Raw genomic sequence first — 61,091 nt, forward strand, 5'->3', positions numbered from 1 at the left:
ACTTTTTAAATAATTTAATATTAATAATAATAATTTAAATCAATATTATTTTTGAAAGTGAAAGGGTTCTGGAACAAAGGGAAATTGTTTAGTCTAACCGTTGCTTTCTTGCTTTTTGTAATCAGCTTTTGCACCAGAGAAATTTCATGCAAGTGTGGGAAACATGTACATGGATGTGATATACTGAAGGAGGAAATAAGGGAGTGTACAGGAATGATTGATGTCTTCTTTATGATGTAATGGCTCTGTTGTCTGATTTTCATTGGCTTTTCATTTTCAAAGTTTAGAAAGCAATGCTACCAACTTTCTAATGCGTGGCACTTTTGGACATAACTCTACCAGCGTTCCAGATTGTTGGCCACCCAGCTGCTTAATTTGGTCAAATAAAGTGCTGCTTGATCAAGAAGTCTCCGCTTGGGTTATCTGATTAGATTGATATGGTATCTCAAGTTCAAGTAAGGGACTGGGACCTTACAAAAAGCCTCTTATTTTTTACTATTTTTATTTTGCTCTGTTTTTATCATTTATTGGTTTGATAGTATTATTGCTTTAAATTACGCATTTTTTCTGTTTTTAAGAAAAATAAGATATTAATTCTTCAAAATAAACTACATATACCCTGTTTTCCCGAAAGTAAGCCCTACCCCCAAAATAAGTGCTAGTTTTGGGGCGAGGCGCACGCCTAAAGATCAAGCTAAGGCAGGGGTGAGGGGGTGGAGCTTCCCAATGCATCCCGCACCCACCTATCTTGCAGCCAGGCCTCTCCTCCCCAGCCCACTTCTTCTAGAGCGTTCCCAGGCCTGCATTTTGCAGTCAAAGGCTTTTCCAGAAGGCAACTGCAGCCGAGACCCAAGCTATGGATTCAATCCACAGCTCGGTTCTGCAAGGCCTCTGCAGCTGAAAATTCAGCTGCAGATGCCTTCCGGAAAGGCTTGACTGTGAAATGCAGGCCTGAGCTCCATTCTCAGTTGCAGAATGAAGCTGCTCCTTTGGCCACAGAAGTGGGTCAGCTGGGTCAGTGCCAGAGGTGAGTGGAAAAACCACCCCCACCCCCCGAAAATAAGACCTGGTGCCTGTTTTGGAGGCAAACAAACAAACAAGTAAGACCTAGTCTTATTTTCAGGGAAACACGAGTAAATAAAAATCCACACAAATACAAAAACCACATGATTTTGCTTTGGACAAACATAAAATAATACTTTTTGGTGGTAGTGGTGATGGGGAGATACATACCATGGATCTGTCTTAAAATAATATAGGCAGACTTCCAAAGTCTATAATTTTGGCTTCTTTGTGATAAGATGCTTGTAACAATCACATTGAGGGATTAGATAACACACATTCTATTAATTCTGAAGCAATTACAGCCAGGTGCCAAGTCTTAAGAAGGAAATCAGTACAACTACTTGTGACAATCCTAATTAAAATCGTGTTCCCTTTTACGATGTCCAGTTAAACACTCATCCTAAGGTTACCAGATTTCAGCTGCAAATTTCCACGATTATCATCTGGCAGCAAGGAAGGACAGGACTACTGTATCAAAATCCAATTTTAACTTTACTTTTTGCAGTAAACATTTGTAGTCTTTTGTCTGGTGGTTAGAATGTGAGCTTTATTAAAATGTCATTTGATTAAGCTAAATTTTAGCTTGGTTTGGTTGGTGGTTCCATTTTCTGAGCAATATCTATGAGAGGAAGTGAAAGGCATGCTCTTTTCCCTTTTTAAAAAAAAAATAATGCATTGTTTTGCTGCTTCTTTCTGTTTTGCTCCTTAGCTTTTCACTCCTCAGTCCATAAAACCAGTAAAAGGTGCAGATTCACAATAGGAAAGAAAAAGCTATAAAAAATTTTCTACTCCTAAATGGTGAAGTATTTCAATAAACTGGATGGAAGCAGTACAGCTAAAGCAGTCCAGAGGACTATCACAAGTGAAACTTTTACAAGCCATACTGATTCTTCAATGGTGATGCGAAATATCCTCAACTTCGAGTATAATATTCCTCTAAAGCAGAGGTTCTCAGTCAGTCATTTCAGAGACAGTGCAAGAAAGTTGAAAAACAGTGATGCCAGCAAAATCCAGCCTGTTCCAGAGGATATGAATTATGAGACCATTTACAACAGTAACATTCATTCCCAGAGACTAATAAATATCAGCCTTTCAGTGCTTTTTTAACCTCAATTCAACACAACTTTAGATCATTTGCAGGGTCATGTCCTTCGTCATGAGAGAGAGAATGCACCCTGCATATAAATCTAGAATTTATCAAAAGGGAGGTTATTGTGTCCCTATTATATGTATTCAACCAAATCTAGGGTGACATTCCCATTTTAGGTTAAACTATCTGATTAAATAATCTTCTATTCAAATAAATCCAATATTTGGCCTTTGGGACAATCAGGAAATAAATGCAGCGGCCATTTGCTCTATGCAGTACTGCTGTAAAACAATTTGTCCTGAACTCAGCAGAGTTTTCTATGGAAGTGTCAAGGCCCTGGAATGGAGTCAACTCTAAACCAGATTAGCAGCACACAAATAAATAAATAAATCTCCTGCAATAGAACTTCAATAAATCTGCAAACTTTGTGCCCATCTAAATATATCTCTGGGAAATATCAACATGTTCAGTTAATTGTTGTAAACCTCCCAAGCATGGATCAGCAGGACCAGTACTTTGTGTTAAGTTATTGATGCATTACCAAGGATTTCAGACTCGTGCAAGTTAAGTAACATATGTTAAAAGGAAAAGGGTGTTGGAAGTAAAAGTATTTCTAGTTAGCTCGAATTAGACCGGAAGTAAAGACCTCCTCATTAAATTAAATTATTTATTTAACAAATTTATACAGCAGTCTATCTTACTGAATGAGATTCTAGGTGGTGTACAACCAACAATTAAAAATAATGTACCAACTATTGCAACACTAAAAAAAAGCAGGATTGCTAGAAAAAAGCATCCATCTAAACACAGTATAGTAATAATCAAAGCTCCCCATGGGATTCTTCAATGTTACTGGAAGAACCACATTCTCTGGGCCTTCCGAAGGCTAACAGAGATGGGGCTAACCTCAGCTTAGGGGGGAATGATGTTCCAGAGGGCAGGAGGCAAAGCAGAAAAAGCATATCATTTGGGTCCCATCGGCTGGAACTCCTTAGCCGATGGTACCCACAACATGGGGAGATGTGATCAGGAACAAGGTGGTCCATCAAATTTAGAGATATAGGTTTTGATTTCTAAAGATCTTAGGTAATATTGTAATCCTTCTCTATGTGAGCAATCTGATGGCACAGTGGTTAGAATGCAGTATTACAGGCTAATTCTGCCCACAGCCTTGAGTTCGATCCTGACCAGCTCAAGGTTGACTCAGCCTTCCATCCATCTGAGGTTGGTAAAATGAGGACCCAGATTGTTGGGGGTAATATGTTGACTCTGTAAACTGCTTAGAGAGGGCTGTAAAGCACTGAAGAGGTATACAAGCCTAAGTGCTATTGCTAAGCTGAGGTCAGAAGGAGAGGTTTCATCCTGGCCCTCCACCACAAGGCATATCCTCTGCTTGCATGGGATTGTCCCAGATCTGCTCTTCATTCCATGTCTTGCTCTCTATGGAGAGTAGAGATATGTCACTTAGTGACTGACTATTTGCTGTGTGACAGTGATGAAAAGGTAACTTTGTAACCAATTCTCACATTTATGATCTTCACAGGTCTGTAAAGCAAAGGACTCCTAAGTAAGAGCGTAAGTGGAGTCGTGGTTTCACTTAGTGGCTGCTTCACTTAAAGACCAAGTTGCCGGTCCTAATTATTATAGCTAACAAGGACTTATGGTATAAAGTACATTATAAGAACCTGTGTTTGGAGAAATATGGATAAGCTGCTATCATGTCAGAGCAGTGTTTTTTAGCCTTGGCAACTTGAAGATGTGTGGACTCCTGGGTGTTGAAGTCCACACATCTTCAAGTTGCCAAAGTTGAGAAACACTTTGTTAGAGCATTTATATGTGGGCCTAACTCTGGGCTGATTTTGAGGAAGTGAAATGTGCCTCCATCTCCGTAAGTCCCTTGCCGAATATAGAGTCAGAATAATTTTAAAGCTATAATCATAAACAATGCTGTTAATCAGTATCCTTAGCAGATTTAATTATGCACCTATCATGCTGCAGTCAAAATATCTGGCCTACTTTGTAATCAGAAACTTTGTCCCAAAGGATTAGAACTTTCACCAAGTGAAACAAGCACACATTCACACAAGTCAACCTGTCACATGATGAAATATTACTGTGATTGCCTCTGAGGCTTGGAAGCAGATGAACTGCAGGATCTGCTTCACCTGTAGAAAATGTGTCTCTCTTCTAAATAAGAAATGACATTTCATGGCTTTTTTAAATCTTCACTTTTGCACCACTAAAATGTATGTTAAATAAGCCCTGACACAAGGTAAGATCTGATCATTCCTAAATCCAGGATGCAGGAGACAAAGTAAGGAATTCAAGTTATAATAGTTATATAAGAAGGCAGGTCTTGCTTGAATTTTAGTGAAAACTTCCCAAGAATGTTCTATAGTGGAGCTGATGACCCAGAGGAATTGATATGTTCAAATGGAAACCAAGCAGCCATCTGTCGGAAATGCTTGCATTTGGATCCCAACACTAAATAGCAGCTGGACATTGGCCTAAATCACCCATAAGACTCTGAATCCAATTTGTAATAAACCGTGTACATTTGTTTAAGGAATAATAATATTCTGTCTCATATAACAAGATGCATTATTTTCCATTTTAAAGCATTCCAATATCCTCAGAAGATTAATTTAAAGCTTGCTAACTTCCCTGAGAATGTTGGTTGAATAAAGGATTATTTGGCAAAGAATTAAACATGATAAACCTTGGACTTGGATGGGGAATTAAATTTAATGCATTGAATATTTTCTTTGAGAAATATCTCTTAAAAACCAATTTTCTAATTTCTCCAAGTCCTCACAATTATGCTCAGACATGAAGAAAAAAAATAGAGCAGGGTATAATGTCAATCAAACCTATTTATGATTTATAATAATGCATTAGGCAATCCTGTTTTTAAAAAAAAAACAAGAAAAAGATGTACAATGTTCCAGAGTAGTTGAACATAAGTGCTGTTTATAAAGGAAATAATGCATACCATTAACAAAGAAATTATAATAATGAGTACAAAACACAGTCACACTTTTTTGAAAGAAACCTTATGATGAACCAATATTTGCACATGGTATCTGGTTGCTCTCCTGCTTTGTTTCATATTGCAGTAAATGGGATGCATAGAAAGAGCTATTCAGTTTCTCATTGATTCAAGTCTCATTGACTGAAGATATTGACTGAAGGTTGGATCTGCAGATTACCTCAAAGGATAGTGATCCATGTAATATGTTGCTCTCTTTCTTCTAAAGTAGCAACCCCATCATACAACGTTCCGTTACAATAATCTCCAAATAAGTTCAGTCTCATCTTCCACACCTCTGTTTGTGTTCACAGAAGACTCTTTTTGTAGGGTAACAGGCTGGATGGCCACCTGTTAGAGATGCACTCGTGGATCCTGAAGATGTGAGAATAACCTTGGGAGACAGGAGGAAGAGCCACAGCCTACACAGCGATCTGATAAGAGCAATCTCAGTCCAAAGGAGGGATGGGGGTGGAGAAAGCGTCTCAGAAGTGACCCTTCCTAGTTCTTTGAAAGTAAAGGCAGGGGAGGGAGAAGTACTTTCAGACTTGCGAGATTTACAATAGATTTACAATAAAGGTAGTACTATTACAAAACCAAGTACTTTTGATTTCCTTTCTGTATTACTTCAAAGGGTAACAGAAGGGGGTGGACTAGAATGACTTCTAAGGCTTGGTCAACCCTATGATTTTAGCTGTCACAAAATGATGTAACACTGGCTCTATGTCTGAGAACTATTATCTATATGACTACACAACAGAGAAGGCATTAAAAGCAGCAAGCCCCAACTTACATCCCTGCCATCCCTGCCCATCAAAGCACAGAGCCAACCATCCATTTGCATAGAACTGCCTGTTAAGATATGGCCTATCTTGTGTGCAGTGTTGCACACGCATCCAGCCATTTCACTTCCCTCTGGCGCCTGAGGTCTAGGTCTGCAGCTGAAATGGTGGTGCCAAATGATGGCAATCAGTTCATGTGCATAGAGGAAGGGATTCTTATTTGTCCTCAGACTTTCAGTTGCTCCCCTTTTGCTCCATTAATCTTTCTGCCCAAAATGATTTGATGATGTACAGGCAGTCCTCAACTTGTAACTGTTTGTTTAGTGACCTTTCAGAGTTACAATGGCATTGAGAAAAGTGACCGTTTTTCACAGTTTTGACCTTTCCAGCATCCCTACGGTCATGTAATCAAAATTCAGATGTTTGGCAACTGGTTTATATTTATGACCTTTGCTGTGTCCCAAGATCATGTGATCACCTTTTGCGACCTTCTGACAAGCAAACTCAATGGGGAAGCCAGATTCACTTAACAACCGGGTTACTAACTTATCATCTGCAGTGATTCACTGAACAACTAAGACAAGACAGCTTGTAAAATGGGACAAAATTCACTTAACAAATGTCTCACTTCAGCACAGAAATTTCGGGCTCAGCTGTGGTCGCAAGTTGAGGACTACCTGTAATAACAAAGCAGTTCTACTTGGCAATCTGTCTGTCTGCTCTAGCTCAAGATTTTAACTGATCTCTGTATACACCGACATCTTTCTGTGTGTATTAAGTTCAGCAAAAAGAATCCATCGCTTCTCCTAGGAAGTCCATCTTGCCATAAAATGTAACGCCTCCCCCTCCTTCCTTCTTCTAGCTCTTCTTCTTTTGTAAGTTTGTTTTCCTGAGGAGGGAAATAATTGAGGTTCTTCTTTCACCTTCCAAGAAATACTGTGGAATACAAAATGAGAAGATTTGTATTCAGCGCAGAGGATGACTCTCTGCACACCTTTCAGCCGGTGGAGTTGCCTCTGAACGTGACAGTGAAAAAATCGATGGGTGCTCCTCAGGCTTAGCCCTTTGGCTTGAGATGCAAAATCTGATTAAAACCCCACAGGTTTCCTCTTTTTCTGAGACAGCTGAATTAAGCTGTAGGTAGAGATGCTGGTCCCGAACAAACCCAGGAACAGGGCCGCCTGATGCATCAGCGTGTCCACAGGGTTGATGGCTAACTTCCCAGCTGCTTGAGTCTGCAAGAAGGTAAAGCAAATTCCCCATTGAAGCATTCAGATGAGAGAAGACAAAGCTAACGGCATGGTTCCAACTAAAGAGACAGTTCAAAGAACATTCAGGCATTGTTTATTCTAAAAAGTCTATAATAATGAGAACGAAGCATCGACACTCACGGATGGATGTCAAAATCTGAATTCTCCTCCCCTGAACACATTGTATCAAACACAATTCCCTCCCTTAATTTAAACATCATAAATCACATTCTCCAATTAGCTTAAAATGCAAGCTTCACTTCTGTTATCTAGCGGGCCATTCCTTATCTTATTTAAACAACCAGGTTAGCATTCTCCTTTCCCCAGCTTCATTTTATTCAGAGCAAAACAGTTTAAAGAAAAAGGCTGCCTCTTATATTGTCAGAGCAAAAACATCCAATGTTTGCAGCGTTGACAGCTAACAGATTACTACCTGGAATACCCAAAGAGCCTTTGCAGGAAGACAGTCCCGCCTCCTAGCCTTGGTGCTCCCTGAGCTTGGTGTTGTTCTTGCAGACATTTCACTATCACTGACGATGTTGGCTAATTTGGTTAATGAAATGTCAGACAAGAAAACATCAGAGAGCAGCAAGGACCCCTCATTTCAACCCTGAGCTATAAATATTCTCCTTTATTGGAGTCTCCTAACCATCTGCATGGGAATTCCTGCCACAGGGCCCTCCAATATCCACTTCTTCCCTCTGATTTTCAAATTATTTTTTCTAATTAAGATGTCGTATTCCATGGCTACTCAGCATGCTCAGTCCTACCTCAGTTCCCATCTGAGAGAATTTGCTTCACTGGTTTTCCCAAACCCCATCTTCCCAAATTCGTCCCATTTAGTTTTCAGAGATCCTGATCTACATGTGCCCCACCCCACCTATCTTCAGTGGTTAGAGCAGAACAGCTGGCTTGTGACTTGAGTCTAGTTTAAAGGGTGGCCTTATAGCACCGAACAAGAAAGCCTTGCCACAGTTTAGGGTCAGCATCCTTTTTTAAAAGAAAAAAGAAAAAAGAAAATCCCAATCCCATATGTTGTAGTCATATGAAAGTTAGGGAATATGGGCTTTATTCTGATTTTCCAAATGAGAAGCTGGGTTGAATTGCCACTGTCACTAAGAGTTATTGCTGCATTTACTTATTAGATTTTTATCTTGCTTTTGTTATTTTATGACTCAAGGCGACAAACACACCTAACACTCCTTCCTATTTTTCCCTGCAACAACAACCCTGTGCGGTGGGTGGACTGACAGAGAATGATTGGCCGAAAGACACCCCCCCAAGCGGGTTTCATGCCTAAGGCAGGACTAGAACTCCCAGACTCCTGGTCTTTAGGCCAGCACCTTCACCACTGGACCCAACTGGAAGATATCCCCATTGCTGATTGGCACTGGGAAAGGCTTCTTATGAAGAGTCTTTACTCCATTTCATTCTGATTATTGTGAGTAAGCATAAGGGAGGAATGTTTATGGCTGTAGCCTTGGTGAATGTCACTGATGCTTTAAAGTATTATGAACAGAAATTCACACAGACATGCAGAGCAGGGACTACAATGTGAGAATTCCAGTTGTGGAGGTGGGCAAGGTAACCAGATAGTCATTCTGTATTAGGTTGCCAAAGAAACCAACGCTCTGCCATTTTGAGCATACGATCCCCTCATCCACGGGCACTTCTGGGATTTCCTGATTATGAAAATGGTAGGTGCTCTAAAGGCCATCAAATGTAGTGAATCACAGCAAAAGCTGCTTCATTCAAATTGTTCCTGCACTTATTATATTCTTATGTACTGTATTGTTGTAGAATCCTATCTGTGGGAAAGCTAGAAAAATCAAAGGTTTTCTATGAGTCTGTGATTTTTTTGCGTAGATATTTTAAATATTCAAATCCTACTCCATTAATACAGGAATATTTTACTACTCGGCTCTCTTAATAATTTAGGCACCTCACCATAATTACATTATTTACATTTCCTTCACATTCTAATGGTGCAGCATTGTGTTCCTGGATATCTGCAAATAGCTAATGATAATGATAACTTTATTGTCACTTTGAATGTACACCAATCGGCATACATCAAAATGAAATTTCGTTGCATACAGCTCTCAAAGGGTCACCACCTCCGATATATACTTCTTGTTCGTGGCCCGCTCAAATATACGTTCTTGATATACGTTCTTGTACTTAGAAATAGTTCTTCCTGTTAAATATAATGGGGGTTTATTTAGGTATTGGATTCAGCCTAAATAAATGTTTGTAATTAACAAACATAGAAGAAAGATTGTTTTATTTTTTTAAAAAAAATCTGAAAACACAATAACAAAATGCACACTTTTTGCTCTGGGCAATGTAGAATGATGCCAGTTATCCAGATTGCTAACCAAGGCATCCCCCTATAAATTTAATTAGACTCCCACTGATGGCAGGAAAACTGACTGTGCCAAATTTAATATTCTTTTGCTGGCTGACCCAAACAGTAGCCCTACAGAAGTGTAAGCAAAGGCGAAAGTGGGGAGAGAAATAAAAGTATCTTACCTGCAATAACCTTATATAACCTGGTGTGATTTTCCGCAGGTAGGTAATCATTTTTTCCCCCAAGTTTTTTTCAGAGGCTTTCAATTTTCAATTTCCTTTTTTAAAAAAAAAGAAAAAAGAAAAAGAAAAAAAGATGAGATGGTGGATAACCACAACTTAATGAAAACAAAAACTTGCCATAGAGGCTTATATGATTAGCTACTGAATTCACTTTGCCTAGACTGCTCTATAAAACTACAGCCCTGGGCCAATGTGAAATTTCTTCAGATTGAAGCATGTCGTTCCCTTTAAGATTTTTACATGCCGCTGTCCTACAGATACAGTATATAAAGCCCAAGCCTATTATATAACCTGCCACGTGTGATTTATCGGCAAAGCTTAAGTGTTGGCAGAAGTCCTTAACTCTTCAGCCTAGAGCAAGTTATGTCTCCAATATCTGAAAACTCTTTTGGTACGTTCAAGTCTTATTAAGAAAGCAAATCAAAAGCGATCTAAATCTTGGCTACTCTGGACACAGTAAAACAAACAAACATAGGGACGATACTAAAAAAAATGCAGAGCATTCTGAAGTTGAAGAATGGGACAGGGAAATCAAATTATTTGGGAAGCTGTGTCTGCATTTTATTTCCATAAAATAAAATCACAATCTGTTTCATTCACTTAATGTGTGGACATTTTAGGAGAAGGAGCTCAGCTGCGTACTGGACATGCATGGCTAGGTCTAGAAAGTTATTTTTTTTTTCATTTTTGTTGACTACACATATAGAAGATGTCAGTTCTGCCGAGGTGTTAATATCCTCTGGTAGGCTGGGCTCCCTCGCGTTATCATTTCACCAGCTCTTTTTCTGAAAAGGGAAGAAGAGTAATAGCAATAGCACTTAGACTTTATACTGATCCATAGCGCTTTACCGCACACTCTGAGCGGTAAATAATGTCAGCCCGTTACTGACTGCCTCTCCCCTGAGTAGCACTTTCCCACTTTGGTGTACGGAGTGTAGCGTGGTCTAGTGGTTAAGGTCCTACTCGGGCAGGAATTCCAGCTGGGGGATTTTGGGCCAGTCATTCTTTCCCAGCCTATCTCACCTCACAGGGTTGCTGTTATGGGGGAAACAGGAAGAGGAAGGAGAATTAGATAGGTTCACTGCCTTGAGTTATTTATAGAAATAATAAAGGTGGGGTTAAATAAATAAATAAAATAAATAAATGAATTAAGAAGTTCCCTGAGGATGGGCTCCAGCACGAGTCCAAAAGCTTGGAAGAATAAACCTCTGGTCCTGGTGACTGACTCAGATTGGACCCTCAAATATTCTGGTATCTCTCGGACAACTCAGGGAGATGTAGGATTCTGGAAGAAACGGAGCCAAGAGCATTGTTCTTTCGATGCTTCGGTAGCATTTGCTTGTGGATATAATCCTAAAATGATGCTTGGCTTCCAGTATGGGAGTATAAAGCTCATCAGAATGGAAATACAAGAGCCAGCCTCACCATGGATCAATAGGGGAAGTCGTGTTTGCATGTTGAGACCAAATGCTGTATATACTGTATATTAAAAAAAACCCCTCAAAGGATTTGTTTTAGATGGACCAGTGATCTGGATTTCTTCCTGTACTGAACTCCAGCATTGCAGTAAAATCCCTTCTCTTGGGCTACAAGAGAATTAGTGGCTGTACAGGAGAGTCAGTGGGTGTTTACCAGTTACCAACTCTTGTTTAGCAAGTTGAGATTTGTTTTGTTTTTTGAATAAATGCAATCCCTGCAATTCAGACATTATTTTTTTAGATTTCTATTCCTATGTATATATTTACATATATACATTCAAGGTGGCCTGCATAGTGTTTCCCCTTATTTTCTTCACAATATCTACCCTGTGAGGTAAGTTAGATTGTGAATGGCTGGCCCATGGTCAGTTTGTTTCTCCTCCAGCATCATAACTGTTATGTATTGGGCTCAATTGTAATACCACATGGTTAGTTGGAGCAGCTAACGACTCTCCAGCAACCCAGACTCCAGGTCTCCAGTGCTGCTATTGGCTGTCCTTAGGTGGCAGTGGTTGCTTTAAACCTATTGGCTGCCACCTAGGGGCTAGGCTATAAATTGCTGCTAGTTGCAACCCAATTCCCAGTTCAGATCCTGCAAGCAATAAACCATGAGCTTTGTTGAACTCACTTGCTTCGTCTCCTTTCCTGTGCGAAGAACCCGCTACATAACAATAACCACTTCACCAAACTAGCCCTCTCTCATAAACATATATGGTAAATTAAGCCATGCTGGTTAGTTTCATTTTACTAATTTTTTTTTAAAAAAATCTGTCAAGCCAAATTTTGAATGTTGACTTAGTCAGAAACCATCATAATAATGACCCGTATATGGCAGACATTTTTGTTGAGGCTTTACATAAATAAAATAGAATATGCATTTAATTCTAAGTGATGGGATTTTCTAAGAGTGTTCATTTTTTATTCATTCATTCTGTCTTTAAACCTGCACCTTCAAAAAAAACCTACACTATCATATTTAAATGCTAATTATGCAAACTACAAATTGCTTCTACATAAGGAAATTATGCACACACAAAAACAAAAACAATAATACCTGCATGGCATTGCCTATTCTGGCATATGGTAGGAATAGGCAGCATATTTTTTTTTATGCATACACATGTAGAAAGATTTATATGCCATCCCCACCCTTTGTCCTACAAGGATGCCGGGTGGCATATATGAAATGCACATTTACTTTGGAAGCAAGTGCCCAGATTTTAATGGGAATGATTCCAAGATACTATTTCATCATCATCCATTGGGAGACTGCATTATTCTCCTTCAAGGCAGATGACAGCAAGGTTTTCATTTTCTAATTCCAAAGGTAATATAATAGTCAACTTCTCTGAATTAACTATTAATTTAGCAGTATTGTGCCTGTGGCAAGCAGAGCACAAAGCTGTGATGCATGGCTGTTTATCATCAGAGGGTAGAGTGGCACAATACAAAGTCAGCATAATTCAGCATCATCCAGTAAAAACAGGAAGACTTAGAAATATTTACAGATTTACACAAGTCTTTTTTTTTTCCTTTTCAAAAGATGGTGGAAAGAACATTTTGTTCGCTTAGCTTCAGGGCGACAACTTAACTTTCTTTGCTTTTTTTTTCTGAGACAACTTTCGTGATGCCTTTTTAAAGATTTACGGCACAAAAAGGTAGCCTAGGTGATTCATTTTCCTTAAATGTTCAGTGATATAATGGCTACCTGGCTGAAGTCCAAATACGATCCCAGGTAGGGACACCAACTTAATGTAGGTCATTTGTTAAGTGCCTCCTGGAGCCTGAGTTCATCATGTGAATAGCAATCAAAATTACCGGCGACTGTGGTGGGATGGCTAAAAATTAATAAATTGATAGATTTTCTTTTGGCTGTCTTACTCGAGCTATTCTGAAGACCAAGATGAAACAGGCATGGGGCCTACAATGATAGTATTGGGTCTACAATTTTAAGTGCCCTGCCAACTTCAGGACATCATCCAGAAAAGATAGAACATTTTAAAAATAATATTGATTTGGAAGAAACATGCTTTCAAATTTATGCGACCAAACTTAATTGGACTGAAAGGCACTTAACTTTGGCTGGATAAGTGCCCAGAGGACCATGAAGTATGAATTATGTTGTGGAAGTAGATCCACATTTTTTCCTTGTGCTAAGATAAAACACCCAAATACATTAATAACTGGAGATCAGATATTTGAGTGCACAATACCAGTATTCTTTGTCTTGAAAAATATGTTTGTATTGAAAAATATGTCATTCCATCTAAAGGACTTCTTAAAATTAACCTTACCAAGAATGTGTGGACATCTACATGTACACTGAGAGTTTCTGCACAGGAGACAAATTCCTTGTGTGTCTAATCACACTTGGCCAAATAAAGTCTTCTATTTTGATATCATCATCCATGTTATTTTCTTGCCATTGCAAGAAGGCTTGCCATTGCCTTCTACTTGGATTTTTTTTCCAAATTCTCAGTCTAGCCTATATGTAATAGAATGTGTGGATGATCTTGGGCAGGGGGGTCAAACTGGTGGCCCACGGGCCAGTTGCATCACACACAGGCCATGCCCATCCCAGCTCCACAAAGGCAAAAATGTCACGATACCTCACGATACCTCACATGATGTGATCAAGTTTGACACCCATGATCTTGGGGGATGAAAGGGAGAGATGCTGCCTAGAAAACAATCAGAGAAGACAGGCAGGAGCCCTCAGTGGCTTAATGGTCAAAGAAAGAATCTTAGGATCATTAAGCAGTAAAAAGTGGCCATGGGAAGCTTGTACCTTCAAGCTAATGTAGCCATACAATAGAGTTAGATTGTCTAGTTGTGTTCCCTGTCTGGTTTAGCCAGGAGGGCTAATACTACAGTTCTGCAATTTCTTGTCTCTCATCCAATTTGGTTAGCTTTTCAGTATCACCAAGGTGAGTTGCCCTCCTTTATTTAGAAATAAAATAAATACTTGTATTTTCCTTTTAAATGAGCCTACAGTATATCCTGCCTCAAGGCCAATTGATGATAATAGGGAAAGAAAAGTCAACTGATCTTGTCTGCCTTTTCCTGTTTTGATCTTTTTCCAGGATCGCCTTCATAAAACAATTAGTAGTTACGGCTGGAAGGTTGGGAGGGGGGAGCAGGGGAGGGTGGTGGAGGTGAGGAAATAATATCTGTTTTATTTCTGTTTGCTTTTGTAGCCTTATCCACGAGCATGTTTCACAATACTCAGCTTGGAAATGACAGGCCACATATCCTTGCCTATTCTCAGTTGAGAATCATTCTGTTTTAAAGGAATGATTGTTCTAAGTGCCTTACCTCTCACACAAGTTTCTTTTGTGTGGTGTGTGTGTGTGTGTGTGTGTGTGTCACTGTGGAAGTGATAGTTTTGCAAAATGCAGTTGGTACTTAATAAGTGCCTGAAAAAGAATCTGGGGCAAAGTCCACTAATTGTAAAGTGAGCATCTTGCAGCTGCAGGAGAAATAGGAGTTGCTAGCAGGCTCTAATTGCAGCTGGGTTTATTTCAGTCAGTTTCCCGACTAAAGCATACGTTTAGCATAGATGTGTAGCTGGTTTTCGTACAACTGATCCTTTCTCTTCTACCAGGTTCTTTGGGGAAGCAGAGTTTACAAGTGACCCTTCCTCTATCCTCTCGTCGGTTTCAGAATTTATAGAATATTTTATTACAGAATCAACTCTTATTCACCTGGATTTTCCACTCTTACAGATAAACTTGTATTTTCCCTGAATAGCATCCCAATGTGAAATTTATACAACTACACCTTGCACTAAATCGAGGATAAAAACAGTGGCTTTCTAAAATATTGTTCTAAATGCATTTAGGGGAAAAATTAGACAACCCTTTCCCCTGCCCCATTGGGGCATCATTTCAAGATATTTCCTTCCTGGCCACAGGTGGGCAAAAAAGCAGTGGGAGTAGGTGTGACTTTTTTCTGGCTTCTCCACTGAGATTGCTTGTGGCACGGGCCGGGCGGTGTGTGTGTGTGTGTGTGTGTTCCTTTCTTTCCCAGGTTACTTCCCTTCCCTTCCTTCCTTCCCCCTTCGTTTCTCTTTCAGCAGGCAGGTTATTGACTGCTGCTGGGTCAGGGAGGAAGCAAAGGATTGTGAGACTGGCTGGGAAACTGTCACAGAACATTGAAAAAGAAGATCTTGTGACTGCAGCAGCAAACAGAAGCACTGGAGCAGCCACAATGTTTTCAAATCTCATTCCCTTGGGAGTCATGAGTCCTGGACTTTGGACACATTCTGTAACTTAGTACATTTGAGGAACCTTGGTTCAAAATTGTTGCCCTATTATGCACTGTTTCATCCAGTTAAAGATCATGAAAAGAGAATTTCAGTAAGATATAGTAGTGTCAGGAAAACAGGTTGGAGCATGGATCATATGTTCTGTGACTTAGGTCCATTCACAATAAGAAGATATTGCTGTGAGAACAGAATGCTTGAAAATGAATATTATGTATGGACTTTTCAACATGCATCCAAGATTAAAAATACTTTTAAGGAACAAAAAAGACTATCATTAGACTTTTTTTTCAAGGAGTGTCAGCCATCTGTTTTCAATGTGCACTATGAGTGAGTCCCTAGATTGGTGGGGGGAAGATCCTCCAAAGTTGCTGACCAGTTTATGGGCTAACTGATGCCCCTTTCCAGTCTTCTGACTGTCAAAAAGCAGCTTCCTATTTCTGCTGCATAGTAAGAAAAAGAATATTGTATTTCTGTAGTTCTACTTCCAACTCCTCCCAAATGCCATTGTTTAGTTCTTATTTATCATACAACAGGAAAGCAGTGGGGGGAAGCAACTCTTAAATGATTCAACAGTTGTGCTGAGGTACAATTAAGCTGTCATGGTATTTGGCCATCCTCTTCTTGAATGCTACTAAGATCTGGAACCCAACTTTCTGATTTTTTAAATTTGATTTTATTTTTTTAAATCTCTCTCTCTCCCCCCCTCTCCCTTTCTCTCTCTCTCTCTTTGTGTGTGTGTGTTCACAATTAACAAAATAATATTTAAGCTTTGAAAATATCTTTAAAAATTAGAAAAGAGGTAACTCCAAACAAATTAAACATACAAACTAAAAGCAAAAAGAAAATGAGAGGGGGAAAAACAACCTTAATATTTTATACTTATAAACCTAAGTCTCATGATGGAGCAATCATTAATAATCCCAACTTCAACTATTTGTCTTTTGAAGCATCCAAGGGTGCTGTTTCTATACCACATTGAAGCAAATTTCAGAAGTTACATATGAACAGAATTAGAGGATTTTAGAGGATTTTCTTCCATTCTTGCCCTGCAAGTACCTTACATTACACTTTCTTTGTTTACGTTTTTGAACTCTTCATCTCCTTCAAAGAGGGAATCTGGGTGTTGTACAGTAAAAAGTTAAAATATAAAAAAGTATATATAAAAGTTAAAAATGTAGAAAGAGGTAAGGATGATTTAAACACTATTAAAATTAGTTAAACAGTGAAGGGATGGCTTTCAGGGCACTAGCCAGCCCCACTACGGCATGTTCCTCTGGGCTCCCCATGAGATGCTGCAGAGCCTCGTTGCCACACCTTTCTGCAAGGCCAGGAAGGTGGGGGCTGCCTCACCTCCAGGGGGAGACTGTTCCAAAGGGTGGGGGCAATGGCAAAGCAGGGTCTCTCCCTGGAGCCCACCACTCAGAGTTCTTTAACTCAAAGATCCCCAACCTTTTGAGCACCAGGGAGTTCCATGGAGAGAGGTTTTTCTGCGGACTGGAGGGTGCATGGTTTTGTGTGCTGTCTGCATCCCACGGATGGGGCTTTGCTTGTTTGTGCAGACCAGTTGCTGGCATGCCGCGGCCTGGTACTGGTCCACGTACTGGGGGTTGGGGACCCCTGCTTTAACTGATGGGATCTGCAACATCCTTCACCTCTCTGATTGAGGAAGACGGGACAAAGTAATGGAATTTATGTATAGTATTTGTTGTTGTTGTTGTTAGTTGCGAAGTCGTGTCCGACCCATCGCGACCCTATGGACAATGTTCCTCCAGGCCTTCCTGTCCTCTACCATCTTCTGGAGTCCATTTAAGCTCACGCCTACTGCTTCAGTGACTCCATCCAGCCACCTCATTCTCTGTCATCCCCTTCTTCTATTGCCCTCAATCTTTCCCAGCATTAGGCTCTTCTCCAGTGAGTCCTTCCTTCTCATTAGGTATAGTATAGTATAGTATAGTATAGTATAGTATAGTATAGTATAGTATAGTATAGTATAGTATAGTATAGTATAGTATAGTATAGTATAGTATAGTATAGTATAGTATAGTATAGTATAGTATAGTATAGTATAGTATAGTATAGTATAGTATAATATAATATGGTGTTGAGCAAAAGGCCCGGCCTAGTTATTAGATAATATTTCTAATTTATAAATGATCAGGGGTATTCAAATGAGAACATCACCACCTCACTTCCCCAAGCTAAATACAACTATCTGCTCAAAAACATACCTAAGAAAAGATTTCCCATATGGAACAAAAGGCAGGCATTTCCAGGCCTTCAGCTTTCAAAGCTTTGCAAGTCCAACTTGAAACTGTAGGCTAAGGCTGGAAAGGATGTGAGGCTGATAGTCATCCTTTGTTAACTTGGCAGGAACCTGACTTGCCAGAAAGTGCTTTTCAAGCTTTTTGTGTTTAGTCCTTTCAGGAGATTGTGTACTTATCTATTTCTAACTGCAAAGGCCCTTCCTGTACAGATTCCACTCAATTTGCTGAGCAGAGGGCACAGCAATTTACAGCGCACTTATCTAAACATTTAAGAGTTTGCTTTGTCGTGCTGCAGAATGAAGCACTGCAGCCTGGCAAAAGGCAATTAATCAGAAAGATGCTTTTCTGTGTTCACCGGTTTAAAAATACATGAAAACAAGCATAGCTGTGAGCAATACAGTAGGTTCTTTTCTTACAATGTGTTATCCAGTTGTTAGAGAAAAAGGGCAAGAGAATCCAAATGCTGTTTAGAACAGTACAATGGGTAGGCCTCAAGCAGATGTTAGATGCCAGAGCTGTTTTAAGGAACATAGTTGAAATTAAGAAAGTGAGAGCTTGCGTTTATGTTTGCTGGTATTAACCATCCTATGGTTTTGATAAAGTAACATGAAGAACCTTCTTCTGAAAAGCTCATAAGGATAGCCTTGCTGGACCAGACCAAGGCCAAATTTGCACTTAGTGTTTAAGCTACACCTGATTCTTAACTGATTTGAGAAAACCCTGTTTGGGAATAGTTTGCAAGTTCTTCAGTTCAAGCTACTGAGCCATGGTGGTGCAGTGGTTAAAGTGCAGTATTGCAGGCTAATTCTGCTGCCTGCCAGTAGTTTGATCCTGACCAATTCAAGATTGATTCAGCCTTCAATCCTTCCAATGTCGGTAAAATGAGGATCCCGATTGTCAGGGGCAATATGCTGATTCTGTAAACTGCTTAGAGAGGGCTGTAAAGCACAATGAAGCGGTATATAAGTTAAAGTGCTAGTGCTGTTGCTACCTATTATTGGATGGTTCCTACTGGCTTTTAAAACTTTGTTTTCACAAAAATAAAGCTGGGTACTCTTTAGTGGTATTTGCTTGCTTCCTCTGCAAACTATTTTGTGCCCCTTAAATATATTTTGGAAAATGGTTCTTTTTAAGCAAGATTAAGGACATGCATGAGGAGAAGTTGGGTCAGGTAATAATGGATGGCTCCTGAACTATCATTTCGCTTGACCTGAAAATATTTTTTTTCTGCCCTTCTCATCAGAAAGGAATGAGCAGATATTGCAAATAGTTTAATCTTCATTTGAATATTTGATGGGATTCCTAATGTTGAGAGTGTTTGGCCCTGGATCATCCAACTAGTTTTGTGATTGATAGGCATCTAAAGGATAATACTATGTGCTTAATTTATTAATATTCAACAAGTCTTTATTTAATAGTGATTTAAAGCAAATGTATTTTGCTGTTTTGCATTATTAAATGTTTGTGCTGTTCCATTCATGTAAATGGAAGTGGCTTTTTAAAATTCTGAATAATACTTTTGAAGAGCTGTTTATGCCTCCTCTAAAATCAAAAGTTCTGGCCACTGTCTGTTTCTCTGAAAATTCTTCCATTGTTTAGTCTAGCCAACTAGATTTCCTGGTCTCATCCCATCCAAATACTAAGGAGGTCCTATTTAGCTCAACTTCTTGATATCAGTCAGAATCAGATAGCTCACAGTTTGTCAATTTTCAGCAACTTTTAAGATGCCTTCAATTTCAACTCTTAGAATTGCTGGCTGGGGAATTCTGGGAGTTGGTGTCCACGCTAGTTCAAGTTGCCAATATTTAGAAACTGAGCTTGATGATGAAATGCAGCTCCCAGGAAGAATTAGTGTTTTTAGTTGGTTAGGTTAATTTAGGTGCTCAAACATTACAAATTTTATGAATATAACTGTCTTTTATTAGCAAAATATAAAAGGGCTAAGCAGCAAAACAAATGAAAACACTTGAAATGTGCTGATCTTAATGCAACTGAAAAAAAATACATATCAATTTGCAATCTTGCATTAAATGAATAGCCTCCCAAGTTTTTAAAAGCTATTTACTAGTAAAATGAATAAGGCAGTCCAATGATTCTAACAAGAATGGTTTTCCTCATAATCTGTAGGATTCAGATATGAATCTGGTTTCAGCCTGTCAACCAATCTTGGTGTGGCTTTTTTTTCTACAAGTTTTATTAAATTTTAATTTTACATTCAGGTATATATGAAGCAATACAGTGGTTGGGTAGTCAAAAGTAAACAATAGCAAATAACAAATTATTTGTAAATAGCTCAAGTTACATCAACAAAGATTCCCTCTCCAATTCCCTTAGTTGTAACATAATCAAATTAATCAAATTAATACATTTCTAATTGTGACATAATCAATTAGAAAAATTTTCAATATATTTTCACTTATACATATCCATGTCCTGTTTTTAAGTTTTACCTAATTGCAATAGAATATTCCAGAACAGCCTATAATATATAAAAGAAAACTTAATTTTTGGGTAACTCACATTTCCCTATTTCATTAAAAAGTAATTATCCTGTCTACAGTACATACATTGTTCATTTCAATACCTTCTTATTTTTTGCAAGTATATTCTGTTTATCATCTTAATAGTTCACCAATTATTTAAAAAATATCTTTTATTATATCCTTCCAAATTCTATAATATAAATCAATTCTAATAGCTAACTTTCCTTTCTCTTAGATGTCTAAAAGTTAAATATAAAATCAGTTTATATCTATATCATTACAACAAATATATTCTATATATCATCTTAATAGTTCATCAATTATTAAAATAATATCTTTTATTATATCATTCCAAATTCTATAACATAATTCGGAGTTATGTTCTAATAGCTTAATTTTGTTTTCCCTTAAAAATCTAAAACCTAAGTATGAAATCAGTTTATATCTTTTAAAGATTCCCCTTAGCCCATTAAAAGAAATTTTAAGCTCTATCATTACAAATCCCAACAAAAAGACAAATCCAATTTTTAAAATCTAACTCTTGCCTTCTTTTTGTGCCAATCAGGCTTCCATATCGGTGCCTTTAGATTCTCAAATGTGTCGCCCTTTCTTCCTATACACATTGTTTGAATCCAGGAAGACCATCCAAATGTCAGTTTTGCAAAGAAAGTGTCCCCTTTGTAATCATTGAAGTGTTGCTTTAATAGCTCAATTCTTGATGTTTGGTGTGAATTAGTTATGAGGCTTTTATCCAATTAGTCCATTTTTTTTTCTTTCCCCCTTATTTTACAGCTTAAGCAGAAAATAGGGTAGTAGATCCCCACAAAAGTAAGAGCTTTTTAACAGGTACAAATAAGATTGCTTAATTTTTTAGCTTAGCCATTTGCTTTCTTTTAAGGCTTTAAGGCTTTACAGTTTATTCCCCAAGTATGCAGTCACTGGTCTTTCAAAAGAGGGGGAGGAAATTTTCAAAAAGGTTCCACAGGAAATTAGTTAGGGGAATAAGAAAGGTAAGGTCTCACCCAGGTCCTCCAGATTGCTCCATTGTGCTTGATAGTACTTTGGGCTTTCAGCAGGGAACGGCTTAATGATCGGCCATCTTAATGACCGATCTCTTCTTCTTCAGGCCAAAGGAGCTGCTCCGGATTGAGCGAAGGGCTGTTGCCCTTCTGCGATCACAGGGAGGGCCTCCTCACTGTGGTCGTCCCTCCAGGGCAACTTTCAACCCTTTTCAGGGTCCTCCAAGAAAGAAAGATTGGATGGCAGGGAGACAGCTCTTCCTGCACATCAGCAAGCGCCACGTGCACAAAGCGGAAACCCTTATTATGTAGTATTCTATCAAGATATTTTTATATAGAACTTATCTAGATTTCAGTATTCTCATTCACATCAGTGCTATTTTTGTATTTTACTATGGATATCATTAATTTATCAATCTGTAATCTAAAGCACCTTTACAATCTAATCCATATCACTGGATCTATAAAAGAAACTGCCTGAAATTTTAAAATTTAAAAGGGAAATACAAATGACAAACCAAAAGAGAGACCTAATATTGACTATACAAAAGAGTATTATTAAGGCCTTAAAGAACTTTGTGCAATGGGACAAAGAAGAAATGATCAGGAATCAAATCCTACAACAATATTTGAATGTACTAAAGATTAAGACTTCTAGAAGTGAAAGGAAGTAAAGTTGGTTTATTTGATCAAGGTTAAAACAAGATATGTTGTTATTTCTGACAACCTTTTATTGACTTTCTGCTGACAGAATGACTAAAAAATGATTTCTTATGGATTTGTTTGTTTATGGATAAGAGATAGTATATGAAATGAAGAGATAAATGTTGATAATATTAGAAGGGGTGTAGTCCCTAAATTCTAAAGTCTCCCTCTCTCTCACACACACAATATGCACATATAAACATGTGTATCTTTATTGTATTGCATTTCCCTTTTTTCTCTTGCACTTTTTCTTGCTTTTCTTTCTCTTTTTTCTTGGTATTAGATTTTGCTATTATATTCACAATTCTTTTATACATGCACACACATACACATCATTCTGCATGTCTCCTTGTTTATCCTTCATGCTCTCCAGTCCAACATCATTGCTTATACTCAAGTTAACTCCGCATTTTCTTCCTTTCAAAAACTGCCCTATTTTTAAAGGCAACCACAAACCAGTTGGCATTTTTATTCCGCAGAGTATACTTCTTGTCTAGAGGTACCAACTTTGATTAGTGAACAAGTTTATTTCATGTTACAGGTAATTTATAAAGCTATCAGGCAACATTGACCTCAACTGGCTTCTTTTCTCATTTCCTCCCAATATGTTGGTTGATTAAAAGTAAACAAAATTCAAATATTAAAGTGAGACAATTGCAGAGTCATGTTTTTTTCATAGTATTTTTTGCCAGGAATGCTGCAAAGATGTATTTTGTTCATTTTTCAAATTAACCTATTTCACTTCTCTGACAACTTTGTGGAATGGAGTATATCTTCTGGATAACACACTTCTTAAACTTTGTAATGTACCGTAGTTTCCGGTGTATAAGACAACTTTTTAACCCATGAAAATCTTCTCAAAAGTCAGGGGTCGTCTTATACGCCGGGTGCTGAAACTTTAGGGACAGGGCTGGCTGGAAAACCTGGAGCGGATCTCCCATTTAGTCTGTGCAGGGAAAGTGGGACCAATTGGAGAAGAAGCTGCAGTCTGTGATTTTTTACAGGCTGGGGTCTGGGCGTCTTTCCTTCTAAAGGTGAAGAGCAGCTGTAGTCTATCCCAACTTGAAAGGCAGGAGGGGAATGCCGCAGCCAGAGCAGCTGCTTAGCTCTAAGGACACATTTGACTCAGGAACTGGGCGGGCTGGCTGGAAAACCTGAGCGGATCTCCCATTTGGTCTTTTTTTTTAATCCCATTTATATCCCGCCCTTCTCCGAAGACTCAGGGCGGCTTACAATTTAAAGCACAAATCAATGTGCTTAGCAATAGCCTTCATTCTATGTATATGCCTGCTTATTAGAGCTTTCACGCCCCCCCCCCAAGCAGCATTATTACAAAGTCAGCTTATTGTTCCCAACAATCTGAGTCCTCATTTTACCTACCTCGGAAGGATGGAAGGCTGAGTCAACCTTGAGCCTGGTGGGATGCAAACCTGCACTAATTGCAGGCAGCTGGTGTTACTTAAGGCTCTGCGCAGGGAAAGCTTTAGAGTGAATTAGGAAAAGTGAAAAAGTGAATTAGGAAAATAGGAAATGGTTGCTGGAATTGGGTATGTGTAGTTTAACGAAGAGAAGGGTGAGGGGTGACATGATAGCAGTGATCCAATATCTCAGGGGCTGCCACAAAGAAGAGGGAGCCAAGCTATTCTCCAAAGCACCTGAAAGCAGGACAAGAAGCAATGGATGGAAACTAGTCAAGGAGAGAAGCAACCTAGAACTAAGGAGAAACTTCCTGACAGTTAGAACAATTAACCAGTGGAACAACCTGCCTCCAGAAGTGGTGAATGCTCCAACACTGGAAGTTTTTAAGAAGAGACTGGACAGCCATTTGTCTGAAATGGTATAGGGTTTCCTGCCTTAGCAGGGGGTTGGACTAGATGACCTCCAAGGTCCCTTCCAACTTCTTCTTCTTCTTCTTCTTCTTCTTCTTCTTCTTCTTATTATTATTATTATTATTATTATTATTATTATTATTATTATTTTTAATCCACTTGCACTGTTTTATGTTTACATGTTTGATGACAAACAGCCTTATGTTTATAAGTGACAGTTTTCCTACTAAGTACCTGCATGTCATAAGCATTTGAATTAAAATTACCATATTAAAATCAAATCTGATGTTTTTTAATTTTTATTTGGTGTGCATTGGAAGAGGGGTAGTCTTATATGGCGAGTATAGCCCAAACCCTATAATTTAACAGGAAATGTAGGGGGTCGTCTTATATGCCCAGCCGTCTTATACGCCGGAAAATACGGTAGTTCTCAATTAAAAGAAATACACCAAAAAGTTCATTTTAAAGGAATGTTTAGGAAATACATATCTTTGGGGGTAAATGCATATAACATAAAGGTATATTTGTGTTTAAAAATAATAGAAAACAGAATGATTTAATTTGTCCATCCCTAATTTTATTATATGGTATGAAAAAAATAGATCAGAGAGGCCAGCTTTTCCCACAACAAGAATCCTGTTTATGGAAGATCCTTCTGTTGCCAGGTATGCAAAGATAAGCAATAGGAATAGCATTTAGGCTTATATACTGCTCCATAGCATTTTACAGCAGTCTCTGGGTAATTTACAATAGAGGTCCCCAACCCCCAGTCCGTGGACCGGCACCGGGCCACAGCATGCCAACAACCGGGCCATGCAAACAAGCAAAGCCCCATCCATGGGATGGAGGATGCCCACGAAACCACGTCCTCTCTGGTCTGTAGAAAAATCTTTCTCCACAGAACTGGTCCCCGGTGCCCAAAAGGTTGGGGATGTCTGGTTTACAATGTAGAAGCATTATTTGCATATTGCCCCCAACAATCTCGGTCCTCATCTTACCAAACCTGGAAGGTTGGAAGGCTGAATAAACCTTGAGTCCCATCAGGAATGAACTCCAGGCTGTGGGCAGAGTTAGCCTGAAATATTGAACTTTAACCACTGAGCCACCAGAGATAAAGGGCTCCTGAAGATGTGGGTTCTAATGAGCTCTTATGGCCTGAGCAAATTTTCAGGTGAACATCAGGAAGAGCTTACCAATGGTCAGAGCTGTCAACAGTGGAACACGCTGACTTGGGAAGTGATTAAACAGAGGTTGGATGGTAATCTGTTAAGATGCTTAAGAAGTCAAGTTCTATGCTGGGCAAGAGGATGGAATAATCCATCTCCAAATTCACTCCAATCCTTAATTCCTAATATAACTATATTTATAGCTTTCGTTATTTTTATAATTAACTCAAGGTGGCAAAGCTATTTAGCCCTATTTTCCCCACAGCAACAACCCTGTAAGTTGAGCTGAGAGAGTGGGACTGACCCAAGATCATCGAGCTGACTTTCGCGCCCAAGACAAGACTGGAACTCACGGTCTCCCAGTTTCTAGTTTGATGGCTTAATCGCTAGACCAAACCAGTTCCTTTTATTGTTCAGCTTTTAAAAACTGGAAATATAGAATGGCATGGAAGCCTATACCAAATAGAATATTGATTGCATTGTAGGACGTAATAGTATAGTTCCTGTTCAGTTTTACAAACCAACCCCTTTATAACTGCATGAGGGCTAGACTTCTTGGGGGTGACTCTGACTTGAATAATCAGTAAATGAGACAGAGCAATTGGATTAGGTATATTTGCAGGTTTGTTGCAGTAGATCACCTAGTTTAGCCCCTGGCTCAGTGCAGACCAGTATTTATTTACTAAATTTATTCTCCACCCATCTCATCTACAGGCAAATCTAGGCGGCTTACATCAGAGTAAACACAAGGAAATAAAGCATTAAAATATTAAGATCATCAGTAATAATAGTAAAATGAAGAAAGATGGCAAGGAAGAGAGCAAAGTACAAACAGTCCATTATCCACTTCCAGGATGACCTGCCCCCATTCGGGGCCCCAGGCCAATTGGCAGAGCCAGGTTTTGAGGCTCTTATGGAAGATTAAGAGGGCAGGGACGGATCTCATCTTGAGGGCCACCATGTTCCAGAGGACGGGTGGAGAAATAAGAGTGGTTTTCTTTTTTCCCCCATCCCATTGTGATTCTTTTATGAAATGAAAATGAGCAAAGGTACTGGAACGAGTGACGTTACCAACGTGTTTGCTTCATGGGAGTAACATCCATTGCATCTGCATATTCAGCTGAAGGTACTTTAATGCAATGAGACCAATTAGATCAAGCCTAAATTCCTTTCATAAATATAGTCTGGGTAATGTTGGTTTAATAAAGGTCTTAAGCTGGCTACACTACCAAAGTGGCTTTTCTTTCTTTTGCTTGCTGGCTGAATTGCACGTAGTAGTGACTTCTTTTAGGCAAGGCAAATTCTCTCATTACTCCTCATCTAATAGCTATTCCCGGAGTCTTGATAATGACCAAGGCCAAATGCCTTGCCACTTTTCCTTCATGACCTCCTGTCCTTTGTAGCGCAGTATGTTTCCACCCTGAGACTATCACATTAGCTTCTAGGTGGTTTTGGGCTGTTGGGTTACATGGGTCTAAACACGTTCCTGACATACATGCAATGCTTTTAATGATTCCGTTCCCCCCCCCTTTTTTTTTCTTGTAAGGCCTGTTGGTGATGAAGCCAGAAAATGTATGCTGTAAGAAGTACTTCTGTGGGTTGCTTGTGCAGATAAATCTATAAATTTTCTTTATGCTATCTTTAAAACAATAGACCTTGTAATACTAGCTAATTCTGTATTCCCAACCTTGCTGGCAAAAACCTTGTTGAGATTTTTTTTTTACAACTGAAAAGTTCCACGAATCATTGTGCTGTGTGCAGATGTGCTCCTAATCTTGTTTGGCATGTGGGATCTTGTTGCCTTGATCACAAGATGCCTTTTACGGTCTCCCTGTGCTTTGACTTCAGGTTACTGAAGTTCATATCTGTTTGCCCTCCTATAGATCTAGTTGCTTCTATGGCACAGAAGTGTGAGTTCTTCAACCCCCTACTCCAGTTGGCTGTGGCTAGTGACCTTGCCCTACATTTCACCAGACCCACTAGGAGCTCAGTCCCATGAAAGACACAGCATTGTTTTTCTGTTCACCATCAACTCATTTTCAAAATTTGTTCAACTCATTTTCAAAATTTGTTGGGTGGAAATATAATATTCAGACTGTCATAATCTGTTACCTGAACCTTTGCATGTGTCAATGTCTGAATAAGACAACTGCAAAATTTCTGTTGCTAAGTGAGATACATGTTAAGTGAGCTTAGCCCTTTTACAACCTTTATTGCCACAGTCGTCAAGTGAATCACTGCAGTGGTTAAGCTAGTAAAAGAGTTGTTAACTGAAACTGGCTTCCCCACTGACTTCGCTTGTCAGAAGGTTGCAAAAGATGATCACGTAGCCCTGGGACACTGGCAACTGTCAAGTGTCTGAATTTTGATCACGTGGATCCTGCAACGGTTGTTAAGTGTGGTCATAAGCCACTTTTTCCAGTTTCGTTGTAACTCTGAATAGTCACTAAATGCATGGTTGTAAGTTGAGGACTACCTGTATTACCAAAACAGTTTCAGAGAATGAACTGCACTCTTAAAAAAAAAGAGGAGCTGATCATAGCAAGCCAAGTTATATTGAAGATGCAGAAGAGAAAGGACAAATGTATATACCTTGCAGGCTTAATATGGATGCCCAGGGCTTTTTTTTTTCATAGAACGCTTAGAACAGAGTTCCGGCACCTTTTTTGGATGGAACCTTGTAGGGTAGGCAAGGCAGGTTGTATGACATGTGTGAGTTCCGGCACCTTTTTCTTTTACAAAAAAGCACTGTGGATGCGTAATAAAAATATACAACTTACAGAAGCCACTGTATTTAGAGTATTAAGGAGAGAGCTGGGTATTTCTGAGGACAGTGGAATTAATTAGTATATAGCCAGATATATTTGTCAAGGTTCGCGTTCCTCTGTGGTCCTTCAGAAACTGCTGAAATAAGCATTACCTATGCTTCTTAGGGGGTCTGAGACTCAGCAACTTTGGGAGAACGGCAGCATTCTCCCATTTTTGCTGCACCAGCAGGGCAAATGGAAGGAAGGCATGCTTGCATGGGATTTATTAAATGTTAAAAATAGGTGTGTGGTCATATTTTGATCAGAAATTAATAAACTCACCCTGTACTCAGGAGCAGATTTTCTTCTCTATAGAATGCAAAGGCAGAAGCACAAGGAAGCTAGCTTTGAAGTACATGCTTACAAATGCAGTTTTAAGAAATAATATTTATTCTGCATAGTTTCTTTGCATAAATTATTTTGATGTCCCTTAGGGACACTTCTCTCTCTGGTATCTTTTAAAATTTATACAACGAGCACATTTTGGCAGGGGAAGCTGCTATCGTGCAAGTGCTAGATTTCTCTCTTGAAAACCATTATAAACACCTCTGCCAATAATTTGAGCCATTCGGTGAAGGCTGCAGTTCTAAGAGGAACTAATGGACACGCTCGTCTAGAATACCCCCAATATTTACATATTTTTGAGAAAGTCTGCCAAAAACTGACTCTGCTCTATCTCAAAATGACATCCATACATTTTATCATCCCATGTCAAATCAACTCAAATTAAGAATACAGGGAAAAAGATTCACCTTTTATTCTGCTCCTACAGTGAGTATTTTAAATAAAACAACAACAGAGATATATATGATAAGGAAGGCCAATCTTCTCAAGTTTTCCTGTCTTTGCATACCAGACAGCGTGTTTCTCTCTGCTGCCTGTAAATTGGCCTACGAAGTTTCTCAGCTTGCCCATGGAGCGATCAATCAAAAGAGTTTCTGAGCTTTGTTCAAAGTGAATTAAGTGGAAAAAAAGAACAACAGACTTCTCTAGTTCAAGTCACAGCTCTTGCGATCCACCACGTTGTAGCCAACATCTTAAATCAATGCTGGAACTTGCTGGCTTGTAATGCTGCCACTCTAAATCTCTTGGAAGAAAAACAAAGTGGGGTGGAGTTCATTTTATTCAAGGACTTCCCCCACCCCCAAAAAATTTTTTCTCAGATTCAAATCAGAGTTTTAGATCTTAATTCTGTACTGATGGACATTCTCATTCGGCTCATTTCCTGTCCTTCTTTCCAGAAAGGATATCTGTAATCCAGTAGCGAAACAAAGAAGAGACTGCCGTGACTTGATCTACGAAAGAGAAAACAAATTCTTCACAAAACCTGACAACATTTTTTGCAAGCCTGTTATCTTACGATAGAACTAAAAAGTCTTTGCAATTCCTTTAATGAAGCATTTCAAGAACCTTGGTAATCGTTTTACAAAAATCTCCAACCGGTTGATCTCCAATACAAAAATTGCTTCCGGCAAAGAGCTTTCCAGACTTATACCATGAAGTACTGGACTTTTCCATATTACCACTTTGATCTAGTAGTTAAGGTCCTGGAATCTGAGCGGGGAACCTGGATTCTGATCCTGTCTTAAGTACAGAAAGCAACTGGATGGTCTGTGGCCACTCACTCTCTTTCAGTCCTGGGGAAAAGGCATTAACAAACCTCCTCAAAAAATGTTGCCCAGATGGATTTGTCGGTGTAATTACCAGAAGTCAAGGCTGAGTGGAAGACTAAAAACAAATAAAAACCCCACGCCATTCTCTCCAACGCATTGCTTTCCATTTTCAATATACTTGCCATTCCCCTATGCCACTAATTGTACTGGTTTCCTTTCAGTCCTCAGTTTTACTGCCAGACTTGCCTCCTTCTCCTTTTTGGGGGCTAAACATTTCCTCTGTACATTTCCCCCACCTTTGACTGCCAGTATACACGTTGGTTTTTTTAATTCTCTTTTCTCCCTGTCTCTGCCTCTGCTTTTTCGTTTCTCTCTGAATGCCTTCTCGTTCTTTACACCTGGGAGGCAGCACTGGCTCTGATTTCTGGAAGACCTGACTCTTTCCAGTTTCAGCTGTGGTGCCGTTGCTAGCAGTAAGTGTCTTAAAACATTATTCCGGAGGGACTGAGGTCTTTGAAAAGACACCACCAGTAACAATTCCATCCCTCCTTTAACCTCTGCTTAAACTGATCTTCTGGTTAGGACTCCTAGTTCCTTAACACTTATCCAGTTCAGTTCGTTGATTTGGGTTTCTTACTCAAAAATCTCTCTTAATATCTGTTTTCCCTGTTCTCCCTCTTTTGCTACTTCTCTTTAACGCAAAATCCTGTCTCTCTTTGCAATTCATTATTTCCCCACTCCCATTCCTGCCTTTCCCCTCTGTTACTTTATTTTTAAAAAATAGGAATCAGTACATAGGCAAAGTCTTGTTTGGTTTAAAACTTTAGAGTGGCTAGTAATTTACACATTTTATCAATGAGGTATGATTAGACGCAACTGTGATCTGCCCCAAGTTTGTTTACTTAAAATCATGTTGTTTCCAGGTATGCAGATGCATGCAAAGCTTAACTTTTTAATTTTTGCTAATAGGGCAGAAGGAAAAAAAGAATACCTCTACATATTATATAAGTGTTGTAACTGAGAATAACCCAGAAATGTTGCTTGCAGGGAAATTCCTTGAATATCTGATGGAAGGCTACAGGCATGAAAAATTTGCTTTTCATCCTGGTAAGTATGCATAAGCTTGGAGGCTATGCATATTAAAGAAGCTATACAGCATAGCCATAAATTAAGACCATTAATATTTTCAAAGCAAAAACACAATATCTGTCTCAAAGGCTCTTCATATAACTTTTCACCCGTAAATGTTCCTAGCAATTTTTAGTAGCCTAACCCAATTGTTTCTTTAAATACACTGATGTCATATGCCAAATCTACAGTGTTTGTGACCCATCCGATACCACACATATTCACATGGAAATTAATTGGAATATTACCACTGCAGACACAGAGGAAAATATACTAATGATAGCTAACATCCATCTCTGGCACACATGCAATTGGTGTAATTTAAATTCTTAAGATAAGTGGCTGTAGCTGGCAAAACTTGTGTTTGTTCAGACCAGTTAGTACCTGTTTGAGGGATCAAAGGAGAACATCAGAACAGTAGGACAAAAGTGAGAAAAAATGTGCACTATCACAATATCCTAGAAGAGGATAAAATCAAACTACTTCCATATGTATCAGGTGTAAGAAGTCAGGGACCAGGATGTTCAAAAATACAGGACTACAAGTTTATTTCATACTACCTATTTACACGAATCTGAACTATTAATGGTCAAGGCAACTTGGTACCAGAGAAGAGTCAACAGACTTCAAGGGGTGGGGGTGGGGCGAGGTGGACTTACAGTCATGGCCGAAATTGTTGGCACCCCAGAAATTTTTCCAGAAAATCAAGTATTTCTCACAGAAAAGTATTGCAGGAACACATGTTTTGCTATACACAGGTTTATTCCCTTTGTGTGTATTGGAACACAACAAAAAAAGGGAGGAAAAAAAGCAAATTGGACATAATGTCAAACAAAACTCCAAAAATGGGCTGGACAAAATTATTGGCACCCTTTCAAAATTGTGGGTAAACAAGATTGTTTCAAGCACGTGATGCTCCTTTAAACTCACCTGGGGCAAGTAAAAGGTGTGGGCAATATAAAAATCACACCTGAAAGCAGATAAAAAGGAGAGAAGTTCACTTAGTCTTTGCATTGTGTGTCTGTGTGTGCCACGCTAAGCATGGACAACAGAAAGAGGAGAAGAGAACTGTCTGAGGACTTGAGAACCAAAACTGTGGACAAATATCAACAATCTCAAGGTTACAAGTCCATCTCCAGAGATCTAGATTTGCCTTTGTCCACACTGCGCAACATTATCAAGAAGTTTGCAACCCATGGCACTATAGCGAATCTCCCTGGTCGTGGACAGAAGAGAAAAATTGATGAAAGGTTGCAACGCAGGATAGTCCGGATGGTGGATAAGCAGCCCCAAACAAGTTCCAAAGAAATGCAAGCTGTCCTGCAGGCTCAGGGAGCATCAGTGTCAGCGCAAACTATCCGTCGACATTTAAATGAAATGAAACGCTATGGCAGGAGACCCAGGAGGACCCCACTGCTGACACAGAGACATAAAAAAGCAAGATTACAGTTTGCCAAAATGTACTTGAGTAAGCCAAAATCCTTCTGGGAAAACGTCTTGTGGACAGATGAGACCAAGCTAGAGCTTTTTGGTAAAGCACATCATTCTACTGTTTATCGAAAATGAAATGAGGCCTACAAAGAAAAGAACACAGTACCTACAGTGAAATATGGTGGAGGTTCAATGATGTTTTGGAGTTGTTTTGCTGCCTCTGGCACTGGGTGCCTTGAATGTGTGCAAGGCATCATGAAATCTGAGGATTACCAAAGGATTTTGGGTCGCACTGTAGAGCCCAGTGTCAGAAAGCTGGGTTTGCGTCCGAGATCTTGGGTCTTCCAGCAGGACAATGACCCCAAACATATGTCAAAAAGCACCCAGAAATAGATGGCAAGAAAGTGCTGGAGAGTTCTGAAGTGGCCAGCAATGAGTCCAGATCTGAATCCCATTGAACACCTGTGGAGAGATCTTAAAATTGCTGTTGGGAAAAGGTGCCCTTCCAATAAGAGAGACCTGGAGCAGTTTGCAAAGGAAGAGTGGTCCAAAATTCCGGGTGAGAGGTGTAAGAAGCTTATTGATGGTTATAGGAAGCGACTGATTTCAGTTATTTTTTCCAAAGGGTGTGCAACCAAATATTAGGTTAAGGGTGCCAATAATTTTGTCCGGCCCATTTTTGGAGTTTTGTTTGACATTATGTCCAATTTGCTTTTTTTCCTCCCTTTTTTGTTGTGTTCCAATACACACAAAGGGAATAAACCTGTGTATAGCAAAACATGTGTTCCTGCAATACTTTTCTGTGAGAAATACTTGATTTTCTGGAAAAATTTCTGGGGTGCCAACAATTTCGGCCATGACTGTATGTCTCTTATGGGGCATAGAGACTCCAAACTGATGAGGCACTTTACCCTGCCCTCAAATTCAGCCTGGTCATCTCTTACATAAGGGTATAAAGAAAAATGATTCGGACATCCCTATGAAGTCACCAGAAATCAAATTTGATCTGAGGGCATCTTTACTTTTGAAGAATAGAATCTAACTTTAATAAAGGCAGCCTTTGTCATCTGTAGTCTCGTGATACCTCATTTTGCATATCCAGAGTTTGTACATGCGTAAACATTTTGTTTATCCATAGTTTGGGGTGTGGTGTTTGGGGTTTTTTTTGGTTATTCTTTGTCCCAAATTTTATATGCAAATGTATTTATTTATTCTTAAGGATTAAGGCTGGGTTACTTATAGCTGTATTTCTTTCTCTTTTGGTCATGATAGCTTATGCTAGCCTAGTTATGAGCTAAGCAGTCTGTGGGCAGCACAAGCAACCCACAGAGTGATCAAGAGTCTCCTTCAAGAGAAGGAGCAGAGAAGCCATATGAGCCAATTAAGATGAAGAAGGCCAGCAGCTACAACAAAGTCATGTAGAGCCTCACCCAATGAGATCCATTGTGAGCATAAAGGAGATGATATCTTGCAGACAACAGCTACAGGAAGACCTAAACTCCTAATTCCAAAAGACACAAAATCTCATTACAGGCAGTCCTCAACTTAGCAAAGCTACAATTACAGGTAGTCCTTGACTTATGACTACAATTGAACCCAAAATTTCTGTGGCTAAGCGAGACAGTTGCTAAGTGAGTTTTGCCCCATCTTACAATTTTTCTTGCCACAGTTGTGAAGTGAATCATTGCAGCTGTTGAGTTAACAATAACGTGGCTTTTAAATGAATCTGGTCTTCCCAATGATTTTGCTTGTCAGAAGATCGCAAAAAGTGATCACATGACCCTGGGACACTGCAACCATCATAAATATGAGTCAGCTGCCAAGCATCTGAATTTGGATCATGTGACCATGGAGATGCTGCAATGGTCACAAATGTGAAAAATGACCCTTAGTCATTTTTTTTCCAGTTCTGCTGAATGGTCACTAAATGAACTGTGGTAAGTCAAGTTTTGTCATCTGTAGCAGTGGTCCCCAGCCTTTCTGGCTTGGTAGCCTGGCCTGGCGTGGGGAGTGAGAGGACGAATTTGTTGCAGGCGTGCGTGTGTGCAGAGCTCCATTTGTGCGAGTGGTGCTCGCGTGCTTTCCACTTGTGCGAATGGAGCTTCATGCACAAGTGAAGGGTGCTTGTGCAAGAAGTTCCACTCGCATGAGCGGCAGGCACTTGCAGGTGAAGCTCCACTCATTTGAGCGGAGGCTGCTTGCGCGTGAAGCTCCATTTGCACAAATGGAACTTTGTGCACGAGCACAAGTGCCCTCCCTCGTGCAAGTGGAGCTCTGCACAAGTGCACGCTTGCCCATCACTCATGAGAGTAGAACGTCATGCGCATGCGCTTGCCCATCTCTCCCACCGCCTGTTTCAAACACAGTAGTGGGCTGTAGCCCAGGGGTTGGGGACCCCCGACCTATAGTTTTAGGCTGGACTGGTATGCCCACGGAAAATAAGAGTATAATTGCAGCCATCTATCTTGTGCAATACTTGCTAAATGCTAAACGTCTTCTGCACGATTCAATTTTTATTACTAGTCTAGAGAATTCACAGAATTGTTAGAGGACAATTCCAGAGTTCCTTTTTGTTAAGTGCTTAGAAGACATTTTTAGCTCTCTAGTGGGTGATAATTTCCAAGGCAACACAAAAGAGGACTATTTTTGACTTGATGCTTGCTGACAAGAAAGAAAGAAAGTGTTAAGTCTGGCTTAAAAGAAGAGAGGATTTTAAAGCCAAAGAAATGGTTTGGTTATCTGAGTGAAGGAGAACCTCTTTGAGATGATGGCATTCCAAACTTAAAAGACTTCTGGCTATGCCTCTTCCATGATTTGGCTAAGCCTATCTCAAATTTACATGTGAAATGCTGGTCTTGCTAGCAGCCTCATATTTCCTGGTTTCCAGTTGTGCTAAAGTCCATGAAGGGCCCACCAGAAGGTGCCCCTTTCATCTAGCTCAGGGGTAGGCAACCTCGGCTCTTTTATGACTCATGGACTTCAACTCCCAGAATTCTGGGAGTTGAAGTCCATGAGTCATAAAAGAGCCGAGGTTGCCTACCCGTGATCTAGCTCATTACGCTCATATTCCAAGCAATCTGCTTTATTTGGTCAAGAGTAGGATTGGAAGCAGCTGGCTTGACAATGAATTTATACAACAACAACAACACCTTTTATCACTGTGAGGAAAGAAACTCACATTTATACCTGGGAAGCAATATATTTTCCATACGTTTATTTATTACAAAAGGGTCCGATTGGTTCAGTGCTTGCCTTAATAACCAGAGGGTGGGTGCTTCCTACTCACACAGCACCCAAGATCTTCAGATGGATTCAGATTAAGTGATGGTCATGACTCTTTCCATTTTGATGGCTCAAAAAGTGACATCAATTTTCTGTGATTTCAGCAGTAGGAAATATTACATCTCTTGGGGTGCACAACATGACATCTGGCTTTCCAAATGTTGCTGGGCTGTCAACTACTTTGTGCTACTAAAATAAATTTAATAAACAAACAATAAGCCAACATTTAAGGATCTCACTCACTCTCTCTCTCACTCACTCATTCACTCTTTTGAAGTTGCTGAAAGCTAGAAGCAAATATACTGCTCAAAAAAATAAAGGGAACACTTAAACAACACAATGTACCGTATTTAATAGTAGGATGTCTTATCTTGTGTTCCCTTTATTTTTTTGAGCAGTATACTTATTCCAATTGTACCAACAACTTCCAAGGCCAACATGCTGAAAATTTCATGAGGAATAACCTACTACCATTGGACATACGTTGACTGCTATTGGATTAGTAGCACGGAGGTTGACAAAATCCTCTGAATAGATCCAAATTATGTGAGCAAGCAGAGCCCCAACAGAAACTTTGTCTAGAAAACAATCAACCATTATACTCAATGCCTTTATTTTTAATCTCCAAGGAACCTCTTAGTCCATAAGGTGTAGGTCGTCAGTCATGAACGTGGGTGCCACATACAGCAGAGGGAATTAAAGTTTGTTGACTGTCTAGGCAAGAGAAAATGAAGCTGTGACTCAGGACCATGCCTGCAGTTTTAGATGTGTCAAGCTGCTGTCTTTGTCTCAGGAGACCAAAAGTAATGAAGAAGCAGGAAAAGATGCATGATGCATGGATGTACACTTGTTTTACAGGGAAAACTGCACCCATGCTTCCCTAATCTAATTTATATCATACCATTTGATGAATGTGGACTTACGCCTGGGTTTGTTTTACAGCCTTAAAGACAGTATGATGTATTTTTTTTAACAGCTTGTTTCACAATGTTAAAAAAGGAATGGTGTTCCTGTGGCTTTATGTTCGATGAAACAAAGACACAAAATAAAAGCAGGACAATTACATTCATCATTCAAATAGGACATGTGGTTAAGATCACGGTAGAAAATACATTCCAAGGAGTCATTCCATATAGAACAGCTGGAGATTCAGGAGCAGTAAACTTGGAGAACTGTTATGTTGTACAAAAGGCTGCAACTTTGGCAACTCTTTGTTGTCAGATATGATTAGGGCTCCTTAGAACAGACATGTCAAGCTCGCGACGTCACGTGACGTCACGCAACATATTGGAACTTTCCCCCCATTGCCGGCAATGGGGTGGGCGCAGTTTCCTTGTGACACGTCCGGCCCACGGGCTGGCAGTTTGACACCCCTTCCTTAGAAGGACTAAAAATAAAATTTCTATACCCTTGACCGAAGATCGGTACACTCCTTCTATCTGGGATGGTCGTCCTCTTCCACCGAGCGCGCAGCTTCGGGAGGGACGCACATGGAGCGGTGAGGGAGGAAGGGGACACCCGCCTAGCCAGCCAGATCAGCCGAATCAACCCTGGCGATCAATGGGGTGACAGATGTCGCAGCCAGATCGCCCTCACATCCAAAATTTCTATACATTAAAAAGGGAATTACAAGCTCATATCACAAGCAATTTCTTAGGCTGCACTTCTATACTTATTTTTTTGGTAAGGCTACTGTACACTAAAAGTAAAGGTTCCCCCGCACATGTGTGCTAGTCGTTTCCGACTCTAGGGGCCGGTGCTCATCTCCGTTTCAAAGCCGAAGAGCCAGCGCTTGTCCGAGGATGTCTCCGTGGTCATGTGGCCGGCATGACTAGACGCCAAAGGCGCACAGAACGCTGTTACCTTCCCACCGTAGTGGTCCCTATTTTTCTACTTGCATTTTTACGTGCTTTCAAACTTCTAGGTTGGCAGAAGCTGGGACGAGTAACAGGCGCTCACTGTTACGCGGCACTCGGGATTCAACCCGCCAAACCGCCGACCTTCTGATCGACAAGCTCAGCGTCCTAACCCACTGAGCCACCGCGTCCCTTACTGTACACTAGATGCCAGCAAATATTGTAGAAAACTCCCTCTGTTGCCATCTTCTGGTTATCTAGATTTCTGCAGCCTACATGTACCATGTTTTCCCGAAAATAAGACCAGGTCCTTTTTTCTTTTCTTTTTTGCCTCCAAAAGAGGTACCAAGCCTTATTTTCAGCGGATGTCTTTTATACTCACCTCCAGCACTGACAGCTCCGCCCAGCCGGTCCACTTTTTCTGTGGCTGAAGAAGCAGCTGCATTCCGGTCTGCATTTTGCAGTCAGGCCATTCCGGAAGGCCTATGCAGCCGAGTACCGAGCTTGGTTTCTCGGTTCTCAGCTGCAGAGGTCTTGCAGAACCAAGCTATGGATTGAATCCAGAGCTTGGTTCTCAGCTGCACTGGCCTTCCAGAAAGGCCTCTGACTGAGAAATGCTGGCCTGGCTATAGAAGAAGTGGGCCGGTGAGGAGAGGGGCGCGTGGGGCAGCTCTACACCCCCACCCCAGCTTGATTTGTAGGTGTGTGCCTTGCCCCAAAACTAGGGCTTATTTTTGGGGTAGGGCTTATATCAGGCCCACCCCCAAAATTAAGCTAGGGCTTATTTTCAGGGTAGGTCTTACTTTTGGAGAAACACAGTAGTGGTAATTAATGTGTAAGCTGCCCTCTGATTTTGCTCCAGTACAAGTCCCAAGGCTGCAGTGTGCATGCATATTGACATTTGTATCTTGGTATTTTCTCTCTCACCATACCTGTGTTTCTATTCTACTGCAGTAAATAGGACCGCTTTATATGGTCATGTCCATTCATGTGATTTACAAGGAGAAAACTCGAATATGAAGGGAAAATAAATACTGTAGAATATCGGTGACACAAATATGTATAGCTTCACCAAGTAAAACATAGGCACACAACTTTTTAATTTTTTTTTAAAAAAAGCACACCCAACTTCAATCACAAGCTTATAGGTGAGTTTATTTATTTATTTTATTGTATTTCGGCCTTTCCCCAATGAGCTCAGTGCTATATATTTCAATGAAATCCTACCAGTGATTAAGCTAATAGACTTAGGCAGAGCATATACGATCAGCCCTGCGAGATAACCCAAACTTGGAAACCAAAGACGTGAAAGCTAATGCTACTTTTATTATCAGATTATGGTAAGAGAATCTAGCAAGTCTGAATCCTTTTATCATCCTAAGAACTACGGAGGATCAAGTCTGAAATGCTTTCCCTAATTCTATTTCTTCTCCAGACCCAGATTTCTTTTATGTGACTGGCTCATGGTAACGCCTTCCTGTTCTCAATGTTAATCCTTTGGCTTATTACATACATGTGGTCCTTGACCTACAACAACAATTCAGCCCCAAATTTCCATTGCTAAGCAAGGTAGCTTAGCAATGTCAAGTGGGTTTCGCCCCCTTTTTTTGACCTTTTTGCCACAGTTGTTAAACAAACTACTGCAGTTGTTAAGTGAATCATGCAGTGGTTAAGCAAATCCGGATTCCCCCATTGTCTTTGCTTGCCAGAAGCTGGCTGAGAAGGTTACAAACAGTGATCACATGACCCTGGGACAGTGCAATTGTCCTAAATGCATGCCAGTTGTCAAGCACTTGAATTTTGATCATGTGACCGAGGGGATACTGCAATGGTTGTTAAGGTTGAAAGATGGTCATAAGCCACTTTTTTCAGGGCCATTGTAATTTCAAATGGTCACTAAATGGATGGTTTTAAGTCAAGGACTACTTGTTTACTCTGCACTTCCAAACACTTGCCTTCATCCTTGGCCTCTTGGAGCAGATCTGTCTGAATTAAAGCTAGTATGATTGTACCACAACCAATATAGTTACTGGGACAGATGGGCCAATTGTCTTATGGCAGGATTTTGTTTCTAAATATATATTTTAATTCCTTAACTGCATAAGAATAGCCCTGCTGGATTTGGCTTCAGTTAATCTTAGTTAGTTCAGCGTTTTGTTTCACCACAGCTTCCTTTAATTGCAACTTTCTGAACCAAAGTATGACATATTTTGATGCATGAAAAGTATAAAATAAAAGCCACAAAATTAACTTTTACATTAAATAACTATTTTTGGGAAATCATTCCTTTCACCATTGAAAAACTGCCTTTTATCTAGCTCTTTATCTGGTATGTGAGATTTAAAATAACTATGTCATTGATTAGCTCAAAGGCAGTGATTAAATGCTTTAAAATGCAGGAATGATACATTTTTTTGCAGGCTGTTAAGTCTATCCATATGATCTACTTTGCATATTTTCTCTGATATGCATGGTGATAAAGAAAGCTTGTATCTGGCCATGTTTTTGGATGACAGAACCTTTGAAAGAATTGTTTAATTATGAAATATCTACAACATTCCAAAAGACTTTCCAATTATTTTGGTCTTTTTTGGAAATCTGTGTCAGAAGGATTCTTACAATCTTATTGGTTGGAAAGTACAAAGGAATCTGAGTTTCAAAATATTTTGCAATATAACACATGACTCATCAGAATGCTCTGGATGAGTAATATTATATAATTTTTGCTTGAGATGTTATGGGTACCTGAGCATACATGTTTTAAATGCTTTCAATTAAAAAACCAATTCAATAGGAACCTGCCACAATGGAAGACAAAACATTCAGCATGACCTTTGTTTCCCAGAATGCTTCTGGACCTCACATGGATCACACAAGCAACCGAATGTACTTCTCCATCAAATTTTGTCAGGTTACACTGGTACATATGTTGTCTTAAAACATAAGCACGACTTTCACACAGGCATCACAAGAAAGATTTAAAAAAGCTTATAAAAAGTTTGAATTAGAAAATATATTTTTGCAAGACTAATGGTTTAAAGTACAAAATCGTTACATGCAGAAGAAATAAAAGGAAGGCATGTATCATCCCTGTTCATATCCAAACACAAGGATCTACAGCAGGCATGTCAAACTCGCAACGTCACATGATGTCGCGCAACATATTGGGACTTTTCCCCCATTGCCGGCAATAGAGTGGGCGCGGTTTCGGCATGACTCATCCGGCCGGCAGTTTGACATGCCTGATCTACAGAATCTGCTTTGCCAGAATGATGAAACAAACATGGCAATGTCATGTCTTTATGTACACGGGATATCACTCTTAACATACAAAAGTGTGGAGCTTACACTGTAATGTTCATATTGTCACTTGCTTCAATCTTACTCCCATGGATGGCAATGACTCCATAGAATTATTTTTTATTTTTTTCTCTAGTGGATGCAATAATCCATACTCTAGCTATTTTGAGGTGAAGGCCATGTTTGTCTTTTACATTTCCAAAATTGCCATACTAAGCACAATAGAATGTTATGAATTCCTAATCCACTGGCAACAGCTCTCACCATCAAAGATAAAAAGACAAAGCTGTATTTACAGAAGGTAATATACTTCCTATAATCTCTTAAGTAAACTGTAAAACTATTGATCACAAATCTTTGCTCACAGGAATACATAGCCAAATATGGAACAAAGTCCCTTGTGCACCAGATCTCTTTCAGTATCCAGTGTATTCAGATGGCAATAAATGTTAAATAAACAGAATTGAAATCGGTGTGCAAATTAAACTGTGGGACTGATCCACAGGTAACCCCTTCTCCAAATTTTATTGCTAACATCACTGGATACATTGGGGCAATATATTTCTAGCTGGCTAGAAATAGCTAGCTCAGAAAAACAATGGATCTAGATCGTTCTTTCTTACACATTAATCTTAGAACAAATTTTTGTTTTTTGCTGAATTGAACCCATGAGAGCTTCACTGTATCTAAAATGGCTTTTAATTTATTATCATCAAGGGGAATTCTATCAAGAAATAAATCTCTGAATTTAATGCCTTTCTGCTGCTATTAATTGCATGAATTTATCTCAGTGGTACTGTAAAAGCTGGCATAAAAGAGGACAACTAGTGAATAACTCAGTGCCAGAAATTGTCCCCATTTTTCCTAAGCAAGCAAATTATTCTCTAAAATTGATTCAAAATGGATTCGGTAACTTTCCTTGGCAACAGACTGAAAGGATAATGCTCCTCCAAAAAAGAAAAAAAAAGAAAAGAAACAACACCAATTTCAATTGTTGCCGACCACAGCCATCTTAGAAAAAGCTTTAAGTATAAAGGTAATTCTCGGGTTACGGATGTAATAGAGCCTGCCAATTATATTCATTATCTGAGGATTCGTTAATTGGATCACGTTCAATGAATGTGCTCCCTCTCTGCTTTACCCAATGCATTCGCTAATCAAATAAGCAGGTCACTGAGTGCACATGACGTATCTCAGGGTGGGGAAGACCATGGGAGGCTTAGTGTTTCCGACTGCCCAAGGCTTCCCCCGACCCACTGAGATATCTCATGCTTCTCCCCCCCTCCCCCCGTCCTGGCCCACTGGGCCTGTGGAGATTCACTTACCTTTCGAAGATCTCTATGATCAAGCAATCTGTCTCTTCTCCAGCCTCTCTGCCTCAGGTTTCTTTGCCTGCTCCTGGCACTACAAAAGCAGAGCGGTAAGAGCAGAGGCAGAGCGGGAGGAACCCATCCTGCTCAGCTTGGCTGGCTCACCAAGGCTGCCTGCACAGGACACCCCATCTGCTCTTGGAGCACCGGGCAACCTTGGTGAGTTCTGAAGGAGTACGAGATCGCATCCCTGAAGACTTCTGTTCTCTGGGGCAAAAGCTTTTGGTGTAGAGAACAGAAGCTTCTGAGGACTCCAATCTCACACTCCTTGAGGCCTCTGTTTTCCACACCAAAAGTTTTTGCAAAGGGACAGAGGCCTGAAGCAGTGCAAGATCGCTCTCCAGAAACCTTCCGTCCCTTTTCAAAAGCTTTTGGCGCAGAGATCGGAAGTCTTTGGGGATGCGATCTCGCACTCCTTCAGGCTTCTGTCCTCTACGCCAAAAGCACTCACTGAGGCTATCTGGGCACTCCAAAAGGCGGATCAGGTATCCTGTGCAGGCAGCCTTGGTGAGCCAGCCAAGCTGAGCAGGGCATGCACGTCCCGCTCTGCCTTTCTTCTCACCGCTCTGCTTCGGAGCGCCCGGAGCAAGCAAAGAAACCGAGCCGCTACGCAAACCCCACAGCAGAAAGGCTGGAGAAGAGACAGCTTGCTTGAAGAGAGAGAAGGAGTGGTCAGCTTTTTCTGGAACTCTGGATGTTCGAAAGATAAGTGAGCAATTGGTAACGGGTTGAGGAGGAGCCGGTGGACTAGAATAGCAGGGCCAGTGCCTGTTAGGTCCCTGTGGGAGGTGGGAAATAGGCAGAGGGAATGATGTATTGTCTCTGTGGTCGGTCGTAAGAGTGAACGACTGCCATGAGGTAGCAGCATTTGTAATTTTGGGACTGTGTTGCAAGTACTTTTGGGAGGGGGGGGGTCGTAACTTTGAACTGTCACTAAGTGAACTGTTGTAACTTGAAAACTACCTGTAACTATATATTGAAAAATGATCCACTTACTTCAAGTAGAACAGCTGAGTGAAAAATCGTAGATTCTTCCCTCAACATAGAAACATATTCTGCATTTTTTAAAATTTAGTGGATATGAACATAAAAAAGAGTTTAGCAATACATCCTGTTTGCAAAACTCATTTTCATAACAAAGCAAAAAAAGCAATTATTGTGATTTTTGTAATGTCTTTTTTAGCTATCTTAATCATTGCATTATAATTCTAAGTAGTAACTGGCCTATACTGTATCTTTAGTCATGTGTATTCCCAAGCATAAACTTGTGAAATTGAAGATTTAACTGAAATAACTAGAAATATATTGCCAACAAAAGAGTTCCAACTTTTTACACTTTATTATTAAACCTGGATAAGCTTGAAATAAAAAAAACAACTCACACACGTGTACCTAAAATAACTGTGCTCTTAACCTTCAACAGGTTAGATAAAAACAATATGTATATCATACTGTATACAAACATTAATAATAAGAAATATATTATTTATTTGTATCCCACCTTTATTATTTTTACAAATAACTGAGGGCATTAAACATAACCAACACACTTTCCTCCTCCTATTTTCCCTAGAACAACAACTCTGTGAGGTGGGTTGGGCTGAGAGAGAATAACTGGCCCAAGATCACCTAGCCAGCTTTCATGGCTAAGCCGGGATTTGAACTCACTGCTTCCCACTTTCTAGCCTGGTGTCTTAACCACTATACCACACTGATTCCTGTTAAATAGTACTCCCTTAAGGAAATGGAAATTGTAGCAAACAAAGGAAATAAATTTGTAACTATCAGATCAAAAATCAAAACAATTAACATTTCAAAGACCTTCATTCTAGATAAATGAGTAATAAACAGCTAATACACAATAATATATTATATTAGATATCCAAATTATGGAATGATATGTTCTAATGAAGCTAACTGGAATAGTTCAAATAACAGTCTATGTTATCTTTTGATCAATTTTTCAATTATAGAAGCTAGGATATTTTTATTTCAATTTAACAGTGCAATTTTTTTACTTTATTTTTCTGCCTTCAAGTCAATTCTAGACTCCTGGTGAGAAATCCAGGCAGTTCTTCTTAGCAACATTTTGGTTTGTCCATGCCTTCTTCCTAGGGCTGAGAGAAGGGGACCAGCCGACAGGCCTAAAGGGGAAGTAGAACTCATCATCTCCTAGTTTCTAAATGCCTTAAACAACAAACGGGCTCTCATAATTCTATTGATCGTTTGTAGCGGGTAGGATATTTTTATTCTTGATTTAGCGTAGAAATTAACGTACATGAATTTACTGAAAGAAGGATCTGATACTCTCTTCATTTTGACGTGTAGTTGCTTACTGGATGCAATGAGTGAATTTCCCACAAAATGAAAGTATGAATATATTAACTAGAATCAAGGGGCAGACATACCGCTAATGTACTGTATAATGGTGACCGTTAGGATTCTTTGTGACCCTATAGCAAATTATTTCCTTTCTCTCTGCTAGGGAATGTAGTACCCATTTGCTCTACATGTTCTACACTTCTAAGGAAAGTGTACTAAGAAATTAACTACAATAGCTTCCTTTTATTCACCTTAAACTTTAATCTCTTATTGTCATTGTATAAAACAAAGCTTTTTCATACCTGCTGGAGTTCCCCCCCCCCCACTGCTAAGAATCAAGCATTCCATGAACTGGAACTTGATATATGCCAGCCAAAGATATTCTGGCAAAGATGCTGTTCCATTTATAGGGGATACATTATATAGTAATAAGCAAAACCTTGATAGACAGATCTGTACGTTTTCTTTCTGGGCTAGGAGTCTTTCCATAAAATAAGGGGCAGGGCTAGGATTAAATTTGATTTCATTTCATTAAACTAAATTAAATATACTTAAGATGATTATTCTCCTGTCATATATTTAATAAATATCTCCCGTCTGTCGGAACACAGATTACATTTGAGAACCATTTTCAGAGCTATCTGGCAGCTGCACAGAAACTGCAAAAGATCATGGAAAGCCACGACTGACCAAAAATCTATTTCAAGATTTAAATTCTCTTTTCCCGTAGAAGGAACTTATTTGAAGTTAGAAAAAAAGAATCTACACTGTGTCCTGCAAAGACACTCTGAACAAAACCCTTTGTAGTTACACGAACATTAATTATTAAAAAAGAAGAAATGGAAATGCTTGAGAGGAATAATTTTATAGGAAATCTGCATCTGAGAGGGAATCGCGTCACCAGCTTGGGTGCCTTCAACCTACCATGAGGCATCTCTGAATGAGTGCTGAGGTCTTTCAAGGCAACATTTAGTTCCTCCACATTCTGCAGGAGAACAAATGATTTAATTTGACGTAGACGTGTGATATCCGATGATGACAGCTTGCCAGATTCAAGACTCTTCAAAACCCCATGGATGCTTCTGGAGCTCTCAGCTGACTCTGCACATTTTGATAGCTCTTAAGGGAAAGAAAAAAGTAGCAGTCAGCAAGGTTTCTCTTGTTTACAGTGTACAGATAGTCTTCGACTTACAACAATTCATTTAACAACCATCCAAAATTACAAAGGCACTGAAAAAGTGACTTATGATAGTTTTTCACACTTAATGACCGTTGTAGAATCCCCATGGTCATGTGATCAAAATTTGGACACTTGGCAACTGGTATGGATTTATGACGATTGCAGTATCCTGGGTTCACCTGACCACCTTTTGTAACCTTCTGACAAGCAAAGTTCATGGGAAAGCCAGATTCACTTAACAACCATGTTACTAAATTAACATCTGCAGTGATTCATTTACCAACTGTGGCAAGAAAGGTAGAAAAAGGGGACAAGACTCACTTAACTATCCCTCTTAGCGACAGAAATTTTGGGCTCAATTGTGGTGGTAAGTTGAGGACTACCTGTATGTAAAGGTTCGTATTTGCCTTTTCACTCCATTGTTTTACTTTTGTCAGACTTAATTTTTAAAAATGATATAGAGAAACATTTACCAAATTGGAAAGGAAAAAAGACTGAGAGATTCATAGCACTGGGTTTCTAAATCTGGGCCTCTTAAATTTGCCAGGTCCATTCTGCTCTGCTGGAACTAGATAAAACCATGAGGTCCAGTCTGGATGAACATCAAGGCTGAGAAAATACAGGAATTACACAGTGTGTGACTTCGACCTGATATTTATACGAAAAGAGCTTTATATAAATATCAATGTTTAAAGGCTAAGGTCCACCTTTACATGCATAATCAATGACTGGATGCAAAATTATAAACTCCCTCCATTTAAAAGGATTATGGGATGAGATGGCAATTGTGTCTTATGGATCTTCCATATACAGTTGCAAGAAAAAGTATGTGAAAGCTTTGGGTTTACGTGGAGTTTTGTATGAATTGGTCATAAAATGCGCTCTAAACGTCATGTAAGTCACAACAATAGAAAAACACAGTCTGCTTAAAATAATACTACACAAACTTTAGCTGTTGTCATGTTTTAATTGAACATAACATGTAAACATTCACAGTGCAGGGTGGAAAAAGTATGTGAACCCCTAGCCTAATGACTTCTCCAAGAGCTAATTGGAGCTTGGAGTGAGCCAATCTTGACTCCAATCAGTGTGATGATATTGGATGTGTTGCTGACAGCTGTCCTGCCCTTTAAAAACACACACCTGTTTTGGGTTTACTGGTTTCAAGAAGCACTGTCTGATGTGAACCATGCCTCGCAGAAAAGAGCTCTCAGAAGACCTATGATCAAGAGTTGTTGACTTGTATGAAGCTGGAAAGGGTTACAAAAGTATCTCCAAAAGCCTCGATGTTCATGTGTCCACGGTAAGACAGACTGTCTGCAAATGGAGAAAGTTTAGCACTGTTGCTACTCTCCCTAGGCGTGGTCGTCCTGTAAAAATGACTGCAAGAGCACAGCGCATAATGCTTAAGGAGGTAAAGAAGAATCCTAGAGTGTCAGCTAAAGACCTACAGAAATCTCTGGTACATGCTAACATTTTTGTTGACACATCTACAATAAGGAAAACATTTAACAAGAATGGAGTACATGGGAGGACACCACGGAGGAAGCCACTGCTGTCCAAAAAAAATATTGTAACACGTTTGAAGTTTGCAAAAGAGCACCTGGATGTTCCACAGCACTACTGGCAAAATATACTGTGGACAGATGAAACCAAAATTGAGTTGTTTGGGAAAAAATTGAGTTGTTTGTGGAGAAAAAAAGGCACAGCACACCAACATCAAAACCTCATCCCCACTGTAAAACATGGCGGAGGGAGCATCATGGTTTGGGGCTGCTTTGCTGCCTCAGGGCCTGGACGGATTGTTGTCATTGATGGGAAAATGAATTCCAGAGTTTATCAGGACATTTTGCAGGAAAACGTACGACCATCTGTCCGCCAACTGAAGCTCCGCAGAGGATGGGCGATGCAACAGGACAATGACCCAAAGCATACAAGTAATTCAACAAAACAATGGCTTCAACAGAACATAATACGTCTTCTGGAGTGGCCCAGTTATCCTGACCTCAACCCGATTGAAATGCTGTGGCATGACCTTAATGCTGTGGCATGACCTTAAGAGAGCAATTCTACCTACCTAGACCCGTACCAATCGGGTTTCAGGCCCGGGTACAGCACGGAGACGGCATTGGTCGCGCTGGTGAATGATCTCTGGCGGGCTCGGGACAGGGGTTGTTCCTCTGTCCTAGTCCTTTTAGACCTCTCAGCGGCTTTTGATACCATCGACCATGGTATCCTGCTGCGACGTCTCAGGGGGTTGGGAGTGGGAGGCACGGTTCTCCAGTGGTTCTCCTCTTACCTCCTGGGACGTTCGCAGTCGGTGTTGGCAGGGGGGCAGAGATCGACCCTGAGACCTCTCATTTGTGGAGTTCCTCAGGGATCGGTTCTCTCGCCTCTCCTGTTCAACATCTATATGAAGCCGCTGGGTGAGATCATTCGTGGTTTTGGAGTTGGGTATCACCAATATGCTGATGATACCCAACTTTTTATTTCCACCCCAAACCACCCCAGCGATGCCCTCGACGTGATGTCCCGTTGCCTGGAGGTGGTCCGGGTCTGGATGGGGAGGAACAGGCTTCGACTCAACCCTGACAAGACTGAGTGGCTGTTCGTGCCGGCATCCCGGGAAATTCCGATTATTCCATCATTGGCCATGGGGGGTGAGCTATTACCCCCCGTAGATAGGGCTCGCAACTTGGGGGTCCTTCTAGATTCACAGCTCTCTTTGGAAGAGCATATTGGAGCTGTGACTAGGGGGGCCTTTGCCCAGGTTCGCCTGGTGCGCCAGTTGCGGCCCTATCTAGACCGGGATGCCTTGCGCACACTCATGCGCTCGTGACCTCTCGTTTAGACTACTGTAATGCTCTCTACATGGGGCTGCCCTTGAGGTCCACCCGGAGACTCCAGCTGGTGCAGAATGCAGCCGCGCGAGTTGTCTTGGGAGTTTCCCGATACTCCCATGTTACACCTCTGCTCCGCGAGCTGCATTGACTACCGGTTGCTCTCCGGGTGAGGTTCAAGGTGTTAGTTATGACGTACAAAGCCCTTCATGGCATGGGTCCGGATTACCTACGGCAACACCTGCGACCGGCGTCAACGTCCCTCCGTCCAGTGCGCTCCCACAGAGAGGGCCTCCTCAGGGTGCCGCCGATCAAAGAATGCCGATTGGCGACCCCCAGGGGGAGAGCGTTCTCTGTGGGCGCGCCAGACCTTTGGAACAGCTTACCGGTTGAGCTCCGGACGGCCCCCGACCTTCGCTCCTTCCGGCGCGATCTTAAAACATTCTTTTTCGAACAAGCTGGCCTGGTCTGACGGGGTGGGGTTGGGTTTTTTAAAATTAGTTTTTAACTTAATATGTATTGATTTTATGGGCATGATGTTTAATTGGTTTTTAATGGTTTTTTAATTTTTGTATCTGATTTTTATTGTGTATTGCCCTGTTCACCGCCCTGAGTCCTTCGGGAGAAGGGCGGTATAGAAATCAAATTATTAAATTAAATTAAATTAATTCACACCAGACATCCCAAGAATATTGCTACACTGAAACAGTTTTGTGCAGAGGAGTGGTCCAAAATTACTCCAGATCGTTGTGCAGGTCTGATCTGCAACTACAGGAAACGTTTGGTTGAGGTTATTGCTGCCAAAGGAGGGTCAACCAGTTATTAAGTCCAAAGGTTCACATACTTTTTCCACCCTGCACTGTGAATGTTTCCATCTTATGTTCAATTAAAACATGACAACAGCTAATGTTTGTGTAGTATTATTTTAAGCAGACTGTGTTTTTCTATTGTTGTGACTTACATGACGTTTAGAGCGCATTTTATGACCAATTCATGCAAAACTCCACGTAATCCCAAAGGGTTCACATACTTTTTCTTGCAACTGTACAGTATATGTTAACAATCTCTTGGTGCTACAGCCTCAAAAGAGGAACCTATATTTGTAAAATATAGTACAGTACTACCATTCTCTAATCTGTGATTTAAAGTAAAATCATTACTAAAATAACATTAAGCATACATAAAAAGAGTCTGAAAGGGGGAGAAGCCATCCACCTGTTTATGAGAAACTATGGAAGGAAAGTGAATAAAAAGCATTAAGATGCTAGCTATGCTAATATTTGTAGTAGTGCAAATTGACTATTCCCAGTGACAATGTAAATCAAAACAGAAGAAAAGCTTTCTTTCACAGCTATAGCTAATTATCATAGACAGAAAGAGAGATAGGAATTTTTTTCACATATTTTTTTTTCAAATATGAAAATAAACTTTCTTCACCGTACATCCTTTCACATTCCACCCCTTTTTTTCTGCCCAGTTATCCTCTCTGGTGGTAAAGCTTTAAATTTACATTCCAACAAGGGTTTGCAGATGTGTTTGAAATTCAATTTGAACAAAATAAAGGAATCAGTATTCAGTACAACTACTTCCACATCTGAAAAATGCAGGATTATTTTCTTTGAAATCTCTGCCTGTGGGTGTAGGATGCCTGCTCATAAATAATTTACTGGACCTTTGTGCCACTGCATCTTCTGGAAAGTATAGCATGAAATCATAGTATACACCCGTCCCTGTACTTCAGGAATTAAACGGAAACAGAGAAAACAGATTCTGTAGCTTATGTGAAAAGGGGCAGTTTCAGCGCATATGCACTTAGAAATGCATTTCATTAAAATATGATTGTTCATACATCCAAGTACATTTAATAGCATAGTTCCTGACATCTGCTGTTGTATCGGAGCTATCCTGGAAGTAGGCATCAAACAGAAAACAAGAGCAGGCAGGAAGTTTGAATCAATACAGTGATCTGTATATTATGTGAATCTGGCTTCCCCATTAATTTTGCTTGTCAGAAGATCACAAAAGGTGGATCACATGACCCTGGGACACTGCAGCCATTATCACTACGAACCAGTTGCCAAGTCAACATTTTGAACATCTGACTGTGAAGATGCTGCAACAGTGGTAAGTGTGAAAACGGGCATAATCTCTTTTTCAAGTGCTGTTGTAACTTTGAATGATTACTAAATGAATGGCTGTAAGTTGAGGACTACCTGTACTGGTCCACAGCCAGACACACTTCTAACTATCCATATCACCACCTTCTGAATCAGCTGCAGCTTCCAATGTAGAAGACACTGCAATAGTCCACATATGAGGTGACTGAGGGTTGAGCGATTTTATTTTCTCCACTTTCCATCTTCTCTTTTCATTCTTTTCTAATTTTTAGACTGTATTAGGTTCTTTTTTATCTTTGCCATTGCAAACTTTAATAAAAACTGTGTTGTTGGTTTGTTTTTTTTTAAAAAAAAACACCACAGAGCCTTGGGGGAGCAGTGGGCTAATGCCTCCTTAAGTAACACCAGCTGCCTGCAATTAGTGCAGGTTCGCATCCCACCAGGCTCAAGGTCGACTCAGCCTTCCATCCTTCCGAGGTAGGTAAAATGAGGACCCAGATTGTTGGGGGCAATAAGCTGACTTTGTAATAATGCCGCTTGGGGGGGCCCGAAAGCTCTAATAAGCAGGCATATACATAGAATGAAGGCTATTGCTAAGCACATTGATTGTGCTTAGATTGTAAGCCGCCCTGAGTCTTCGGAGAAGGGCAGGATATAAATGGGATTAAAAAAGAAATGCCTCCACTGGGCCTTGGTAATGCATGCAAGGTTGCCCATTCCTCCATAGATGATCTATTACAGACAAGTCGTGATATTCAGAAGCAATGGCCAGAGGTCAAAGCTTCTGAAGATACAGAGACTTGGCACTGGAGCTGAAAAGTGGAAGTGATTTTAAGAATTGATGCTTTCCCATGAATTGTCCACTTCCAGATTCCATCTGTATTCTTCTTCTGCTGCATGAGTGGGACAGGTTGGGTGGCACAGGTTGAGTGGCTACTTATGCATGAGTGGCAGTATGAAGTCCTTCATGGCATAAGGCCTGGCTATCCAAGTATCCACTGGAGAAGGAAATGGCAATCCACTCCAGTATCTTTGCCATGGAAACCCTATGGATAGTACCAAAAGGCAAAATGATATGACACTGGAAGATGAGCCCCTCAGGTCAGAAGGCTTCCAATATGCTACTGGGGAAGAGCAGAAGGCTAGTACTAGTAGCGCCAGAAAGAATGAAGCGACTGGGCCAAAGCCGAAAGGACGCTCAGCTGTGGATGTATCTGGTGATGAAAGGAAAGTCCAATGCTTAAACATTTTTTCTCATTAGGAACCTGGAATGTAAGATCCATGAATCAAGGAAAGCTGGACGTGGTCAAACAAGAGATGACAAGACTGAACATCGACATCTTAGGAATCAGCGAACTAAAATGGACAGGAATGGGTGAATTTAATTCAGATAACCATCAGGTATACTATTGCGGGCAAGAATCCCTCAGAAGAAATGGAGTAGCCTTCATAGTCAATAAAAAAGTAGGAAAAGCAATACTGGGATACAATCCCCAAAATGACAGAATGATCTCAGTTCGAATCCAAGGCAACCATTCAATATCACAGTAGTCCAAGTCTATGCTCCAACCACCGGTGCTGAAGAGGATGAAACTGACCGGTTCTATGAAGTCCTACAGCACCTTATAGAACTAACACCAAAAATGATGTCCTTATTATCATGGGGGATTGGAATGCTAAAGTAGGAAGCCAAAAGATAACCGGAATAACAGGAAAGTTTGGCCTTGGAGTACAAAATGAAGCAAGGCACAGGCTGATAGAATTTTGTCAAGACAATACGATGGTCATAGCGAACACTCTTTTCCAACAACCCAAGAGACAGCTCTACACATGGACATCACCAGATGGTCAACACAGAAATCAGATTGACTATATGCTCTGCAGCCAAAGATGGCAAAGCTCTATACAGTCAGTAAAAACAAGACCAGGAGCTGACTGTGGCTCAGACCATGAGCTTCTCGTTGCAAAGTTTAGGCTTAAATTGAAGAAAGTAGGGAAAAGCACTAGGCCACTCAGGTATGAATTAAATCATATCCCTGTTGAATATACAGTAGAGGTGACAAATAGGTTTAAGGAATTAGACAGAGTGCCTGAAGAACTATGGACAGAGGTTCGCAACATTGTACAAGAGGTAGCAAATAAAACCATCCCAAAGAAAAAGAAATGCAAGAAAGCAAAATGGCTGTCTGACAGCACACTAAAAAGCAGAGACATCACCCTGTCAACAAAAGTGCATATAGTCAAGGCTATGGTCTTCCCAGTTGCAATGTATGGCAGTGAAAGTTGGACCATAAGAAAGGCTGAGCGCCAAAGAATTGAGGCCTTTGAACTATGGTGCTGGAGAAGACTCCTGTGAGTCCCTTGGACTGCAAGGCGATCAAACCGGTCAGTCCTAGAGCAGATCAACCCTGACTGCTCTTTAGAAGGCCAGATCCTGAAGCTGAAACTCAAATAGTTTGGCCACCTAATGAGAAGGAAGGACTCACTGGAGAAGAGCCTAATGCTGGGAAAGATTGAGGGCAATAGAAGAATATCTTCAGAAGGGAGGAGGATTTAGCTTCAAAATAAAGGTAAAGGTTCCCACACACATGCGTGCTAGTCATTTCTGACTCTAGGGGCCAGTGCTCATCTCCGTTTCAAAGCCGAAGAGCCAGCGCTTGTCCGAGGACATCTCTGTGGTCATGTGGCTGGCATGACTAGACGCCAAAGGCGCACTGAACACTGTTACCTTCCCACCGTAGTGGTCCCTATTTTTCTACTTGCATTTTTTACGTGCTTTCGAACTGCTAGGTTGGCAGAAGCTGGGACGAGTAACAGGCGCTCACTCTGTTATGCGGCACTCGGGATTCGACCCGCCAAACTGCCGACCATTTGATCGACAAGCTCAGCATCCTATCCCATTGAGCATCCTCTCCAAGCTGAAGCAATACAGTCCTTTTTTTTTAAAGAGGGAAGCACCATGGAAGGAGGCTGAAGGAGAAGTCTTCTCCAGCAGTCCTGGCTGACATAGTTCCAGGTTGGATGGTTTTGCCAAACAGGGCAGAAATTCCCACACTACAGACTGGTATGGTGCATCTGAAAATCTTCAATTGACACTTGAGAAAAAGGCTGACAGGACTTGCCTCCAACAGCTCTGGGCCCAATAAGTTCAAGGTGACATTTTTAGGGCTTGTTTTGTTAAGGTCTTCTCTTCAGAGAAGAGTACAGGTAGTCCTTGACTTACAACAATTTGTTTAGGGGCGTTTCAAAGTTACAGCAGCACTAAAACCAAAAGTGACTTATGACCACTTTTCATACTTATGACCGTTGCAGCATGGCCCATGTGACCAAAATCCAGATGTTTGGCAACTGGTTCATATTTATGATGGTTGCATTGTCCCAGGGTCATGCGATCACCTTTTGTGACCTTCTGATAAGCAGTCGGTGGGGAAGCCAGATTGACTTAACAACCGTGTTACTAACTTAATAACTGCAGTGATTCACTTAACTGTGGCAAGAAAGTAATTGGGGCAAAACTCCCTTAACAAAAGTCTCACTTAGTGACAGAAATTCTGGACTCAGTTGTGGTCATAAGTCAAGGACTACTTGTATCATGTCGCATTAATCTGCAAGGTGAATCTAAAACAGTTTGCACAGGCTCAATAGGATTTATGGATGTATATCCTTTCTTTATAAGGGACGCGGTGGCTCAGTGGGTTAGGACGCTAAGCTTGTCGATCAGATGGTCGGCAGTTTGGCGGGTCAAATCCCGAGTGCCGCGTAACAGAGTGAGCGCCTGTTACTCATCCCAGCTTCTGCCAACCTAGCAGTTCGAAAGCATGTAAAAATGCAAGTAGAAAAATAGGGACCACTCCGGTGGGAAGGTAACAGCGTTCCGTGCGCCTTTGGCGTCTAATCATGCCGGCCACATGACCATGGAGACATCCTCAGACAAGTGCTGGCTCTTTGGCTTTGAAACGGAGATGAGCACCGGCCCCTAGAGTTGGAAACGACTAGCACCTTTACCTTTATCCTTTCTTTCTCAAATTGAGAGCACAAAGCAATCAGTCTTTCTCCCTCCCTATATTTGACAGTGAAAGATAATTTGTTTTTCTTTCTTCAAGTCACTGTCATACATGATGAAATATACCTACTGTCAGAAAAATAGATTTCCTGTGTGCTTTGCAAAAAATCCAGAATGTCATCTGCTTTATCTGCAACTTCAAACTCTCTTTCTCTCTTTTCTTCAGGCATATATGTGAAATCAGTAGCCACTGGTTTTCTTAGCAAGCCAGCTGCTCTCATTTTTTCTTTTCGCCGCTTCTTTTTCATTTTCCTCTTTTGGTTTTGAGTCAAGTTTGGACCCTCCCTGGATTGCAGCTGCAAGTTATCTCCCATCAGGTTTTCAGGCTCTCCACATTTTGCTGGACTTCCAGGTCCAACAGCGTGAGTTTGAAAAACATTCTTCCGTTTTTTCTTCCGCCGCTTTCTTGGAAGTTGCTTTTTATCATTCTCCTCTGCACATTGAAAGAAAAACATAATGGACTGTAAATATAATAGGGGATATGAAGCAATTTGGTTATCTGGATAAAAGCATCCGTTTTCTCTAAGACTGTGATGTTTAAGAATCTCAGATGGGGGGGGGGAAGGGAAGAGAGAAACAGAGAGAATGTTTAGTTTGATTACAAATAAGATAGTCCTTGACTTACGACAGTTCATTTTGTGTCTGTTGAAAGTTACAACGGCACTGAAAAAAAGTGATTTATGAGAGTTTTTCACACAACTGTTGCAGAATCCCCATGGTCACATGATCAAAATTCAGATGCTTGGCAACTGACTAATATTTATGACGGTTGCCATCTCCTGGAATCATGTGATCACCTTTTGGGACCTTCTGACAGGCAAAGTCAATGGAGAAGCCAGATTCATTTAACACCTGCAGTGATTCCCTTAACAACTGTGGCAAGAAAGGTCATAAAATGGGGCTAAATTCATTTAACAACTGTCTCACAGCGAAATCTTGGGCTCAATTGTGATCGTAAGTCAAGGACTACCTGTACTTTTATTATTTACCATAATAAATATTAATGAGTAGCATGAACACTCTCTCTCTCTCTCTCTCTCTCTCTCACACACACACACACACACACACACACACACACACACAAACACACACACACACACACACACACACACACACACACACACACACAGAAATTGGTATCATAAGGAGTCTACATTTTGATGAGTGGGGACTGGTCAACACAAAGGAGAGAATGAAGTGATATGAGAACAAATTCTGGGTGTTACTATTTGGTTTGGATGGGAATGAGGGCCTCTTTATTTGTGTCAGAAGCAGCTACAGATTATAAACATATAACATTCAGCCCTGAGTGAATAAAATAGGCATAAAATAGGTCACAGAAATTTAGCACATAAAAATATGTAAATATTAACTAAATGTCATTTAGTTTTAATCCTATTAAATTATTAGGATTAAAATTAAATGACATTTGCCCAGGATCAGGCCACGTCAACAGCATTCCTCCATACATGTTGAAAGACACCGTAGCATGTGTGAGATGGATTATTCTTCTCCACACAGACTCTCCACACAAAAGTATCTTCTATAGGGAAGCCCCATATGAGGATGAGAACTAAAGGGCTAAGATGCAACTTTACGAAAGTGGAAGAATTGGAAGGAACTATTACAATACCACCAATTTTATTTGTCTTCCTCTTAGTTAAGCAAATTACAGCTTAGAAGAATGTATTCAAGAAGCTTCAAGGTCAACTTAAATAATTTCCAATTACAAAGTAGGTAACATGGGAGATTCCTGCCTGAGATGATTATTTATAAGATGGCTTGCTATTTTCCCAAATTAAAAAAAAATATTTTTGATGGCATCTCATTCTAATGCATATTTTTCTGGTTCTTAAGTGTCCTCGAGATATAACAGAATTATAACTCTAATGGGACTAGAGTCAGTGTAGTGTAGTGGTGAAGGTGCTGGCCTAAAAACCAGGAGGCCATGAGTTCTAGTCCTGTCTTAGGCATGAAAGCCAGCTGGGTCACTTTGGGTCAGTCACTCTCTCTCTCAGCCCAATCCACCTCGCAGGATTGTTGTTATGGAGAAAATAGGAGGAGGGAGGAGTATTAGCAGTAGTGGGATTCAACTGGTTCGCAGCACTTCGGCAGAACCGGTAGCTAATTTTTTGTTGCCCGGGCACAGAATGGACTTCCGGAAGCAGCATCCACACAGAGAACCGGTTGTTCACATATTTGAATCCCATCACTGAGTATTAGATATATTTGCTACCTTGAATTACTTAAAAAAAATAATAAAAGTGGGATACAAGCCTAACAAACAAACAAACCAAACAATAACTTTCCTAACTCTAAGAAGCTTGATGGTTAGTCAGAGTGGTCGGAAAATCTGAGAATCCAAACTCCAATTATTCTGAAGTACAGCTAACACATCTGGGCTGTAAAAATCTGGATGCCAGCAAAGTGGAACTTTTAAAAACCAAGATCCTCCAAGAAAATGCTGAATGGCTGACGGGTGGGGTGGGGTGAGGGGAGGGCAATCCATCATCCACCTACAGCTGTATGGGATATTCTTCTCTCCCTTTTGCCAGGGAGGACAGAAGGGAGGGGGAGAAAGGAAAAAAACACACCCACATTTGTCCTCCTGGTGCAGCGCTGTAGAATTTCAGTGTAATCAAAGTACTCATATAGTATTTTCCTGCCTGTCCATCCCAAGCCACAATTTTATTTTCCATGAATTTATTTTAAACCCTTAAGCCCTTTAGGAGGTAACAGAATTATTCTCTAGAAAGTGATATGTACACAAATGGGATAATAAAATTAATGCCAATGCCCTTTCATTCTAACAACAGTCAGCCTGCCAGGTAGACCAGACAGGAAACACGACCAGATGAGCTAAATCTACTTTATTATAAGGCTACATTAACAGAATCTTGCAAGTCTGAAAGTACAAATCTCCTGCCATCTCCTTTACAGAAACTGGGGGAGGTCTCTTCTGAGCCCCTTGCTCCACCCATTCCCTCGGTAGCCTCTCTTCCTCTCGTCTCCCAAGGTCTTTCTCACATACTATTACACTTTAGCCTTCTTCTGCAATTATTTTTTTTAACCAGATAATGATTCAGAAGGCCTTCATGGCTAAATCACCTTAAATTGTCTATACCAGAAATGTCAACTTCGCAACATCACATAACGTATCGGGACGGTTTTGCCATTGCTGGCAATGGGGTGGGCGTGGCTTCCAGATGACATGTCCGGCCTGCAGGCCGACAGTTTGACACCCCTGGTCTATACAGTAATGACAAAGAGTGAAATGAGCAAATCTTATTTTTTTCTGGGCCACAGCTGATGACATCATAATGTTACTGATGCAAGTATGATCGAAACGGCCCCCACTTTTGGAACTTGGGGAAGGTTTAATAGGCAAAATGGGTAGCGGAGGCAAAATAATTCTACCCCTTCCTTCAAATTTGGGGGAAGGGGCCTGATATTTTCAGTAGAGAAGAGTTTTCAGAGGAGCTATTGGAATCTTTAACTCTCTGCTGTGCTTAAAATATCAGTTTCATGTCGTAACAGCTGATAGAAAGTCTTAACATGAAACTTCCCCCAAATAATGAAAATGTCCTAATTTGTCAGCTCAGCTCAGCTCAGCCCACCCACCAAAACTCTGGGTTTGTGTGTGTCTTCAAATGGTATATTGGGAGCCCCCTGCTGCCCTCAGACTGGCCAACATGAGGCAAAACAACAGACTAACATTAGTATGGTATGGTTTAACTCTGACATCCTTAAAAGATAGAGCAAGGAAGTATACATATTCCATGTTATCTGTCACAGCCATATCTCTGCAGATACACGATAAGACTCTGTTTTCAGCAAATGCCAACAGGAATGACAATACTATTTTAAATACCCATCTTATTCTACTGCTGAGTTGACTGTTAATATTGTATGCTTTCTATCAGCTGGTGCTAGCTTTGTCTCAACTTTATCATATATTACCTTTGCTAGTGTATCATGTTTCACATTTTTAATTTACCTCTGCACTGCCCAGAAGATGCCCTCCACTGAGAAGTCTACAAGCAGAATTAATATGCACATACACCTGCTGAGAAGTCAAGTGATAAAAAACATATGGAAAAGTCTATTGTTTTTGATTTCTAAATGCTTTATTTTTGTGGGTTTGGCTTCTGGCACACAATATTTATCTGGTGCCTCAGCTATAATTCATCCCCAGACTTTATACTAATAAATTTGCTCTAAAGATGAGAACTGCAATTTCATTTTTGTAACCTCTCCGTTCTTGAGCTTTGTTATCTCTGAAAAACTGCCTCTTTTCATAATATCAGCTCTAGAGTTGCAAGTTCTTCTTTAGCTGACAGATGAGTGAGTCAGCACAGAGCAGTTCTGATCCCTTCAAAGGAGGAGGAATAAAAAACGCATTTGCAATTCAATGCTGCAGCACACACAAAAAAAGACTTGAAATAATTTGCACCACATACCTACACCGAACAGCGAACAGCGTTTTACCTGTATGACAATTGAAACAAACATCTCCTGGGAAAATACAGACAGATGAGAGGAAGAACAAACGATAAATACATTCCAGCTCTGCATAACATGGTACAGATGTTAAGGCATCATTGCTTAAGCTCTTCTTTTAAAGGAAGAAAAAAATGCAGAGACCTGATGCTTGAGCAAAAAGGGGTTACAAGTTTTTCCCCCCAATGCTGATAGAAAACCATAAACCTACACACGCTTATCTGGGAGGAAGTCCAAGAAAAACTGATCTATTTGTTAAAGAAACATTGGAAACTTTATTCAAAAACCAAAAACATTTTTGTGTAACTATGAAGAATGTATGAATCATTCTGAATTGGTTGTACATAAAGCACCTCAATGGAAGCTCTCTTTCATGGTAGTCTAGCAATCTCAACAACAATAATAGAGCCTTGGTGGAGCAATGGGCTAATGCCTCCTTAAGTAACACCAGCTGCCTGCAATTAGTGCAGGTTCGCATCCCACCAGGCTCAAGGTTGACTCAGCCTTCCATCCTTCCGAGAAATGAGGACCCAGATTGTTGGGGGCAATTAAGCTGACTTTGTAATAATGCCGCTTGGGGTGTGTGTGAAAGCCCTAATAAGCAGGCATATACATAGAATGAAGGCTACTGCTAAGCTTGTAAGCCGCCCTGAGTCTTCGGAGAAGGGCGGGATATAAATGGAATTAAAATAAAATAAAATAAAAATAAAAGTATTTTATAAACAGGAATATGTGAAGGGTTTCTGTAGGAAGCATATCCAACCTCTTATTTATTTATCGCTCTTTCTTTCTGTTATGGAATTTCTAGTAATGCACTGTAAAAAGCATTCTCCAGAATTTTCTCATCCACCTTAGGGAGTCAAACTAGTTATTCATTTCAGCAAAATAGTTATCCCATGTGTCCTCTGGCTATATGCTGCATAGGAGTAAGGGAACAGCTACGCTGTTCACTGGTTTGTCCATCTTCGTGGGTATATAGCTTTCAAGAACATAGAGTAGAAGTTTGATCTTGAAGGAAACAGTATATCAGAGCTCTAGCTATTTACTAACATTAGATATTAAATATCTTTAATATATGGTTGCAAAGGAGTGGATTGCTAAAAAAGACCGCTCTTACACTAAACAAGAGTTTATTGTGAAAAAGTGTGTGTTATGAATTATAACTCTGCAATTAGGCTTGCTCATAGATCTTCAGCTACTGAAAATAATTACTCCAGTGCTCACATCTATGTGGTGGAAAACTTACAGCAATGAGACAATTATCTCCAAGTAACCATGAACGCAGAAGGTGACTACTTATAGACTATTAGCTATAATTCTTCTCCCCAAGCTGCCATCCTGGGACACGAATGGCTGATCTGTGTGTCGTTTTGCACATTTTGAAGGGATGGAGGAAGGTGGCAGTTCTGCTGAAGTATAGCAATAATGACAATTCTTTTACTGGGATCATTAGCATTGCAATTGATTTTCAGGAAGCTATTGATAAGTCAGCTCTAACACCAAGGAAGAATTTCAGCTGTAACCTAATATTAGGACAGTCATGCAGCTGAAAAAAAAAACCCCATACCCATTTCTATACTTGTTATTAGTAGTACAATTCTGAATCACCTGTTACTTAAATATATTATTAGCAACATTCCCCACCAAATAAAACTATTTAAAATAAGAAAAAACTTTGAATATAGTTAAATATTCACCAAAGCCAATATTAACTAAAAGCCTGGCTATTGACATCTGCTTTTAAAGCTTCCTCCGAGCAATTCAAAGACTCAAGAACTTATTCTAAATCTCTGGGGTCATTACACAGAAGGGCTAACCTTGAATTTCTGCTAGGAGAATCAGCAGCTGTTCCAGCATTTCTTCGATAGCCTAGTGTGCAGGGCTTTAAATAATCATTGGCAATTATTTTGTAAGTGCTTATTTCCTGTACTTTGCCAGTAAACTAACTGGCAGCCTTTGAATCAATCAGGCTGCCAAAGTTTGAGTCCAGAGATTTCAATCCCCCCCATAACCTCTCCAGTCAAGTTCAAACACAACAGGTTGACTCTGCCAATAGCAATAGCATTTACACTTGTATACCACTTCATAGTGCTTTACAGCCCTCTTTAAGCGGTTTACAGAGTCAGCATATTGCCCCCAACAATCCAGGTCCTCATTTTACTGACCTCGGAAATATGGAAGGCTAATTCAACCTTGAGCCGGTCACCAGAATTAGCTTGCAATACTGCATTCTGATCACTGCACCACCACAGCTCTGACCTTCA

General features: G+C 40.2%; 1 protein-coding gene across 1 annotated transcript; it reads right to left on the bottom strand.

Annotated features, from left to right (window-relative positions):
* Positions 1 to 28,567: 28,567 nt before the first annotated feature.
* LOC308679303 (uncharacterized protein) lies at positions 28,568 to 54,800 on the bottom strand. Its single transcript, XM_081346910.1, has 3 exons — positions 54,398 to 54,800; positions 45,052 to 45,246; positions 28,568 to 29,120 (listed from the first exon to the last, which is right to left on the bottom strand). Exons 1-3 carry the CDS (start codon positions 54,780 to 54,782, stop codon positions 29,044 to 29,046), a joined length of 657 nt encoding a protein of 218 aa, XP_081203036.1. The 5' UTR covers positions 54,783 to 54,800; the 3' UTR covers positions 28,568 to 29,043.
* Positions 54,801 to 61,091: the final 6,291 nt, after the last annotated feature.

This window comes from Vipera berus, assembly GCF_964194415.1.
Source record: "Vipera berus genome assembly, contig: HAP1_SCAFFOLD_135, whole genome shotgun sequence".
NCBI classification, from domain to species: domain Eukaryota; kingdom Metazoa; phylum Chordata; class Lepidosauria; order Squamata; family Viperidae; genus Vipera; species Vipera berus.

Bases quoted from the DNA above. Each gene is read 5' to 3' on its own strand.
- LOC308679303 (XM_081346910.1), bottom strand. From the start codon at position 54,782: ATGTTTTTCTTTCAATGTGCAGAGGAGAATGATAAAAAGCAACTTCCA. The intron at 45,247-54,397 runs GTAGGTATATTT...CTTTCCCTTAAG, and splicing joins GGAAATCTATTTTTCTGACA to AGCTATCAAAATGTGCAGAG. The intron at 29,121-45,051 runs GTAGGTTGAAGG...TCTCTTTCGTAG, and splicing joins TCATTCAGAGATGCCTCATG to ATCAAGTCACGGCAGTCTCT.